Consider the following 69,863-nt stretch of genomic DNA (forward strand, 5'->3'; position numbering starts at 1 on the left):
ACGATAATTATATAATTAATTAATGAATCTCAGGGATATGTTATACAACATGATCGATATAGGCCATGTATATTTTAATTGGTGTTAATCTACGGTTTGCTAGCTAGCTGCTATATATAGAGCATGTTTTTATTAGATCGGGTTAATTATATCTAGTATAGTTTAGGGTTATGTGTTTTAATTAAGTAGGGTTGATTACCTAGGGTTAGTTACATATATATGGTTTAGGGTTAATGCATGGCGCACTTAATTAATTTAATTAGAGGACCGCGAGGCACCCCTGGGCTGCTCGATGCACAATTAAGTGTCGTTGGCCTATACATAGGGTTTAATTAGGGTTTAGGGTTAGCTAGGGCAGATGGTTAGGGTTAGGGTTAGGGTTTAGGGTTTAGGGTCTAGGGTTTAGTGTTTAGGGTGTTTAGGGTTTAGGGATTAGGGATTAGGGATTTAGGGTTTTAGGGTTGTTTAAGGTTTAGGGATCATCGATCGAGTGCGCACACACATTATTAGATCGAGGCACCCGCGCCTTTACGCATAAAGTGCATGCGTATATATGTGTGTTTTTTGGGCCACCAACGATATATAGATGATCGAGAGAGAGATTGAAATCCCCAAGAATATGTTCAAATATACATTAAAATATATGCACGAATGCATTGTAGGCCATGCACGCACACTAATTATATATATATTATGAGGCAACTTAATCAAATGTGTTTTCATTCGAGAGAACTTGTCAAAATTCAAGTTAATTAATTTATCACGATAATTATATAATTAATTAATGAATCTCAGGGATATGTTATATACAACATGATCGATATAGGCCATGTATATTTTAATTGGTGTTAATCTACGGTTTGCTAGCTAGCTGCTATATATAGAGCATGTTTTTATTAGATCGGGTTATAGCTAGCTAGTATAGTTTAGAGTTATGTGTTTTAATTAAGTAGGGTTGATTAGCTAGGGTTAGTTACATATATATGGTTTAGGGTTAATGCATGGCACATTTAATTTAATTAGAGGACCGCGAGGCACCCCTGGCCTGCTCGATGCACAATTAAGTGTCGTTGGCCTATACATAGGGTTTAATTAGGGTTTAGGGTTAGCTAGGGTTTAGGGTTAGGGTTAGGGTTAGGGTTAGAGTTTAGGGTCTAGGGTTTAGGGTTTAGTGTTTAGGGTGTTTAGGTTTAGGGATTAGGGATTAGAGATTTAAGGTTTTAGGGTTGTTTAAGGTTTAGGGATCATCGATCGAGTGCGCACACACATTATTAGAGGCACCCGCGCCTTTACGCATAAATTGCATGCATATATATGTGTGTTTTTTGGCCACCAACGATATATAGATGATCGAGAGAGAGAGATTGAAATCCCCAAGAATATGTTCAAATATACATTAAAATATATGCACGAATGCATGGTAGGCCATGCATGCACACTAATTATATATATATTATGAGACAACTTAATCAAATGTGTTTTCATTCGAGAGAACTTGTCAAAATTAGAGTTAATTAATTTATCACGATAATTATATAATTAATTAATGAATCTCAGGGATATGTTATACAACATGATTGATATAGGCCATGTATATATTAATTGGTGTTAATCTAAGGTTTGCTAGCTAGCTGCTATATATAGAGCATGTTTTTATTAGATTGGGTTATAGCTAGTATACTTTAGGGTTATGTGTTTTCATTAAGTAGGGTTGATTAGCTATGGTTAGTTACATATATATGGTTTAGGGTTAATGCATGGCACATTTAATTTAATTAGAGGACCGCGAGGCACCCCGGCTCGCTTGACGCACAATTAAGTGTCGTTGGCCTATATATAGGGTTTAATTAGGGTTTAGGGTTAGGGTTAGGGTTTAGGGTATAGGGTTTAGTGTTTAGGGTGTTTAGGGTTTAGGGATTAGGGATTAGGGTTTCAGGGTTGTATAAGGTTTAGGGATCATCGATCGAGTGCGCACACACATTATTAGAGGCACCCGCGCCTTTGCGCATAAAGTGCATGCGTATAGTTTAGGGTTATTTGTTTTAATTAAGTAGGGTTTGATCAGCTAGGGTTAGTTACATATATATGGTTTAGGGTTAATGCATGGCACATTACATATAGTTTAAATCTCAAGAATGTTTATACATGATAGGCCATATGTGCAAAGGAATTTTTTTCCCTGTGAACTTGTCAAAATTCAAGTTTATCAGTGCCAATGGAAACTAGTCCAAAAAATTACATAGAGGACCAAAAGTACTAGACAATAACTAATAGAACCTGCAACTTTACAAAAAGGACCCCAAAACATATAGAAGAAAATCAATCGAGTCCTTCTCGACCGCACATCGATCTCTCGCTCCGCATCCTTTCCAAAGAACTCCGTCGCCGGGGACGCACCACTTGGGACGGTGTCGCGGTAGTCGCCAGACGAAGGAGAAGAAGGGCCTCAAAGAACGGCATATTGGCTCGAGAAGGGCCGCTGAAAGGCCAAGATGTGCACGGGCAAGACGGATGACGCCGTCGTATGCCCCGAGCTTGTGAACTTTAGCAGCTTGACTTCCCCATTGGCCAGATCTGAAGCACTGACCAAAGCAAGCCTCACCGTTAGCGCCATCACATTGATGGCACCAGATCGGGGTTTGGCCGGCAAGAGCCGCCGTATTCACCATAGGCCGATCTGAAGCCGATGACGAGATCCCCGACTCCATTGCGCCATTCTCGCTCATGGGAAACACTCGGATCTAAGCTTACAACAACACAAACTCCCTCGGATCCAAATTAGCCGACTCAACTTTGCTTATCTAAATATGGATGTATCCACACATGTTTTTACTCTAGATACATACACGTCTAAGGAAAGTTGAATCAATTAATTTAGTTCGGAGGGTGTACAATATACAGAGAGAAGTCGGCCTCGTCTCCGGCCGGCGAGGCCGCCGGAGAGAAGGGGGAGAGGAGCCGGGGGAGTGGGAGAGACTCGAGAGAGAAAGAGAAGAGGAAGAAATGAGAGCTCCCTGGGGAAGAACATTATTTTTGTCGTTCTGCTCGTAGCTTGAAACTGAAAATTTCGGCCGCGCGCCAAATCATCCCGCCGCATCCAGTCGAAAATCTCGTGACCAGTTTTACCCTTTTAACCCTGGTCCGGAAGCTACAACCCACCGACCATGGAGGGCTCATTCGGTAACAATGAAATATCTTGCCTAGATCCCGAACCCTCCCCACAGGCCCACACCCACCCACCAACCATTCGCCCCATTAGCTCAAAAATACTCTCACACGCCAAAGCTCTGACTCTCTACAGTACTAGATCTGCTTCGCCGCCGGCATACTCCTCCACGGCGTAGCCTTGATCGTGTTGGCTGTCCACCCACCTGATCCGCTCCCCCACCGCCCTCGTCACCGACGGATCTGCTTCACCGCCGACCTCGCCACCGATGGATCTGCTTCACCGCCGACCTCGCCACCGACAGATCTGCTTCACCGCCGACCTCGCCACCGACTACCTCGGCGCAACGGCTGTATCAACTTCACCGAATCCCTTGCCAGCCAACCAGATCTGCTTCACTAACGCCCGCTTCTACTGAAACAGGGTCGATTCATCGTCTCCCGCGTTCGCCGCCGCTGGAATGCAAGTTGCCGCGCCAGTACACCCCGCCGCAGCTTGGTTAGTACGCTGGCCCGTTAGATCGCGGTGTTTCTTTAGCCATGTTTTGTGTAGTTATTTGCGGATCTCATATGCCGTTAACTTTCTTGATGTGTTGCTTCGCATGAAGTTTGTTTAAATATTGTACAAGATACAAAAGCATTATCCGGTCGCTACCATCCTGTTCATTCTACCGACACTGTGCGCATCCACATATTTATAGCCTTATACCCATTCATTTGTCGCCAATCTGTTTTGTACCGCATGCTATTGTCGCACCGTTTATAGTCATGCTATGGGCATTTCCAATCTGCTTGTTCTTATACCACGTCATTAGCTCACCGCTAGCCGCTAGTCGTTTTCTCGTGTCTCGCTATTCTCACACCGCTTTTATAATCATGCTATGTGCATTTCCAATCGCTTGCTCTTATACCTCGTCTTTAGCTTATATCGTTCTTGCTGCGTGCATGTCTGGTCTTTGTATTATCGTAGACTGACTTGTCAATGTTATTTTTCCTAGGGATTGATCATACGAACCACTTATTAGAACATCCAACATTAACAGCGGGGACGCTAGGGAAGGTTGGAATCTGAGTTCTTGGTTGGTAATTTTGGCAGTTTACTTCCGTTATTATCTATAACCTATATGCATTGTTCCTTATGCAAGAGATTAACACTTGGAACCCTGCCATAGCAATGCCATTCATGCTTTACTATGTTTACGCCTATTTGATATGCTTGTCTTGGAGAAACTGCGAAGGTGATTTGAACCCGACATTTGGTCATTCTTAATGCCGCTTACTTTATGTGGAAAACCTTGGCATTACCCTACTCTAAATCAATGTCTGAAATTCGTATCTCATGCAAAGCAACATCTAGTTGGTTTTAATCGATATCTCGTAAATATTGGCTTATTCATTTGGCAGCTCAAGTTTTTTGTTATTTGAAACAAGCTGACTTGGTCTTAAATGTGATATCTAAACACAGATTAAGGACAATGGAGCAGAGGATTAGCATTTCACTTGATGGCTAAACCTAAAATGACAGTGCATGTTGACCACGACTAGTGCACGCAAGAGAAGGACCTGCAATGAGCCAAGATGTGCTTAGTACATGCATCTTATCTTATCTTGTGCTTATTTCTGCTACATGTCGTTATCTCGATCTCTACATTGCGTAATACATGTTTGAATAGTTAATTGTTGTAACTATGTTTGCAATGTTACCGTAATGCGCTTAATGAAGCAGTCATCATTAGAAGATAGTCGCCAAAAAGGATCTCGTAGCGACCCTGTGCAACATTATGATGTAAGTTTGTGCTTAGTACAAGTTCCATACATTGTCTTATTTATGCAACTTGTTATTATCTTATATCTACATTGCATAATAAATGTTTGCATAGTTCATCGTTTAACTCTTTTTGCATTATTATCGTAATGAAGTTGTGATGAAGCAATCTTCATTAGAAGTGAGGCCCATAAAAAGTTCGATATTTCTTCGATGCATCTTCTCATAGCCGTCAACCTAGACCATTGCTTTCATCAAACAAGAAATATCTCAAGGTCAGTACTTTATAAAAGACATGGTATTGTCGCTTTAAGATCTCGTAGTCGATATGTTGACAAAGAGTACACAAGATTCAATCAAGGCGATTGCCAAATGTCAACGTGTTATTGATGATGCTAATAGAAGTCCTCAATGATTCTATGTAATTTTTTTGTTTGGGCACATTAATTGCCTTGTAATTTTCCTACTTGTTTTATTTGTGTATGTAATTGTGTGTATCATTGATATCGTATTTTAGGCTCATGAAATTTAATGCAAGTTGACTAGTCAAACAAGTAGGGCACTACAACAGATTGGGCCGGCCCACTTCCTATAGTGTGGGACCCACTTTCATTTTGGGCCAGCCCACTTCTTTAGTAGGCCGGCCATACACGATAGTGGGATCCACATGCTTATTGGGCCGGCCCACTATCTTGTTGGGCCACCTATTTGCTATATGGTGGTCCCACATGGTAAATGGGCCGCCCTTTAACAGAAGGTGGGACCCACCGTGTTTTTGGCCCGCCCACTATCTTGTTGGGCCGGCCCACTTGCTATATGGTGGACCCCACATACTAAATGGGCCGGCCTTTTAACCGGAAAGTGGGACCCACTGTGTTTTTGGCCCGCCCACTATCTTGTTGGGCCGCCCACTTGCTATATGGTGGACCCCACATACTAAATGGGCCGGCCTTTTAACAGGAAGGTGGGACCCACCTATGCTTTTGGCCCGGCCCACTATCTTGTTGGGCCGGCCCACTTGCTATATGGTGGACCCCACACACCAAATGGGCCGGCCCTTTAACAGGAAAGTGGGACCCACCTGTGTTTTTGGCCCGGCCCATTATCTTGTTGGGCCGGCCCACTTGCTATATGGTGGACCCCACATACTAAATGGGCCGACCCTTTAACTGGAAAGTGGGACCCACCTGTGTTTTTGGCCCGGCCCACTTGTTATATGGTGGACCCCACACACTAAATGGGCCGGCCCTTTAACAGGAAAGTAGGACCCACCTGTGTTTTGGCCCGGCCCACTTGCTTCTTGGGCCGGCCCAGTTGCTGTAAGGTGGACCCCACATGTTAAATGGGCCGACCCATTTAAGTTTTGACCAGTCAACCTTAGAGGTTAGGCCCGGCCCACGTAACTAATGGACCAGCCCAGCTATATAGTTGACCGGTCAAACTATGTCAGCTGGCCCGGCCCGCTTAAGACGTGGCAGGCCTCGTGTGGGCCTACCATCTACCACGGGGTTTCAGCCGGTTAACGCCGTTAATCGCGCTAAGCGTCGCCACGTGTCGCTTGCATGACGTCGCAGCCAACGGGCTCCCGGAAACACTTGCGCAACGGTCCGATTTTCCGTGGCGGAAGGCGCCCAAGCGCGACGGACCGAAAAACGTCGTTGGACTTTGCTCGACGCAGCTTTCCACAAATGTAACCCATATCGTCGGGTTAGGCCCATAGGCGACGAAAAATACCCCTTAGCGGACGATTTTGAGACGTTGTCTATCAGAACTTTTCTTGTAGTGTCTTTTACTTTATGTTGAGTCAGTTTACCTATCTTCTTCTATCTTAGAAGCAAACACTTGTGTCAACTGTGTGCATTGATTCCTACATACTTGCTTATTTGCATTCATCATATTACTTTGTGTTGACAATTATCCATGAGATAAACATGTTGAAGTTGAAAGCAACTGCTGAAACTTATATCTTCCTTTGTGTTGTTTCAAAACCTTCTACTAAGAATTTATTGCTTTATGAGTTAACTCTTATGCAAGACTTATTGATGCTTGTCTTGAAAGTACTATTCATGAAAAGTCTTTGCTATATGATTCAGTTGTTTAATCATTATCTTTATCATTGCTTCGAATCACTTCATTCATCTCATATGCTTTACAATAGTGTTGATCAAGATTATGATAGCATGTCACTTCAGAAATTATCCTTGTTATCGTTTACCTACTCGAGGGCGAGTAGGAACTAAGCTTGGGGATGCTTGATACGTCTCAAACGTATCCATAATTTCTTATGTTCCATGCTACTTTTATGACAATACTCACATGTTTTATACACACTTTACGTAATTATTATGCATTTTTCTGCACTAACCTATTGACGAGATGCCGATTGGCCAGTTGCTGTTTTCTGCTGTTTTTGGTTTCAAAAATCCTACAAAGGAAATATTCTCGGAATTGGACGAAATCAACGCCCAGGGTCTTATTTTTCCACGGAGCTTCCAGAAGACCGAAGAGCATACGAAGTGGGGCCACGAGGTGGCCAAACCACAAGGCGGCGCGACCAGGGAGGGGCCCGCGCCGCCCTGTGGTGTGGGCCCCTCGTCAGCCCTCCGACTCTGCCCTTCCGCCTACTTAAACTCTCCATCGCGAAAACCCTATTACCGAGAGCCACAATACGGAAATAGTTCCAGAGACACCGCCGCCGCCAATCCCATCTCGGGGGATTCAGGAGATCGCCTACGGCACCCTGCCGGAGAGGGGAATCATCTCCCGGAGGACTCTTCATCACCATGATCGCCTCCGGACTGATGTGTGAGTAGTTCATCTTTGGACTATGGGTCCATAGCAGTAGCTAGATGGTTGTCTTCTCCTCTTGTGCTATCATGTTAGATCTTGTGAGCTGCCTATCATGATCAAGACCGTTTATTTGTAATGCTACATGTTGTGTTTGTTGGGATTCGATGAATATGGAATACTATGTCAAGTTGATTATCAATCTATCATATATGTGTTGTTTATGTTCTTGCATGCTCTCCGTTGCTAGTAGAGGCTCTGGCCAAGTTGATACTTGTGACTCCAAGAGGGGGTATTTATGCTCGATAGTGGGTTCATGTCTCCATTGAATCTGGGGGAGTGACAGCAACCCCTAAGGTTGTGGATGTGCTGTTGCCACTAGGGATAAAACATCAATTCTTTGTCTAAGGATATTTGTGTTGATTACATTACGCACCATACTTAATGCAATTGTCTGTTGTTTGCAACTTAATACTGGAAGGGGTGCGGATGCTAACCTGAAGGTGGACTTTTTAGGCATAGATGCATGCTGGATTGCGGTCTATGTACTTTGTCGTAATGCCCTGATTAAATCTCATAGTAGTCATCGTGATATGTATGTGCATTGTTATGCCCTCTTTATTTGTCAATTGCCCAACTGTAATTTGTTCACCCAACATGCTATTTATCTTATTGGAGAGACACCACTAGTGAACTGTGGACCCCGGTCAATTCTTTTACATCTGAAATACAATCTACTGCAAACTCTATTCTTTACTGTTCTTCGCAAACAAATATCATTTTCCACACCATACGTTTAATCCTTTGTTTACAGCAAGCCGGTGAGATTGACAACCTCACTGTTAAGTTGGGGCAAAGTATTGTGATTGTGTTGTGCAGGTTCCACGTTGGCGCCGGAATCCCTGGTGTTGCGCCGCACTACACTCCGTCACCAACAACCTTCACGTGGCCCTTGACTCCTACTGGTTCGATAACCTTGGTTTCATACTGAGGGAAAACTTGCTGCTGTACGCATCACACCTTCCTCTTGGGGTTCCCAACGGATGTGTGCTTCACGCGTTATCAGCTTCCCACCATGATTATAGTCATATATGTAATTCATACATGGTGGATCTTTATTCTATGATATTGATATATGAGATTGTAACCTATTATGTGTGAGATGTATTGATAGATATATATCATGTACCCCGTTCTTAAGTACTTGTTCTGATCCAATTCGAATGCAAGAGCATGCGTGGGGAGAAGTGTGTATTATATGAAGTAGCATGGTGGTAGTGATTGAATAGTGACAACAAATTCAATATCTACTATGGTATTCACCTTTCTTTTGCTGACTCACTAGGGATAAAGTGAATCCATGTGCTATAATTATCATGTGATATCTAGATAATCTTTTTTTGTTCAAGGTAGCATATTTGAGATTCAAACATAATATCAAATTACTTAAGGCTATACTCTGTTGATTCTAAATTCAAGATTGTTTGGAGTTTTCCCTTTCTTGAGGAGTATAAGAGAGATGTGTTGGATCATCTATATATTAGGACGTAATGCCCATATAAATTCTTATCAAACACATGTTGAAGTTCCACCAATATTATGTCTTTGATGAAATATTTGTGTCCACTATAATTAAAAAGAGAGTAGACAAGTGAACCCATGAACCCAATCCATTTTAAATCATTAGAAACACCTTTCAAACACAATTTTAACACTTTACATTTGCTGCAATTTATTAATTCAACATCGATCTTTAGTGGCATCCAAGCCTTTCGAACCGATTTGTTCGAACTTGACAATGTTGAACCAAAAATTGCACCTCGTAAGCCAACAACCGAATATTGACCATTTGAAGTGAGCCTCCGAATGATGTCATCCTCCACATTCTCATGAAGTTGGAAGTTTTGTCCAAAGCTCCACAAATTGGGATAAATGCTCCGTAGAGAAGTTTTGTTCCAAGTCCACCTTACCCACCCATGCATTCCCATGCAAATATCGTGCCACCATCCAATTCTTCCTCTTTGAGGAAGAGAAAATGAGCGCTACCTCAACTGGTTTTCTTCCCTCAAGCTAAGGCGCATGCGAAAACGGTATCTTACGACCATTGCCAATTGTGATCGTGGTTTCGACATAGAAGATCTCCATATAAGCCGTTGTACAAGGGCTCTTGAATCCCACCCAAATATTGCTTGGGTCATTCCACTCTAACCATGGCCACCTAAGCCGAAGTGTCGTGGCAAACTTGTCCATGTGAAGCACCCCAAGCCCAGCAAGCTTCTTGGGGTGACAAACCGTATTCCAATTCACTTCGCACTTGGAACTTGTTGTTTGTTCCTTCGCGGACGAAAGGAAAGCACGCTCAATCTTATTAATGAACTTGAAAGTGCTCGCATAAATGGATAGAGGTGTCAAGCAGTAGATGGCTTGGGAGGCGAGGACCGACTTAACCAAGGCGACCCAGTCGGCCGTGGTCACATATACTTCCCATTCTAAGTGGGGAGCTTGCCGGCACACTTATCCTCGAGAAGCGGGAGAGGTTCTGAGCAGGTCCTAAGTTTGCAGTTGCAGACCGAGCTGATCGATCGGTGAGCACATTTGCATGCAATCGGTTGTCCTCCCTCGATTTTTGGTACTTTACTTTGCAATTATGCACCCATGACCCAAATGATTTTTTTTGCATGATCCAAGATTCTACACTCCATCTTGTAGATCTTTTAGGTTTTTTCATAAATGCATATACCTAGTTTTTTTTGCATGGTTCAAGATTCTACTCCACCTTGTAGATTCATCTTTTTTCTTACTCTAAGATTCACTCATTTTGATCCATATCTAATTTACTTAATAGTAGAACCTGGCTGCACATATATGGAGAGTCAACCAGAGAGATTTGTGGGATTTGTTATGTTAATTTAGGAAGTTATCGATTTCAGGTCTTATGTAAAGAATAATCTTACGCTAATTTACGTACCAAAAAACTATAGACACTATAAAATGGAACGGAGGGAGTATTAACATGACTATCATTTGAGCGCGTTAGTGCACGAAGGATGAACACCTGCATCTGCATGTCTCGCCTTCGTCTTCAACGCGGCGGGCGGACCATGGTGAGCATGTGAAACCAGGCTAGCCATGGCGCCGGTCGCGGGGCGACCATCATGCTGCTCCCGGAGAAACTAATCAGTGCACGATTTTTTTCTTGCCATGCATTGCCACATGAAGTGAATCAATCATTCTCCCGTTCGTTCGAGTTTACTTCCTTTTTCCTATTTGAGAAGGTTTGGCCTCTCACCCCTTCTATCCATGGCTGAGCCGATGGCTCCCGAGTCCCGAGGCACGTGACGCCTGGCGGATCCTTCGCTACCTTCCACCCACACGTGAACACGAAGGCCACTTCCTCCTGCGCCGTGGGCCCGCCATCTAACGGCAGGGCAGCCACCGCTCGGCGTCCCACCTGACTCGGGCGCGCGCGTTAACTCTCCCGGCTCCCCGCGATCGCGGCCGTCCGCGGCGCCACCTACCGCCGGTTACCCGGACACGTCCGCAGCGCCACCGACGCGAGGGCCCGCCCGCCCCAGAATAACTTCATCACGCACGTCCCCACACGAATCGCTCCTCCTCACGCCCGCATTCTCCCACTCCCTCCCCTGCTTCCTCTCCAGGAGGAGATCCGCCACCGGCCGGCAAACCACAACCGCTGCCGACATTTTCCGCTCGCCCATTGTTTCTCATTTGGCTGGCTGGCTGGCGCCTCGCCGGCCGCGGTTTCTTTCCTGTTCGGGGCTCGGCCGTTCCAGGAAGGTCATTGATACGGCGCGCGTGACGCGCTCGGGCGAATTTGGCAAGGAATCAGCAGCCGGATTGCCGCTGCCGAGACGCGTCGTCTCGCATTCCCTGCCCCGTCTCCTGCCAATTTTGCGCGCCCATTGGACGCGGCGTCCATATATACAGCGCCCTTTCCTCGCCCGAGCCGGCGTCCCTCGGCGTCATCGTCCCGCATTGACTGGAGACGACGAGGCGATTCTTTCTTGGTGGTGGACCTTGGCGCGTGGCTGCGCCCGGATTATTGCCGGCCAGGCTCGCGCCTACATTCGCCGCTCCGGCCGGCGCTGTTCCGATGGGCCTCAAGGCGGCGGCGGCGGCGGGGCTCAAGGCGGAGAGGCTCAGGCTCCCGTCGGTGGCGGCCGTGGCGCGGTCCCGCATGATGAGGCTGTGGGTGCTGCGCGCCACCACCACCGTGCTGCTCTGGACCTGCCTCGTCCAGCTCACGGCCGTCGGGGAGACCTGGGGCCCGCGCGTCCTCAGGGGCTGGCCGTCCTGCCGGATGGCGCAGCACCTCGCCGTGCCGGGGCCCGTCGTCGACAGGGAGGCCGCCGCGCTGCCGCCCAAGAGTGAGTGCCGCTGCTAACTCTGTCTCGCCATTGTGGTTCTTGGTATTCCAATTTCTCTATGCTTTTACGTTTCCAATTTTTGGACAAAATTTCCACCGCTACTAGTTTGATTCCTATTATAACGGTATATAATTGGTTAATCATGGCCTATGGATGGAAAGGAACATGTACTACCAATATCTGGTTGCTCAAACACGGTATTTATGGGTTGCCTTTACCTTTCTGGTACTGCCTGCCATTTGTGTTGTGGAACTCACATGTCCCGCCGCTCTTGGTCTTAGTATCAATTAAGAGGTTTCTTTATCTCTTTTGCGCAAAGTAGCACAATAATGGCAAATTTTGGTGACTTCTGTTTGTCTGTACATGAAATGCTTTATTACAATTCGACAACAATTCAAGTACTGGTTAATTTTACATTTACTTTGAATGACAATGGGTGCAAATGTTACACATATCTGTTCACTTTCTAGGAACTGAATGCACATTATGCTGCATTTAGGCGCGTCTCGAGAAACAATATGGTGTTGCGTAAAAAAACTAATGTGATACGCAAATTTTGCTTGATGCACATTGTGCCCATATGCTTTTTTAAGTGCTTGTGCTTTCTGCTGATCCTGTATTGTCTCCATTTTCTGCTAGGAATTTATAGGAACAATGGTTATTTGATGGTTTCATGCAATGGTGGGCTTAACCAAATGCGAGCAGCTGTAAGCAGCTTTGGAAACCCTCCCTTTATTCGATAACTAATTTCTCGTCGGACCATGTATGCTTTATACTATCTAACACCCCACATTATTTACCTGTTAATTCAGATATGTGACATGGTTGCTATTGCAAGATATTTGAATGTGACCCTAATAGTTCCCGAGTTGGATAAGACATCATTTTGGAATGACCCAAGGTGCACTTTATTTTTTGAAATAGCTTTACTTTTCCCATTTCTTTTCTAGCATAGATAGTGAGTTTTCTGGTTTACCACTATGGCAGTATACTCATGGGAATATGTGTCCACTTGCCTTTAGTGAGTTTCAGGATATATTCGACATTGAACATTTTATAACTTCTCTGAGAAGTGAGATCCGCGTACTCAGAGAATTACCGCCAAGAATGAAGAGAAGAGTGGAATTGGGAATGTTTCACTCAATGCCACCTATTAGCTGGTCAGATATCTCCTATTACCATAATCAGGTCAGTTTATTTTTTTGTATAATTAGACTAGATGCCTGTTTTGTTACTTTTCCTTACAATGTTACTCCATCCTTACCAAAATATTGTTTAAAACTCTTCCTTTTTAAAGTTTGACCAAGTATTGATGTTTTTTGTCTAGACTTGGTCAAACTTCAAAAAGTTGGAGTTACAACAAAACTATTATGTCTTATATTTTGGGAAGGAGTTTCATGGAAGTACTAAATGTTAAATTCCCTTTGTACAGATACTTCCTTTGGTTCGGAAGCACAAGGTTATCCATCTTAATAGAACTGATGCTAGGCTTGCAAATAATGGTCTGCCTCTGGATATCCAGAAGTTACGTTGTCGAGTGAATTATGGTTCACTGAAATTTACACCTCAAATTGAAGAGTTGGGCAGGCGAGTGATTAGAATGCTTCGCAAAAATGGTCCTTTCTTGGTTCTTCATTTACGATATGAAATGGATATGCTGGCCTTTTCTGGCTGTACCGAAGGTTGCACACATGAAGAGGCAGATGAGCTCACAAGAATGAGGTAAATTTGCTGGCTCTGGTACCTCAGATTTGCATACCATTTTGTATTATTATTGGGCGAGTTTATATACGCATAATTTTCATATTAACAGATGAGTTACTTGCTAATCTCAGATATGCGTACCCATGGTGGAAAGAGAAAGTTATCGACTCTTACGTGAAAAGAAAAGATGGTCTCTGCCCTTTAACACCTGAGGAGATTGCTCTTGTACTCAGAGCATTGGATATTGACAGAAATATGCAAATATATATTGCAGCTGGAGAGATATATGGTGGAAAAAGCAGAATGGCTTCTCTTACTTCAGCGTATCCTAACGTGGTATGGACCAAGTGGTGCATGTGCATCCATGATTACATTATTGTTTTAGTACAACTTCAGAACTATCATTGCTTTGCATATCTCTGTTCCCTGTTTTGCTGATCATGAATTGCTATTAATGAATAGGTGAGAAAGGAGACGCTCTTGGAACCATCTGATCTCAGGTTCTTTCAGAATCATTCATCACAGATGGCAGCGCTTGATTATATGGTGTCCCTGGAAAGTGACATATTTGTTCCAACATATGATGGCAACATGGCTAAAGTTGTCGAAGGACATCGCAGGTATATATTCCACTTGGTCATAACTCAGTTTTATGAATAAATTATCCGATAAGAGCATCTTCATACCGCCACCATTCTGCATTACCTGAATGTGTAACCTATTTTTATTTTTATTTTTTTTGCTTTCTATAGAGATTAACATCATTTTGTATTTGCCCCTGCAGGTTCATGGGCTTCAAGAAAACAATCTTGCTGGACCGAAAACTCATTGTTGATCTAGTCGATCATTACAAGAGTGGTTCTTTGCCGTGGGACGAGTTCTCCAAATTAATCAAGTCTGTCCATTCAAACCGGATGGGATCAGCTTCGAGAAGGACGGTGATCCCAGACAAGCCCAAGGAAGAGGACTACTTCTATGCCAACCCACAAGAGTGTTTGCGAGATCCCGATCTTTTACGGGCATGGTGATACTTTTCCTGCCGGTACGTGGTGCACCTTCCCGTGCCAATCTTTCGTAACATGGCAATGCTGAACTGGGATTGTTACACATTGTTGGCAAGGCATCGTGAGGAGTTCAGCGTGTGCTACAGACAAGGTCTGTGGTTGGAAAGCAGAAAAGATGGAGCTGCTGACTTGAAGGCAGCCGGTGTGTGTGTGGGTGTTATAGAATGGAGGGGCTGGTTCTTAGAAAGGGGTGATATGTATGTATAGATGGTGAGAGACATTCATCATTCCCACAGGAAGGTTGTTACATTTTCGCTTTGTCTAGACCCGATTCCTTCGGATTGACAGGGAATTATAGTTCAGTTTCTCTGTCCATCCGGTGGAATTGTGCCTGATCCAATGTATCAAAACAAGCATGAAGGAAATTACTATATAGAAATGAGATGTCGTTTACATATGCATGTTTCTGCCTCCCCCCCTGAAAAGCGGAAGCCCCAGCCTCTGCATCAGTTGATGGATATGGCCTACGCATGTTTCTGCCTGGAGCATGAGTGCATGACAAAGCAATCCTCTTCTTTTCTTCCAAAATTTTGGTACTTTTAAGCTGATTCAGCAGCTAGAACAGATGCTGCTGCTACTACACTGTATACCCTGAACCTTGAGTAGTCTATTCTGAAGTCTTAAGGACTCTGGTTCATCGAGCTACTACAGGTATTTGCGCTCATCCGCTTGTCAAAGTGCTAATACGATCATCATGTATTCAGTGATGATCAGTATAGTACACGTCTTGTTTTCAGCCACGATCTGACGATCGAGATAGGATTAACATTGATGAGAGAGCAATCCTAGGAGTTTATTAGTAATATAGCACTGCTATGCCATTATGTGCAGGAGTATGGTTGAAGCATCTACATAGTAATTTGGATGTTTTACTTGCTACTCAAACTGCACACGAGTAGTTGAGACACTCTAGCCTGTTCTCCGCTCTCCGGGCGTAACGCAATGCACAGTACTCGTTGACGTGCACCAGATCCTAGATGCATCCGCCTTGTTTCCAGGGTATCGGGATGGAGGATTAACCTTGACGCAAGAGCAATCAACCTTCGGGCGTGTTTAACGTTGGTACTGATGCTCTGTTTATTACTACCCTGTGCTGGCATCGGAGACGCGCCAGCATGGGATCACTGAATTTTCAGATGCCTAGGCTGATCCAGTTTGGGGATCCCCCTCTGGTTTGGACGGATGTACACTGTCGCTAGACTTTTCATAACCGGTGAGGCATTGGTATCAGTGCAGGTCCGCAAGCTGCCATGTGCAGATGTGCTGCACACACCAGAGCTAGAGATGCAGTTTTTGTTTCAACTTTGGTAAAAATACAGATTTCTAGTACTTCAACTAGATAAACTCCAAAATTCTGAACTCATCTTTCCTACCCCTTTTTTTAATGTTTATGCGGTTTTTGTAACTTGGGGACATTTTCTTGAACTCAGTCTACAGAAACTGCGAAAACTTCAAACTAACTAAGGCAAACTGACCTTGGAATTTTCCACTTTATCGTGACTAGCCGCCTTGTTCCCGTCTTAGGCTCGGTGGTCTTGTCTCCAACATCGACATCGCGACCAACCATCCTTCTCTTGTTGCCGAACCAGGAGGGTGACCGTCGTGGCGCTAAGTGAGGCAATGAATGTCATATAGTAAATGCCTCTAAAGGGGCAGAAACTACAAATGTTGGCCGAGCTTCAGGACCGTTATTTTCACAAATTCAAAAAATATATCATATTTCAGTTTAAAAAAAAATGAAAAGATCAATATGTAGTAGATAATGTACTACATTTTTTCTAAAATATAATCCTGTTTAGAAAACGTTCTAGCTTTCTAAGAAAAACATATATTTTGAAACAGTGGTAATATATTACAAGCATGCGAACTCTCGGTGTAAATAGTTTAGTATTATATGCTACAAAAAAGTAACCAAACCATGGATCTGAGTATAGTAAATAGTGCACAATTATTTTTTATGCATCCTAGAATACAAAGAATTTAAGCTACTTCCATAGTTGTTTTCAGCATTTTTTGAAACTTTAAATTTAAAATGTTCCTTTAAAAAAAAGGCCGTCTTGGAGCTCGGGAGCCATTTGTCCTCTATCGGTAAATAGGGCCTTCTACCATGGAGTTTGGGCCTCAATATAGACCGTGTAGTTGGGTCGAACGACAATCAGCCATTAGGCTGGGTCGAATTCGTTCAGAAAAAGGCTGGGTCAAAAGTGGAAAAAAAAAAAACCTGGGTCGAAGCTTGTCGGCGGCGGTCGGCGGCGTCGTCGACCGGACGGCCACTTGTGGCCGGACGATCTTCCACAACGCGCAGAAATGCTTTCTGGAAACCGCGCTATGTGTTCTTCCCCACGATATCCTTGCGCAAAACTGCATTTGCTCGTTGCATCTCACTTTTTTTTTAGTTCTTTCCCCTTCCCTTCACGCGCACGGTAGCCGTGGTGCGGCGAGGCTGCTGCTTGGGAATGGGCGGCCGCGAACTGAAGCTCTGCGAGGCCAAATCCCCAAATCTCTAAATCTATTCTGGATTGAAGATTTTGTAGTAGGTACTGCAAGATGCTGTGAACCTATTATCGTCCTGATAACCTGCAGGTAGCCATGGTAACCCCTAATTCCTCTCTTTTCCTCCTGTTCTTCTGAATTCTATGGACGTGCATTGTGAGTTTCTGAGTATCTGGAATAGAACTTGACATGATTAGACGATTAGTTGCCTGCCTACATGATCCTCTTGTGATTGTTAGCATGACTCTTGGACTAGACAATTCGGTGTTGTGTGGTGTGTGGAGTGGAGGTAAATCAAAGCAATGACAGGAAAAGTTACAGCTATCATCTTTCACTTACTCCTGCAAGTGAGCTCGCGTATCATTTATTTCTAACTAACATTATTACGGTTTTTCGAGAATGAATACTATTACGGTAATTCCAAAAGTAAACCATCTTTCAATTCTTATCATTACAGGGAAAATCAAACCCAGTGTCATATGTTTCTAATCAATACTATTACTACATGATGCTGCTAGGCACAGCATTACAGTGCTGCATGTGAATTAGCAGTATCCCTCTCGTATTACTGTTACACCATATGGCAGAGTGGTCTTCATGTTTTATGGCATAGGGCAGTTAACAGACGAAACAAAGGGCTTAGGGGGCATATCCAAAGACTGCAACCTCCCCGTCAACATGTTTACCACCTTTGTCATTGATGGCCTGTTTTTTGGGTTCCACTGAATACACCATAGTGCCACAATAGCCAGCCGTTTCACCTTTTCTCTCTCTTCATTTGTCATTTCTGAAGTAAGCACCGATTCCTCCCCAAGGATCACTTTATCGTAGATCCACTCTGGGAGGTATACATCGTTCTGGCTCTCAGTACTTGGGTCTGAGTTCCTCCTTCCACTCACCATTTCTAGTACTAGCATGCCAAAACTGTACACATCTGACTTGTAGGACACCCCCCCGAAGTTTCTACAGTAGAATTCTGGTGCTATGTAGCCCATAGTGCCTCTTGCTGCGGTTAAGGTAATCATGCTTTGGTCCCTTGCACACTGCTTTGCTAGCCCAAAGTCTGAGATCTTTGGATTGAAGCTGTAGTCCAGCAAGATGTTGTGAGGCTTGATGTCAAAGTGGAGGATGCGTTGGTTGCAACCTTGATGCAGGTACTCCATTCCTCGGGCGATTCCTAAGGCAATATCTTGCATCTTGTCAGGTACTAGCAGACCAAGAAAAATACTGGAGTCATGGGAGAATATGTATTTCTCCAGTGATTCGTTAGGCATGAATTCATAAATAAGAACTCGTCTAGTTCCTTCGGAGCAATATCCTAGGAGGCGGACAATATTTGCATGATGAATTAGTCCCATGGTTGCAACTTCATTGATGAATACTTCTCCCTCTCCTGTAAAGTTCTCTAGCATCTTGACTGCTACAGGCACTCCATTAGGTAGCTCGCCTTTGTATACACTTCCAAATCCTCCTTGCCCTATTTTTTCCTTAAAACGTCTTGATATCTTCTTAACTTCAGCAAAAGTGTACCTTGTAGGTTTTGATGTGCCATATACCTTTAGAAACATTTCGACCTTCAGATGGATCTCTTCGCTATATCTTGTCTTCAGTGAAAGATAGAGCACAATAGTCACTACCAGCAAAAGAACAACTAATGTGGCCACCGATAATGTAGCTGAATAAACAAAGAATATGAAATTAACATATTGCATTGGGATTAAAATATGTTACTACTTACTATTTGTGATGGGTTAAACTGATGTCGGAGGTAAGAACTTATGTTTAATGCAGATCTTTACGTTTTTTTATTTTTTATTTTTCTTTTGAAAGTACACAAAAACTGGGTTTATTAGTAGTACAATAGTACCTGCAATAACTTTGACATGTGAACCTGCAATACCAGAGAAGAGAATGAGACTCCATTAATGGCTATTTATAAACAAAAAGGAATAATGTTTCTTGAAAAAGTGTAGATTCGACAAAATGTTTAGGGATATGGTTGAAATTTTGAGTAGTAGATACACTGTAAATAAATTATTATGTTTGATTTTAAACACATGGAAATGTAGAACTGGTAAATTGACTAAATTGTAGTTTAAAGCCTGCGCAATCGTAATAGATTCTAAGCTCCATAACAAGATGAATCGTGATAGCACAGCTATATTTGTATACGGTTTAGACCAGTTAGAAATGATACCGTGGCGGCTAGGCATGCAAAATGATTGATTCCTCTCTGAGCTGAATGCACATCTCCCCCCATCAAATTCACAGCTTTCCTCACAGGTGTAGGGAAAATATGATGAGCATTTGTTTGGACATTCCGAACTGATTGTCATCTCAGCAAAACCGAGGATTCTTTCTGTACTTCCCTTGAATCTTGAGGGCCTTGTTATTGTGTTATGTAAGGGTATTGGAATGACTCCATCCGAGACAACCTTGCACCAATGGAAGAACAGACATGGACATAAGAGCATCCACCATATATGAGAAGTGGGTTGCGTTGCTAAGGCAGGAGACCGGGCCAACAAAATAATTGGCAGCATCATTATCTGGCAAGATCTCTTTTGAGCAGCATACTAGGGTTGCATATTCCAGGTAATCTGATCTGAGACTGTTATCAAATGGTATGCTTTTGGAGATGAGTGTCTGAAGCGGGCAAGGGGATAAGGAGTTTACAAGAGGAATGATTGTCAGGAGCTTATGCCTGTAATCTATTGCGGTCACGTTGCATCGGCCGAGATACTGGTGGTCTAGGATGGTATCTTGGCCAGAGCATGCAAATTTGTGGCACGATATGCCACATAATGATGATGTATTGCTGGATTCAAGCTGGAAAGGAAACCTGATCTCCGGGCCATGTTTGCTGCACTTGGACGGTGGGCAGTATGTGAAGAAATCTTGGTCATCCCACGCTCTGGCCAGTTCGGTTCCATGGTTGACAAGAGCAAGCAGGAGGGGTATGATAAGAAATTTACTCATCTTGCTATTCGATAGGCCTATAATCGAGACGAGGAGGAAGAGGAAGATGCTCCACGTACAAAAGAGCAACGATTATTGGTTAGCTGGCTGGTTGAAGTAGGAATGAGGGCTATGTGCACACGGAGGATTTTTTATCGCCTGCCATGCTCTGGTGAAGCGAGTGTGGCTGCATACTTGCTGTAGTCCATTTGTCCAGTCAACAGTCAACAGTCAACAACTTTAAATGAAGAAGCGCTTTTCCGGTTGTGGCCTACTCAATGAGAAGACTCAGTCATCAAGATGGTTAGTGCTGTCCCAGACACACAGGGGCCTCCCTTTTCCATAGGTTCTTCTGGAATGCATGTCAACTTTGTTGACCAGAAAAGCAAGAGGAAGAAAAACAGAACTTTGCAGGAGTATTTGCTTGGATCATATAAATCTAGGCAAGGTAGGCACTTGTGTCAGAGAGTTTCAAGACCACTGGCCTGACTAGATATCAATTCCCTTGTGGCATACTGTATATGCATCTGCAAAGCCATCATGGCGAACTCCTCTGTGCTTCCTCGTTGGGGTGCCCTTCCGGCTTTAATTGTCCTTTCTGTGCTTGCAGTCCTTGTATCAGACGTTGAAGGAGAAAACCAGTGTCCTCCTTTCTCCTGTGGCGATCTTCACAACATTTCCTACCCTTTCCGTCGTCCAGGCGACCCAGCTGAGTGTGGTGTGGCGTCATACGAACTGGTTTGTAGCAATAGCAAGGCTATAATTGACATCAACACAGGAACATACTATGTGACTGGCATCAACTATACCGCTTCATACTTCTGGGCTGTAGATGCCAACTTGGATATGAATAGCAGCTGCCCTCTTCCTCAGTGGAATCAACTTCCTTATCCTTCCTGGCGACTTGTTTCAAGCCAGCTTATTGATTTGGTAACTGGAGGCACTTGGGCATGCTTTCTGAACTGTTCACGAGCAATAACGAACAATAGTCGGTACAAGCCTGTTACATGCCTGAGTACGACCAATTCATTTGTTTATGTCTTAGCTAGTCGCTATTGTAGCATCGGACAGCTTGAACCATCTTGTGGATACTTGGCCATGATTCCCTTTGGTCTCCGCGATAATTTTCAATCAGGTCTACAGGGTCAGGATGCAAGTTATGCAGGTATTTCAGAATTTACACGGAAGGGTTTTGCTGTTGGATTTCCTGTTGGTGAAAATTCCAGGAAGTATTCATTTCCTGAGATCATCAAAAAATGCCTTAATAACTCAACCAGGTGAGTCTGCCTCGTTTGCTCCAAAATTTGGTTATCTTATAGTTATCTAAAACTCTGTTTATTTCATAAATCCTTTTCTGCACAATTGTTTATTGTAGCTACTTCAAGCAGCAAATATCTGGCGCAGGCATCCTGCATTGGGCACGAGCTTTTTTCTGGAGTGATATACATTTCTTAGAATGCTTGATAGTTTGTGATTCCTCAACAGTATCCTTAAATGTGCTTGGTAGAGCCATAATATCTTTCCCCAAGTTCCTTGCTGGTATGTGAGATTTATGTTCTTTCAATAATCATGTCTACAGACTTGTAACCACATATATGGTCATCTGACTTAGCGACCTCTTTTGGGCAGTATTATGCAGGTTCGTGTTGGCGCCCCTGACCGTAGTGATTTTTCTTGCCTTCAAGTACTGGAAAACAAATATAACAGTCAATGGAGTTGACAAGTTCTTACGGATGCAAGAAATGCTAGGACCAATGAGGTATGCATACACTGACATCACCGCAATCACAAGCCATTTCAGAGACAAGCTGGGCCAAGGGGGCTACGGCTCCGTGTATAAGGGTGTTTTGCTGCCAGGCGATGTCCATGTCGCTGTCAAGATGCTAGAGGGCAAAGCCAACTGTGACGGAGAAGATTTCATCAGTGAGGTCTCCACCATTGGTAGGATCCACCACATCAATGTGGTGCGCTTAGTGGGATTCTGCTCAGAGGAAACGAGGAGAGCGCTGGTCTATGAGTACATGCCTCAGGGTTCTCTAGACAAGTACATCTTCTCATCAGGAAAGAGTTTCTCCTGGGACAGGCTCAATGAAATTGCTTTGGGCATTGCAAGAGGGCTCGACTATCTGCATCAAGGGTGCGATATGCAGATATTACACTTTGACATCAAACCACACAACATCCTTCTTGATAGCAATTTTGTCCCAAAAGTTGCTGATTTTGGTCTTGCCAAATTGTACCCAAGGGGAAACAGCTTTGTGCCTCTGAGCGTCTTACGGGGAACTGTTGGGTACATAGCTCCTGAGATGATATCTCGGAGCTTTGGTGTCATATCTAGCAAGTCCGATGTTTACAGTTTTGGGATGCTGCTACTGGAGATGGCTGGAGGGAGAAGGAACGCTGATCCAAACGCAGCAAAGTCAAGCCAAGCCTACTACCCATCGTGGGTGTATGACTGCCTGACTGAACAAGGAGTGGATGAAATATCTCTTGCTGCTGAGATGCATGAGTTGGAGAGGAAGCTCTGCATTGTCGGGTTATGGTGCATTCAGATGAAATCTCATGACCGACCGGCAATGAGTGAGGTCATAGAGATGCTGGAAGCGGGCATTGATATCCTGCAAATGCCTTCGAGGCCCTTTTTCGGTGATGAGGGGCGCATCCATGTGGAGGATTCTTACCACTTGTCATCCGAGCTGACTGCGATCTCGGAGGAGGATGAGCAGAATGCACATCTGTGAGGTAACTGGAAGGTCTCAGTTCCCACTCAACTCTTTGCAGATGCCACTTTATAATGATTTAGTGGAGGAAAGATGCAGTAGCGGTTCAAGCTGTACCTAGTATATGGATTACTGTACTATACTTTTAGACGCCTGTGAACTTCAGATACATGTAATTGCAAGCAGTTGGAAGGTGGGGAACTGCAGCTAATATATTCATGCTAAATTGCTATTTTTGTGGAAGACATATACTATAATATATCATGAGGTGAGTGATAAGGTAGGTTGAGAAAGCTGAAGTGATGTTTGCGCTTACTGTAAAGATATTATTAGCAGGAATATAGCACTTATTGGTGCCATCTGTACTATTTTGCTTCAGCTGTTCCTGTGTACTTGTTTTCAGTTTTCTAGTGGTAACCCCAGTGTCCCCTACCACGAACTCTTGCTGTATCTTTCATGGAATGCTGGGCCATCTAGGCTTCTGTCTCAAAACTTTGATGGGAAAACAATATGCGCTGTGTTTGATGTGGACACTTTGTTCTAATTAGAGGTCACCTTGTGTGCCTGTGTAGTAGTGTAGTACTGTACATTGGTAGCTCTACTCACATGAGAGTATCATAGTCGGAAGCCTTGGTTAATTGATCATGTGTACTCGATGACCTACACCATGGTGTCTCTCACCCCTTTCCTCTGATGGTACACTAGTAGGTTTGATTCTTGTTTCCACCATTGCATCCAGCCAGTTGTCACATCATATTCAGCTCATAAAACTAGCTAAGACGATTTCTTTGTTTTCAGCAACTAGAGCTGAAAGGAAAAGGGGCAAATACTGTCTATTCAGAGCCCTCTGAGAATGTTGCATTTCTCTAAGGAAGGAAACATAGCGATTTCTGAGAATGTTGTATTTCTATCAGGCCTGCAATAATATATCTTGATTTCAAACAAAGCGGAGCTACAGCATGACGGAGGTTCGAGATATGATCGACGGGTAATGTTCATCTCATCTATAAATCTATTTTTTCGTCGTTCTAGCTATATGAGTCTAATTTATCGGGAATTCATAGGGCATTCTTCAAGTTCTGTTGTTGACAAGGGAGGGAGCAGCTTAGACGATATGACTCTTACGTGCCCAGCAGCCACCATCAAATTTCTGTGCACTTTATGTGTGCACATGCAGATACTCCTTGGTAAAGCAAAGGGACAGTTGATCCAATGGTATGCCAATTTTCCAATACCTGCTTGATGCTAACCATGTTTATCAGATACCACGATGACATGAATACTATATATATACATATATCTTCTATATGTGTACAGATTCTGCCTATCGATGAAATTTCCTGGAACTCATCGAGCTTATCTGAATATGAATCTAGATACTGGATTGCATGACTGTCCATGTACACCTGAGCATGAAAACTTGCTTAGTTAATCTGTGGAATATATGCATGCGTTACCTCTGGTACAAGAATTATATGCGACTGCATGAAATGTAATTATCTTTTTTGTTACGTAATCTGCAAAAGGCTGAATCGGATAAATATTCAACGTAGGCAATTGGCAGAAAAGTAGAAGGAAAACGACTTGATTCAACCAACTAATCGACAATCGACATGCTCCATCCTAACATCGGGGCGAAGCCAGATTCAGAACCGATGTTATGTGTACCTGGAAATTTCAAATCATTGTCATTGCTCTTTATCTGCTCTAATAATGATATGATGTCCCTTCGTTTTCCTACAGTAATATCCTTTGACTGATGTGCGTACCGTGGGTGGGGGCTGTAGATACCCCAAAATAGCAGATCATTTTTGAAACATTGAAATCACCACATTATGATCTAATTTCAGAAAATAAATTGATTGTAGCTCAAAGTGTTAATTTGCTAGATTTGCATTCAGTTTTCACTGTTGGCTTTATATTGACGTGAGATTTAAAATTAGATCGCAGTAACAGAGAAGTTGACATTCTATTTTGTAAGAAGTTACCACATGGTAACTTTAGTACCAAACTAAGGTCATTCTTTTTCATCTATAACCTTAAGCTGCGTTTTAAGCCCAGAAAAACTGAAACGCACTCTGCACAACCGTCATAGTAATACATCTTAGGGTTACATTAGGACTATATTTCCTATCTTGAATTACCACCAGTAGTTTTGTTGATGGAGTGATATAACAAACTTAAAGTTTTTAAGACGCAGCAAAATAGCTTGCGATGGTATCACACGATGGCGCAAGCGTTGGGATTCTCTTCGCTGAAATCGTCTATCAAAGGGGCCGGCGCCAGAGGGAAGTGGTGCACGTAGTCGACATAGTACCAGGAAGGAGGCCAGAACTCATACTTGTGTTCGTTGGCATGGCCATCATCGGCTTTTGTCTCGTCAACCTTCTTCTCATCTTGATCTGGCTTCTTCTCGTCCTCCTGTTTTTCCTCCTCCCCTTCGACGATAACTGCTGTCCTCCTCATCTTCCTCTGGACGATATCGACGAGCACGGCCTGGTCCATGACGCCTTTCACGGTAACCTGGTCATTGGGGAGATCCGTCACGACCAACTCGACACCTTCTATCTTGCTTATACGCTGCTCCAGAAGCTTCGCACACGCGCCGCAGTGCATTTGCACCTTCAGGATGACTGTGATTGCTTTTGGTGGCTGCAAATTTTGATTTGTATCATGTCCCCAACATATTTTTTTTACTGGATCATCAGACATGAAGTTTTACCTCATCACAAGCAAGAAGGTTACCTCTTCTTTATTCTCTTCCTCTGGAGGTGGTGGCGGATTCTCCTCTTTCTTCTCCTCCTCTGGAGGTGGCGGCAGAAGCGGGGAGACCAGCTCAACCCTTCTCTTCGTCTTCCTCTGAACCCTCTCAAAGACCTTGGCAGGATCCGCGGTCTTACTCTTCACCACCACTGTCTTGGATCGGCTGTCGGCCGTCACGTTCTCTACACCTGTTTGCGACATTATCATGACATTGTTATGCATCTCAGAACATTGAATTACAGTTACTGGTACGAAAATTTGCGAACCTTCAAATTTTAGGAGGGATTTCTTGACCTTCTTTGCACAACCTTGGCAGTGCATATCTACTTTGAGCACAATATCTTGAGGTTCATCTGGCTTCTTCTCCTCTGCTGCCTCCTCTTTCTTCTCTGGCTTCTTTTGTTCCTTTGGAAAACAACCAGCAGACATATCTCAGTGGGTGTTATTTAGCAATAATAAAAATTTGAACTTCCGTAGAGACAAAGCCAGGAAACGGAATTCTTCTGATCACTACTGTAAATTATGTTCAGTTCAACTGTTGTAAGTTTTAATCTTTGCGATAAAAACAGCGCAAGTTTTCCCCTCAAAAAATAATTTACGTTTTAAATTTAATGACTGGTTCGCATCAACTAGTACTTACTTCTCCCATTCGTTGGTTGATGACTCTGTTTTGAACCTTGCAGGAAAGCGGGAAAAGCTGGGGTCTGTTTTGTGCTTTGATGTCTCTTTTACCTCCACTCCTTCAGTTTCTTACTCCTGGCTTCACAATGAAACGGCCTTTGGGGTTTATATAGCCAGCCAAAAGAGATTCTTCCACCGCAGTGTCCTCAAGTTGTCTGTAGCTTTGGACGAGAATTCTTTCATGTCAGCTTTCGAAATTTACTTCTGAGGAGAACATATCTTTCTTTTCCAAAAGCAAAGTGATGGCAACAGATTCTGTCATTCTTGTGGAGCACAGTAAGTAATGTTCAGAAATTTCGGCTCCTGTCCATTACATATTGCTTGTGTTCATTTTGTGCAGATATATTTCCAGATTCCCTATAAAAAGTAAGGATTCTAGGTCACAGGGGTCACCGTTACACAGCCGACCATACTCCAAACTGCTGTGCATCACCAAACAAAGAAGTTCTTCCATGGTTATAAAATGGTACAGCATATTGATGCCTCTCATGAACTAATAGGAATCCCTAGAAGCATTAGCTTTTACACAAACTCAGGCTCCAATATGGCAGTTTTTGTTACTTACTTTGTCACTGTGACCAGCTAGAATTGTATAATGTTTATTTCAACAAGATTGCATAATCCGTCCTTGTTGTTTAGTTTCATCATATATATTGTTTTTCTCTTCTAATTGTATCATATATTTTTTTTTATGATAACAAATGATATGCATAAAACCATGTTAACATACAAAGCACATGACTATTGCATGCCTTGGGCCAGCCTTGCTAGGTGGGGGATGGATGCATCGGAGTATATATTTGAGAGGAGCTGCACAGAGAACAACATCGAATAGAACCGAATTGGTCTTTGCCTTTCTTCTTTCCGTCTTTTTCTCCTAGTTCTGTGTATCTTCTCTTACTTAAGATGTAGTTGCTCTCCACAAGCAACACGTATACACCTCACGTACTGGCGATCACCGGCAGCAACAAGCGTCATTACACCTAGCTAATATGAGAGCCTACAATACCTCCAAAAGTTTTACCCTAAAACATCAACAACAAAAAGAAATTCTATTCAACTAGGTGGTGTGGAGGCGATGGTGGCCGCAGATAACACGATGGAAACGAGAGTAGCGACTGTCATAGCTAGACTCAGCGAGTCGGCTTTTTGTGCGCAATTGATTCGGTGTCAAGAAGTAGAAGGGGCAGGTGGCCACCACGGCTTCTTGCAAAAATATGAGCACACTGAGAACAATAATAAATATCTCAGCAGCTTCAAAGTTTTTCATATATACTAATATATTGTAGGATAACGTTGCATAGAAAACAAAAATTTTCCTACCGCGAACACGCAATCCAAGCCAAGATGCAATCTAGAAGACGGTAGCAACGAGGGGGTATCGAGTCTCACCATTGAAGAGATTCCAAAGCCTACAAGAGGAGGCTCTTGTTGCTGCGGTAGACGATCACTTGCCGCTTGCAAAAGCGCGTAGAAGATCTTGATCACGATCGGTTCCGGCGCCACGAACGGGCAGCACCTCCGTACTCGGTCACACGTTCGGTTGTTGATGAAGACGACGTCCACCTCCCGTTCCAGCGGGCAGCGGAAGTAGTAGCTCCTCTTGAATCCGACAGCACGACGGCGTGGTGTCGGTGGCGGTGAAGAAGTCCGGCGGAGCTTCGCTAAGCTACGCGGGAGATATGGAGGAGAGGGGGGCGGCTAGGGTTTGGGAGGGGGTGGCCGGCCACTTCAAGGGGGGCGGCCAGCTTGTGGTCTTGGGGTGGCCGGCCCCCTCCCTTGGCCCCTCATTATATAGGTGGATCCCCAAGTGTTGGTGTCCAAGTCTTCGAATAAGACCCGAACCAAAAACCTTCCATAAGAGGGGGAAACCTAGCCAAGCTAGGACTCCCACCAAAGGTGGGAGTTCCACCTCCCATATGGGGGGGTGGCCGGCCCCCTAAGGGGGAGTCCACTTGGGACTCCTCCCCCACTAGGGTTGGCCGGCCATGGAGGTGGAGTCCCATGTGGACTCCACCTTCCTTGGTGGTTTCTTCCGGACTTTTCTATAACCTTCTAGAACCTTCCATAGAACCTTCCGCGACATTTTATTTCACATAAAATGACATCTTATATATGAATCTTATTCTCCGGACCATTCCGGAACTCATCGTGATGTCCGGGATCTCATCCGGGACTCCGAACAAATATTCGAACTCCATTCCATATTCAAGTACTACCATTTCAACATCCAACTTTAAGTGTGTCACCCTACGGTTCGTGAACTATGCGGACATGGTTGAGTACTCACTCCGACCAATAACCAATAGCGGGATCTGGAGATCCATAATGGCTCCCACATATTCAACGATGACTTTAGTGATCGAATGAACCATTCACATACAATACCAATTCCCTTTGTCTCGCGATATTTTACTTGTCCGAGGTTTGATCTTCGGTATCACTCTATACCTTGTTCAACCTCGTCTCCTGACAAGTACTCTTTACTCGTACCGTGGTATGTGGTCTCTTATGAACTCATTCATATGCTTGCAAGACATTAGACGACATTCCACCGAGAGGGCCCAGAGTATATCTATCCGTCATCGGGATGGACAAATCCCACTGTTGATCCATATGCCTCAACTCATACTTTCCGGATACTTAATCCCACCTTTATAACCACCCATTTACGCAGTGGCGTTTGGTGTAATCAAAGTACCTTTCCGGTATAAGTGATTTACATGATCTCATGGTCATAAGGACTAGATAACTATGTATCGAAAGCTTATAGCAAATAACTTAATGACGAGATCTTATGCTACGCTTAATTGGGTGTGTCCATTACATCATTCATACAATGATATAACCTTGTTATTAATAACATCCAATGTTCATGATTATGAAACTAATCATCCATTAATCAACAAGCTAGTTTAAGAGGCATACTAGGGACTTCTTGTTTGTCTACATATCACACATGTACTAATGTTTCGGTTAATACAATTATAGCATGATATATAAACATTTATCATAAACATAAAGATATAAATAATAACCACTTTATTATTGCCTCTAGGGCATATCTCCTTCAGTCTCCCACTTGCACTAGAGTCAATAATCTAGATTACATTGTAATGTACCTAACACCCATGGCATTCTGGTGTTGGTCATGCTTAGCCCTAGGGAGAGCTTTAGTCAACGGATCTGCTACATTCAGATCAGTGTGTACTTTGCAAATCTTTACTTCTCCATCTTCGATGTACTCGCGAATCGAGTGGTAACGCAGCTTCATATGCTTCAGCCTCTTGTGTGACCTAGGCTCTTGTGCATTGGCGATGGCACCCATGTTATCACAGTAAATGATTAATGGGTCCAATGCACTAGGAACCACACCGAGCTCTACAATGAACCTCTTCATCCATACCGCTTCTGATGAAGCCTCTGAAGCCGCTATGTACTCTGATTCTCGTTGAAGACTTCGCCACCGTGCACTGCTTCGAGCTTGCCCAGCTTACTGCAGCACCATTCAATATAAACACGTACCCAGATTGTGACTTAGAGTCATCAGGATCAGTGTTCCAACTAGCATCGGTGTAACCGTTTACAACGAGCTCTTGGTCACCTCCATAACAAAGAAACATATCCTTAGTTCTTTTCAAGTACTTAAGGATATTGTTGACCGCTGTCCAGTGTTCCATTCCTGGATCACTTTGATATCTGCTAGTCAAACTAACAGCATGTGCTATATCCGGTCTAGTACATAGCATGGCATACATGATAGATCCTACTGCTGAGGCATAGGGGATATTACTCATCCTTTCTCTTTCTTCTGCCGTAGCCGGTCCTTGAGTCTTACTCAATACCTTGCCTGGTAACATAGGTAAGAACCCTTTCTTACTTTCGTCCATTCTAAACTTCTTTAGAATCTTGTCCAGATATGTACTCTGTGATAGCCCTATTAGGCGTCTTGATCTATCTCTATAAATCTTGATGCCTAATATATACGATGCTTCACCAAGGTCTTTCATTGAAAAACTATTATTCAAATAACCTTTAACACTGCTTAATAGTTCTATATCATTCCCGATCAATAATATGTCATCTACATATAATATCAGGAATGCTACAGAGCTCCCACTCACTTTCTTGTAAATACAGGCCTCTCCATGACACTGTATAAACCCGAAGTCTTTGATCACCTTATCAAAGCGTCGGTTCCAACTTCTTGATGCTTGCTTCAGTCCATAGATTGAACGCTGAAGTTTGCATACTTTGTCAGCATTTTTAGGATCAACAAAACCTTTGGGTTGTACCATATACAACTCTTCCTCAATGTCTCCATTAAGGAACGCCGTTTTGACATCCATCTGCCAAATCTCATAATCGAAAAATGCAGCTATTGCTAACAAAATCCTCACAGATTTTAGCTTCGCTACAGGTGAGAAAGTCTCATCGTAGTCAACTCCTTGAATTTGTCGGAAACCCTTTGCGACAAGTCGAGCTTTATAGACAGTAATATTACCATCAGCATCTGTTTTTCTCTTGAAGATCCATTTATTTTTGACAGCCTTTCAGCTATCCGGTAAGTCTACCAAAGTCCATACTTTGTTATCATACATGGATCCCATTTTGGATTTCATGGCTTCTTGCCATTTGTTGGAATCTGGGCTCATCATCGCTTCTTCATACGTCGCAGGGTCCTCATCATTGTTATCCACAATCATGACATTTAGACAAGGATCATACCAATCAGGAGTGGTACGTTCCCTTGTCGATCTGCGAGGTTCAGTAGTTTCCTCGTTCGAAGTTTCATGATCATTATCATTAGCTTCCTCTGTTGCCGGTGTAGGCGGTACAGGTACAACTTTCGGTCTTGCTACTCTGATCAACGAGTATAGATTCATCAATCTCATCGAGTTCTACTTTTCTTCCAGTCACTTCTTTAGTGAGAAATTCTTTCTCAAGAAAGGTTCCGTTCTTAGCAACAAAGATTTTGCCTTCGGATCTGTGATAGAAAGTGTACCCTATAGTTTCCTTAGGGTATCCTATGAAGACACATTTCTCCGCTTTGGGTTCTAGCTTGTCCGGTTGTAACTTCTTTACATAGGCTTCGCAACCCCAAACTTTCAGGAACGACAGCTTAGGTTTCTTATTAAACCATAATTCATACGGTGTCGTTTCTACAGATTTTGATGGTGCTCTATTTAAAGTGAATGCGGCTGTCTCTAATGCATAACTCCAAAATGATAACGGCAAATCAGTAAGAGACATCATAGAACGAACCATATCTAAGAGAGTTCGATTACGACGTTCGGACACACCGTTACGTTGAGGTGTTCCCGGCGGTGTCAATTGTGAAAGTATTCCGCATTTCTTTAAATGCATGCCAAACTCATAACTCAGATATTCACCTCCACGATCAGATCGTAGAAATTTAATCTTCTTGTTACGTTGATTTTCTACTTCATTTTGGAATTCCTTAAACTTTTCGAAAGTTTCGGATTTATGTTTCATGTAATAGATATACCCATATCTACTCAGATCATCTGTGAAGGTTAGAACATAACGATAACCACCGCGCGATGCTACGCTCATTGGTCCACACACATCGGTATGTATGATTTCCAATAAGTCAGTAGCTCGCTCCATCATACCAGAAAATGGAGTCTTTGTCATTTTTCCCATTAGACATGCTTCGCATCTATCAAGTGACTCAAAGTCAAGTGATTCAAGTAATCCATCAGTATGGAGTTTCTTCATGCGTTTCACTCCAATATGACCAAGATGACAGTGCCACATATAAGTAGAATTATCATTCAATTTAATTCGCTTAGCATCAATGTTATGTATATGCGTATCACTACTATCGAGATCTAACAGAAATAAGCCATTCTTTTGTGGTGCTCGACCATAAAAGATATTATTCATAAAAATAGAACAACCATTATTCTCAGACTTGAATGAATAACCGTCTTGCATTAAACAAGATCCAGATATAATGTTCATGCTCAACGCAGGTACATAATGGCAGGTACATAATAGCAATTATTTAGGCTTAAAACTAATCCCGAAGGTAGATGTAGAGGAAGTGTGCCGACTGCGATCACATTGACCTTGGATCCGTTTCCAACGCGCATCGTCACTTCATCTTACAGCAGTTGTCGTTTATTCTTTAGTTCCTGTTTCGAGTTACAAATATGAGCAACCGAACCAGTATCAAATACCCAGGTACTAGAACGAGAACCAGTGAAATGAACATCTATAACATGTATATCAGATATACCTTCTTTCTTCTTCTTGACAAGGCCGCTCTTCAGATCAGCCAGATACTTGGAGCAATTACGCTTCCAGTGTCCCTTCTCCTTGCAGTAATAGCACTCAGCATCAGGCTTAGGGCCGTTCTTAGGTTTCATAGGAGGCGTGGCAGCTTTCTTGCCACCCTTCTTGAATTTTTCCCTTAGACTTGCCCTGTTTCTTGAAACTGGTGGTCTTGTTGACCATCAACACTTGGTGCTCTTTCTTGATCTCAATCTCAGCAGCTTTTAGCATGCCAAAGAGTTCAGGTAACTCCTTGTTCATGTTCTGCATATTGTAGTTCATCACGAAGTTCTTGTAACTTGGTGGCAGTGATTGAAGGACACGATTAATCCCCAGTCTGTTAGGAATCACTATTCCTAAGTCACTGAGTTTCTTCGCATGCCCGGTCATGGCGAGCATGTGCTCACTAACGGAGCTGCCTTCTTCCATCATGCAGCTGAAGAAATGTTTCGATGCTTCATAGCATTCCACGGCCGCATGAGTCTCGAATATAGCTTTCAGCTCATTCATCAACTCATGAGGATCGTGGTGCTCAAAACGTTTTTGAAGATCGGATTCCAGACTGCACAGGATGGCACACTGAACTTGAGAGTACCGAGTTTTCCGAGTCACGTAAACAGCTTTTACTTCATCGGTTTCAGTTTCTGCAGGAGGGTCACCTAGCGGTGCATCAAGCACAAATTGCAGATTTCCGCCAGAGAGGAAGATCCTCACATGACGGAACCAGTCGGTGAAGTTGCTACCGTTGCTCTTAAGTTTCTCTTTCTCTAGGAACTGATTAAAATTGATTGAGGACGCCATCTCTACAACATATATTTGCAATAGTTTAGACTAAGTTTATGACAAATTGAGTTCAAATTTTAATTCAACATAATTAAAAAACTAGGTGAACTCCCACTCAAAACAATATCCCTCGCATTGTCTTAGTGATCACACGAACCAAATCCACCGCACCTAAACCCGATCATCACGAGAAAAGGTGTGATTTCAATGGCGAACACTCAAAGTGTTCATCATATCAACCATATGATTCATGCTCTACCTTTCGGTATCACGTGTTCCGAGACCATGTCTGTACATGCTAGGCTCGTCAAGGCCACCTTAGTATCCGCATGTGCAAAACTGTCTTGCACCCGTTGTATGTACTTATTGAATCTATCACACCCGATCATCACGAGATGCTTCGAAACGACAAGACTTGGTAACGGTGCTACTAAGGATGAACACTTTATTATCTTGAGATTTTAGTGAGGGATCATCTTATAATGCTACCGTCGCGATCTAAGCAAAATAAGATGCATAAAAGGATTAACATCACATGCAGTTCATATGTGATATGATATAGGACGCGCGGCTAGCGCGGTGGCTAGGCTTGGCAGTGGCCAGCCTGCCCGCCCGAGATCGATTCCCATTGGGGACGATTTTCTGGTGTCTCACCGGGGCTCTAGGTCCCAAATAAAATCCCCTCCACACATATGTGCCACAACTACTAGCTCCTAGGGACACCCAAATTATGTGTGCTGTGTGTATAGTTCTAGAGTCTAACTTGTGCACTAGTGGTGTGCGTGTGTGTGGTGTGAGTGTGGTGTTGAGTTAGTGCATAAGTTCAGATGCTACAGCTGTAACACAGATCGAGGGGTCTCAAAAAAAAATGTGATATGATATGGCCCTTTTGTCTTTGTGCCTTTTGATCTTCATCTCCAAAGCACGGACATGATCTCCATCATCTTCGGGCATGATCTCCATCATCGTCGGCGTAGCGTCAAGGTCAATGGCGCCGTCTTCATGATTGTCCTCCATGTAGCAACTATTACAACTACTTTGAAATACTACTCAACATGAAATTTAAAGACAACCATAAGGCTCCTGCCGGTTGCCACAATACAATAATGATCATCTCATACATATTCATCATCACATTATGGCCATATCACATCACCAAACCCTGCAAAAACAAGTTAGACGTCTCTAATTTGGTTTGCATATTTTACGTGGTTTAGGGTTTTCGAGAGAGATCCAATCTACCTACGAACATGAACCACAACGTTGATACTAATGTTTTCAATAGAAGAGTAAATTGAATCTTCACTATAGTAGGAGAGACAGACACCCGCAAAGCCTCTTATGCAATACAAGTTGCATGTCGAACGAGGAACAAGTCTCATGAACGCGGTCATGTAAAGTTAGTCCGAGCCGCTTCATCCCACTATGCCACAAAGATGCAAAGTACTCAAACTAAAGATAACAAGAGCATCAATGCCCACAAACCATTGTGTTCTACTCGTGCAACCATCTATGCATAGACACGGCTCTGATACCACTGTAGGATAACGTTGCATAGAAAACAAAAATTTTCCTACCGCGAACACGCAATCCAAGCCAAGATGCAATCTAGAAGACGGTAGCAACGAGGGGGTATCGAGTCTCACCCTTGAAGAGATTCCAAAGCCTACAAGAGGAGGCTCTTGTTGCTACGGTAGACGATCACTTGCCGCTTGCAAAAGCGCGTAGAAGATCTTGATCACGATCGGTTCCGGCGCCACGAACGGGCAGCACCTCCGTACTCGGTCACACGTTCGGTTGTTGATGAAGACGACGTCCACCTCCCGTTCCCAGCCGGGCAGCGGAAGTAGTAGCTCCTCTTGAATCCGACAGCACGACGGCGTGGTGTCGGTGGCGGTGGAGAAGTCCGGCGGAGCTTCGCTAAGCTACGCGGGAGATATGGAGGAGAGGGGGGCGGCTAGGGTTTGGGAGGGGGTGGCCGGCCACTTCAAGGGGGGCGGCCAGCTTGTGGTCTTGGGGTGGCCGGCCCCCTCCCTTGGCCCCTCATTATATAGGTGGATCCCCAAGTGTTGGTGTCCAAGTCTTCGAATAAGACCCGAACCAAAAACCTTCCATAAGAGGGGGAAACCTAGCCAAGCTAGGACTCCCACCAAAGGTGGGAGTTCCACCTCCCATATGGGGGGTGGCCGGCCCCCTAAGGGGGAGTCCACTTGGGACTCCTCCCCCACTAGGGTTGGCCGGCCATGGAGGTGGAGTCCCATGTGGACTCCACCTTCCTTGGTGGTTTCTTCCGGACTTTTCTAGAACCTTCCATAGAACCTTCCGCGACATTTTATTTCACATAAAATGACATCCTATATATGAATCTTATTCTCCGGACCATTCCGGAACTCCTCGTGATGTCCGGGATCTCATCCGGGACTCCGAACAAATATTCGAACTCCATTCCATATTCAAGTACTACCATTTCAACATCCAACTTTAAGTGTGTCACCCTACGGTTCGTGAACTATGCGGACATGGTTGAGTACTCACTCCGACCAATAACCAATAGCGGGATCTGGAGATCCATAATGGCTCCCACATATTCAACGATGACTTTAGTGATCGAATGAACCATTCACATACAATACCAATTCCCTTTGTCTCGCGATATTTTACTTGTCCGAGGTTTGATCTTCGGTATCACTCTATACCTTGTTCAACCTCGTCTCCTGACAAGTACTCTTTACTCGTACCGTGGTATGTGGTCTCTTATGAACTCATTCATATGCTTGCAAGACATTAGACGACATTCCACCGAGAGGGCCCAGAGTATATCTATCCGTCATCGGGATGGACAAATCCCACTGTTGATCCATATGCCTCAACTCATACTTTCCGGATACTTAATCCCACCTTTATAACCACCCATTTACGCAGTGGCGTTTGGTGTAATCAAAGTACCTTTCCGGTATAAGTGATTTACATGATCTCATGGTCATAAGGACTAGATAACTATGTATCGAAAGCTTATAGCAAATAACTTAATGACGAGATCTTATGCTACGCTTAATTGGGTGTGTCCATTACATCATTCATACAATGATATAACCTTGTTATTAATAACATCCAATGTTCATGATTATGAAACTAATCATCCATTAATCAACAAGCTAGTTTAAGAGGCATACTAGGGACTTCTTGTTTGTCTACATATCACACATGTACTAATGTTTCGGTTAATACAATTATAGCATGATATATAAACATTTATCATAAACATAAAGATATAAATAATAACCACTTTATTATTGCCTCTAGGGCATATCTCCTTCATATATACATCATGACCCCAGCTTAAAAAAGTGACTTGTATGTCCGAGAAGAAGAAATGACCCAAGAACTCAATGGTCAAACTTCTCAACCAAAATCGACATTTGTTACGAAATTAGCAAACAAGTGAATCTTAGAAGGTTAAATATTTTAGACAAAAGGTTAATTTCCATGGCTAACACACCAAGAACCCCTTTTTATTGTACTTGGATTGCTTGTTCTTGCAAGTAAATTTCTGTGAGTGGCAACTTATTTCATCCAGTGGAGAACGGTCCAGAAATAAATTAAACATGACTCGTCTAATATATATTTTTCTGAAAAAACATAGTAAATAGCTTAATTAAGTCTCGCAACATTATAACTGATCAAACATGATCTAAACTAGCAAAACAACAATAGAAATGACTGGCATGATAAAATAGCCTTGTACAAACAAAAACATGGGAAGAAAATCTATTATATACTAAAAGCAAAATACGGGTGTTTAAAAATAGAGACACTCGGTTAATCCACATCATCCTAATTATTTTAACTGTTAGATCTAAATTATGTGGCTAGGATTTAACGAAAGATTATTAGTTATGTAACAGCGTAGTGTCCGGTTGACACATAAAAGAACATTTGTACGTGTCATTAATTCCCTTTATTGTTGGATCCCGTGCCCATGTTAGTTAATTTTGCAATGAATTTTTTACGTCAACAATATCCATGAAAATAGCCAAGTGGGTTAATAAAAAGAAAAAAAAAAGATATACATGGAAATAGGCCAGTCAGTTTAGGAAAAAAAGGCAACTATCTTGCTAGCCCTGTTGGCCTTTGGAAAATCAAACTGTTAATGGAAATAGCTGTGTCCGCTAAGGGAAAAAAAAGTAGATTTATTTACGTCAAAGTTACATGGAAATAGGAGAGTCAGATTATTAGAAAAGAAAAAAGGCAGCTAATTTATCTGAGCCCATTTGGAAAATCAAACAAAAGATAAGAGTCCGTCCATGATAAAAAAAAAAAGAGAATTCACAAGCAAGCTAGGGGTCCTTAGGTTCAGAATTGCTATAGCTCAGTTCGTTCAGAAAATAAAATGCAATGCCCTATCTTATTGCTAGGTTCGTCAGCATAGCTAAGTCCATAGAAAATATAGATGTGATACAACAGCGTGGCTTTAGGGCGGAAATATTTTCTACGATTTCAACTTGTGTTATTATGAAGTATAATGATTAATACATGGTTGAGTGTGAAGATTTATAAATGTACATAATTGCATGCTTGAATATACAAAAAAATACATTCAATTTTTTTTATTTGACTATGAAACACAAATAGATAAAATATTCTGAAACCAGGGTTACTAAAACATTTCACGAAAGGTTGGGATATCATGCTCTTCAAATAATATTAGAAAAATGCGAACGCCTGATTATCAAATTTGTTTAGTTTAAGCATCTGCTCAATATGGTTAGATCTCCACACGTTGAACTATTATTTTAAAAAACTTGATATTACAACGCCATTATATGTAGCCTAGAAGTTACAGACTTGATCTCATATACACTACAATCAGTATTGGACTAGAAACATCAGATATGCTTGATTTTTTAAACACGGACAAAAAATACTATATCAAACTTTCATAATATACTCACAAACAATACACATGTGTTCCTTCTTAAGTTTTGACTAGCGACGAATAAACATTTGTTAATCAAATATTGTTAATTTTATATTTATCTTAGTTTAGAACCTTAATGATATAAAAGTAGTGGTCAAAGTTTACCCATTGAGGGTGTGTTAAAGTCTAAGAAGTTACACATTTTTAAAATGCATAAGCAATTGAGATTAAGAAATAAATATTAAAGTAACAATTCTAAATTGTTAATTTGCCCTAATTATTAGCTACCACAAATTGTTTTCCCTTTTCCGTCATAATTTTTTTTCAATATTTATTAACCATCACATACAGTTCTACTTTGAGTAATATTTGTTACAAACAAAACACACAAGTGATTTGACAGATGCAATCATAATTGGTGTGCAAATTTCAGTTGGTTAAAGTTTTACTCTCATATTTGATTTTTTATTTGTCATGACATTTCTTATAATCCACTTAGAACCATATTATTTCTTATCATAAAATGTGATATCCAAAGAATCATAACTTTATTTTTGAAACACTTTCAGCCCACTAAAGATGATGCCCTCGCATTTGCCGGGCCTCCGTGCAGTGCTGGGCCGGCCCGATGGCCAGAACTAGCGGCCTCCGTCCACACCACTGCAGCAGCACCAAGCAATCTCGTCGTCTCCCACCCGGCCACATCCCCCAAAACTCCACAAAAATCTCCACTCCCCGGCTCCGCTCCGCTCCAAGGCAGCACCGCCGCTGCCGCTGCCGCTGCCGCTGCCGCTGCGCCACGCCGTCACCAACCCAAACGCTCCGCCCGCCGCCGCACCGCCACAAAAATCTCCAATCACCGCCCGCCCGCCATGGCCTCCGCCGTATCGCTCCTGCTCCTCTCCTCCCCGCGCCCGCTCCACCGCGCCGCCCCGTCCCTCCTCCGCCCCCCCACCCGCCTCCCCCTCCTCACCCCCCGCCCCCGCCCCCGCCCCCGCCTCCTCGCCGCACCGCCGCGCGCCAACAACGACAACAGCGACGCGGTGGGGGCAGCCGACCGCCTCGTGGCGGCCGCCGCCTACCTCTACCCGTTCCTCGACGGCGCGCACCACGGCCGCTTCGTGGTCGCGCAGTACCCCTTCTTCAACGCGCTCCTCAGCCCGCTCGCCCCCGCCGCGCGCCTCTTCCACTCCTCGCCCCTCACGCCCTTCCTCCTCTTCGTCACGCTCTACTTCGCCGTCGTGCGCAACCAGCAGGCCTTCTCCCGCTTCGTGCGCTTCAACGCCATGCAGGCCGTCGCGCTCGACGTCCTCCTCATCGTTCCGGACCTCCTCGCGCAGTCCTTCGCGCCATCGGGGGCCGGGATCGGGCTCGACATCTTCATGAGCGCCGAGAACACCGTCTTCCTCTTCCTCCTCGTCTGCCTCCTCTACGGCAGCGGCGCCTGCCTGCTCGGGATCGTGCCCAGGCTGCCCATCGTCGCCGATGCCGCGGAGCGCCAGGTGATGTGACCGACCTTGCTCCTGTCAAACTGAAGAAATGGAATCTGATATAGTGCATCCCCATGGTTTCTTATATGTTTTTCAATCGTAGTAATTCACAAGTTTAGTATAGTACACTGGCTGTCTACGGTTTTGTTTATCATTCTAATGGATGGAATCACGGATGGTTCATACAATGGCATTACAATGAATGATCAGATGAATTTGTTATGTTTCTGAATCGTAACTCACAGTTTAGAATACTACACTGGCTGTCTACGGTTTTTGGTTACCAGTTTAATGGATGGAATCATGGATACAATGGCATTGCGATGAATCATCAAATGAGCTGAATCCACATTCTATCTTACGATACAAGCCGGATCCATCCATGGTTTGTTATGTTTTTGAATTGTACTTCACAAGTTTAGTATAGTACACTGGCTGTCTAAGGTTTTGGTTATCAATTTAATGGATAGAATCATGGATACAATGTCATTGCAATGAATTATCAAATGAGTTGAATTGGCATTCTATCTTTCGATACAAATCCTATACAAAGAATGAGTTGAATGAGGGAGAAATACAAACACATTGTAGAATCTGAACTGCATTTACAAAATCAGTAATGACAAAAATCAGGGAGAACTCTCGTGCCCTCCCAAAAGCCGCTTCCTTGGTATACAGATGAAGCTTTAGGTTAGTAAAAAAATCTAGCTGCAATATAAATAAAAGAATTGCATCAGCTGTAGTTTGCTGCTGCAAAGTCCTGGTCTGAACTTTGCGATGAATGGGCTGTCTAGTTTGGGACAGAGATCTAGCTTCAGTCGCACCGGAGCCTCTTGGCTATGTGGATAGGTTCTTTGCCTTCGTTAGCCTACACAATGAGGCGAAAGGAGTCAGAGACTGTGTAAATGATTGTTTTCTTATGTCTTAGAATTATGAGCAAGTCACAACATAATTTAGAAACTTTCTAAAGCTTAACTTCTCCAGATTGATAGATAAATTTAGTTATATCTATACATCGGTATATACCTTTGAATTGTCATCTGCATGAGCATTGGCCCGTGTCCGTCTGTCCATATTGATCTCTACAGATATGTTAGCCTGAGATGGATCTACTCCTGACTTCTGTAGTGCTTCTTTCAGTTTATACAACAACCTGTCACAAATTGAAACAGTATTCGTTTAGTCACACTGCAAACATATCTAATTGTAGTCGTGTAAGAAAAATTAGTTTAGGAGCATACCCTTGGGAGTAAGCACTAGAAAGACTCTGACTGTTATTGTGATGACTTGGTGGCTCGTGTTTGCTTAGAGTTCTGTTGCTTGCATCACAGTTCTGGTTCATGGTTGACATACTCAGCCACGGTGGCTGATTACTAGGCATACTGCTCTCTGCATTTAAAGACAACGGGCATGGTAATCTAGCTCACACCATTTATTAAAAAAAAGACTACTGAAGGTAATTGCACAGTGCAGAATGGGAACATAAAAGCACATAGCTAAATTTGGACAAACGATCTTCCAATCGGAATCCCTTACCAAAGGTAATGGAATACAAAAGCCAGCACATAGCTAACTTGACAAAAACAAAAACTACCATACCTGTTATATTGTGGGAGGAACTGGCGGTCGTGCTAGTTTCTCTTACACTTTGTGTGCTGAAGAGAGGAGCAGGTGCAGCTGTAATGCTCTTGGAACTGTGCTGTTCTTTGTTCATGTGTTCTCCAGTAGTTGATAAACCTCCTCCTTGGACTTGACTGATGTTCTGTGGAATCATGATAAAAGATCAAATGAAGGTACTTATCTTTGATGTATGATGAGTTCGCCTCAAGAGCTTGACGAGAAAAATATAATTGCGTGTTTTGCGCCATTTGCGATTTCATTACTTCTATACCTGTGCATTCATCCATCGTGATCTGTAGTACACTTTGTCCTACCAAAAAAGAAAAGGTTGTTTGAGAATGTAAGTTTAGACTTAAGTGACCTTATTTGTCTCTGTTTCTAATAAATAAGTCAGTGTGGTTCTTGTGCAATTCTGTTATAAACAAGGTAGAATGACCATACCCATGGCATTGATTTGGCATCCACGTGATTCTTGTCTGGAACAGCAGACTCATATTTGTGGCATCTCTCTTGCAAGTGCCTTATGTATTCGATAACCTGCAATAAAAATGTTCTGCGAGGTGAGAATTTGCAAGTATAACATGACAGACTGCCGTGCCGAATTTACAAGATGTCGTGTGAACCTCTAGAAGGAAAGAAGCTTTATCCCTTTTCTGATTGCAGTTCGGCAGGAGTTCCCGAAGCACGTCAAGCCTGAAAGAGATCACAAATAGATGCTTCTTAGAACGTCGGGATCACATCCTAAGAACGAATTTCTCATCATGTGTGTGTGTGATTATATGATTTATGAGATGTCCTTTCTGGATTTGCTTATAGAATGCTGAGCTCTCACTATTTCCCATCGCTAATGTGCTACTGCCAGGTCCCAACCCTCTGCATTCTGCACAATGGTGGAAAATTGATCTCAGTTAACTTGCCTGTCATTTATCTTGGTCCTCCGCCGCTGCTCGGTAGCGGAATGCTTTGACCTCGGGCTGTTGGGCTCCTGATCGCCACTGCTGCCACTGCTCCTCCCCTCTGCTCTCGACACTGAACATTCATAACAAAATTCAGCGTCTGAAACCGTAAATAAAACCGTACGTGGTGTATCAACTGCCTTACCTCTAGATCTCTTATCAATGCCGGAATCTTGCCACATTGTAGACGGAGCACCACGACCAGTAGCACCTGATCCTGCCGCGTGTGCGATCTCCACCATGGAGGCAGCGACCGATGCTTCCCTCAGCTGAGCGTCAGTCACTTGCCTGATGCTGAACGTCCCAACGCCACCTGGCAGCACATGCTCCACCAAATCTGCCGCCGTAACGACCGCCATGTCTCCGGCAACCTCCATGCCATCGTTGTCACGCTGCTTGGCTGGCTCAAGGGGCTTCAGTACTGCAAGGCAATGCCATGTCCTCATGAGCAATCTGATGCACGTACATGCTCGTGTGATCTGAATTCTTAAGGTGCTTGAAGCTTGTATTTTATTTTGGACGCCAAGATCGGCGCTTGGTTTCAAAGCTTTTTCTCGAGGGTACGCCTAGGTAGGCAGGCGACCAGGCGTACCATAATTTTATAGAAGATGGCAAAGAAATTCACAAGAGAGGTGAAGAAGATCTTGCGAAGAAGATCACCAGCCTGGTTTTAAAAGTTGCCCGCAAAAAAAGAGAGACTTGGTTTTCAAAGTGAGCGTGCAAGATCGGAGAGGTTAAAAACAGAAACGAAAAGGCAAGGAACGTCATGGCTCAACAGAGACGCACAGCGTAGACGGGAAAGAAGCACGCCGGCTGGAACGACAAGCATCCTAGCTGGCACAAATGGCCGGCCGACACTTGTTGCAGGTTGAAGAAGGCCAAATTAAGAGATGCGGCGGTACCTTGCTGGGCGGAGTGCAGCCTGCGCTGGAACGGCGACGAGCCTCCGGCGCGGAGCGAGAGGAAATCGTGTGCCGGCTCCTCTCCTGCTGAATTACGCACGCACGGCGGAGCCATGGCACGCCATGATCAGCATCAGCGGAGGAGGTAACTTAAAGAGTGGAGATGAACACGTACGGTGGGGCTTGTCTTGAAATGTTTACCTTGGAAGAGCTCCATTGCCGGGGACAGGGGCTCAGGAGATCTGTCGGAGGGAGCTGCCTGCCAGGTCTGCCAGCAGCAGAATGACGGTGGCTGGATCTTGGTACTGGCAGTACTGGTGGAATGTTCAGCGAGTTCGGATGTGGCAGAGCTTATTATACTCGGCTCGGGGGAGCGGAGAGACTAGAGAGACGTCGGGGAGGTGGGGGGAGATTTGACAATGGAGGTAAGAGCATCTCCACTCGTCCCCCCGACGAGGCCCCCGAGCGACGTTTTTTCCATCCGGACGGCGAAATTCGGCCCAGTCGCGTCCCCGGTTCCTCGTTTTCGTCCGGATTTGGCCCTTAATCCATCCGGCGAGCCCACGCCACCCCCGGCCCCCCGGGGCGCGCTCGGGGACTCCGGACGAAAGATTTTGGCGCGAAACGGCGTGTGGACCCGTGTAGTCGGCGACTGGAAAACCAAATCCTGTCGATTTTCCCTCCAATTTGCTTGCATATCCCCATTCCCTCCAATTTGCTTGCATATCCCCATTCTCTCCCGCCGAAATCCCCCAATCTCCTCGTCTTCCAGCTCCAGTTCCTGGCGGCGTCTTCTCGTCCACCACCACTCTCCTCCTCGTCTTCTCGTCCACCACAATGCCGCCGAAGGCGCCGGCGAGGAAGATGCGGGCGAAGAAGACGAAGCCGCCGGGCATGTCGAACGCCGAGTGGGCGGCGGACGAGCAACGGTGCGACGTGGAAACAAGCGCCAGGGCGGAGAGGGTGAAAAGAGCCGCCGCCAAGAGGTCGGCGGAGGCGGCCCAGGAGGAACAAGCGAGGCTGATCAGCATGGCCTATAGCGGCGGTATGTTCCCCGGCCAATGGCCGACGCAAGGTACAACAAGTTCCCCGTCTTCCTTCTCGTCTTCGCTGTACTCGCCGTCGCCGACTGCCGTGTTCCAAGAGGGCGCCTACGTCCAACCGTCCAAGCCCACACCGTCGCCGCCCGAGGTTGACGTCGGCGGCGGCGGCCTGTTCGAGGGCACCTCGCCGGCCCTGCGACGAGGGCCGCTCACGTTCGGTGCGATGGCGGCGCCGAACGAAGAGGAGATCCACGAGATGATCACAGACTTGGCGTTCCTCATGGGCGGCGGCGACATGGAACTGATGGACGAGGAGACGAGGAATTGGTACCAGGGCCACCGCAACGACATCCTCCGAGCCACTCCGGCCAGTCCTTCGTCGTCTCCGCCGGCTCCTACCTCGTCTGCCTCACCATCTACCTCGTCGACTGCGGCTGCTTCGACGTCCACTGCCGCTGGTTCATCATCCGCCGCCGCAGCCGCTTCGGCCACGACGTGTGATGAGGAAACTGGTCCGTCGGACGAAGCCGTGCCGGCCGGGACTGCCGACGAGCCTGTTTCCGTGTAATTTCCCTCCGATCGCCGATCTGTGGCTGATCCTTTTGCTCCTTTTGCCGATCATCTGGCCGTACTTGTAGCGCGGGACGGCGGTTTGTTTGAATTTAAACTCTATCCGCCGAACTCCGGGTGGACGACTGGAAATACGGTACTCCCCACGCCTTAATTTCGTCCAATCCGGAGGTAGTTTCGTCCGGATTTGGGCGTGGGGAGCCCAAACGAGTGGGGATGCTCTAAGCCTGCATATGCCTGTCCGTTTGGTAGTGTTGTATCTTCAAAAGTTTATTGTACAGTACGCAGAAGCTCCCTCTCTCTCCTCCTCGTCTCCCCCGCAACAAAGACAATGGGTAACTTTTTTTTTCTGACAATGGGTAACTTTTTTTCTGACGGGTAGACAATGAGTAACTTACGCAAAGGAGGAGTGAACCCAGCTTAACTAGTTAGAAGACTGGATGTACAAAGCCATCACGTGGGTTCAAATCTTCTCGGACACGAATATAGTTTCCTATTTATATAATTATTAAGGCCCACCCTCTTCGCGTCCTTCTTCAGGAGGCAAGGGCGCCGAGTGACGATTTTACGGTGGTTGTACCGCGGATCATATAGTGGGGATGCGAACGATGGTGGCGTCTTGTGCATCACTTCCTTGGCAAGGGGTTAGAAGGTGGATTGTCGTGCTTTCTACCGCTTAAACTGACGACATCGAGTTTTGGTGGCGTGGTATAGCAAGGTCTCATCGGTGCCACGCGTAGGGTGGTAGCGCCGCGACTTGCGATATACTGAGCTTTTCATCGAATGAGGGCCCCTGTATCGCCATGAGGGTGTCTCGGCGATGTCCCAGGTTCCTAGTTGGTGAGGAGATTTCCTGCTGGATTATTCTTCATGCATTGTCGGGTTCGTAGGTGTTACACGGTGGCCTTAGATTTTCTGATGTGCGATTTTTGTTGAACTTTTGTTGAATAAATTAATTAAGAATTTCGATGCAGAGGGCACCTCGGTATATTTGAGCATAGTTACCGGGATGATAGCCTTGGATCAGAACAGATGATGCATGATCATTTGTCGTTAATCACTGACATTGCTAACCACCGCTCGGTGGGGATGGATATTGTGTGCGCGCTGGAGGGAGACGGAAAGAAAAGAAGATGGCTAGCTAGCTACCTCATGTGTTCCGCCGGCGAGCCCATGAGACGAGTGGACGCGGTGGGCCTCGTGCTTCCACCGTGCGTGTCAATACCCAAGGTATATCTTTATCTTCATGACATCCACACTTGAATCCAACACATAGTAATAAATACCTAGGGAATATTCCTACATATGAACTCAACGAAAACATTAGTCCATAAGGATTATCATTAATTACCAAAAACACACTTAGGGACAATGTACCCTTACAACCTCCCACCTCAGGAGTTTGCCGGAGAACTTCGAGGATGACCAAGCAGCGTTGAGCGATGACAACGGAAGGAGCAAGTCCGATGGATCTCAACAATCACCATGGGGACACATACTACGAATACTAACCCTACATCTACGATGAGAAGAATTAATACTAGTATATACAAAGGAGCCATGCCACCACCTCCAGCTCCACTCCATCGGAGCGGTCGTCGGAGGAGGAGAGTGTTAGATGTATATATTTGTATATTGTAGTTTCCCCAGATGTTAGGGGGCTTCCTGCATATTTGCACCTGTACATGTACTATATATTGTGGCCTTTGGCCCCCTGATAATACAACACGCATATTGCTCTAACATGGTATCAGAGCCCCAGGTCTCGAGTTCAAATCCTGGCTTTCACAATTTATTCTAAAAATTATCTCTTCTCCCCCCTCTTCTCGCAGCCGCATCCGCCGGCCGCCGCCGCTGCCTCTTTGCCTATCTACACGTGTTGACTTGTCTTCTCTCGTCATACGCGAGTGGGGGTGTTGTGAAGTGTATATGTGGATTGCCTAGCCCTTTCCATCAGTTCGGACTTTTGGTTCAAGTGGCTAGTGCATGAAGCTTAACATGGTATCAGAGCATGGTTCAAGTGACTTTTGGGGTCCGGCTCCCTTCGCTTCGAAAGGGGGCCATCGATACTATATCTTATTCATTGATGATTTTTCACGGTACACCTGGGTGTTTTTCATGCGCTCTCGCAGTGAGGTGCTCTCTATTTATCAGCGTTTTGCGGCCATGGTCCGCACTCAGTATTCCTCACCCATTCGTGTGTTCCGTGCTGATTCTGCTGGTGAGTATATCTCCCAGCACCTTCGTGGTGTCCTTGCTAAGGAGGGCACCCTCGCTCAGTTTTCTTGTCCCGGCGCGCATGCTCAAAATGGCGTCGCCGAGCGCAAGCATCGTCATGTTCTTGAGACCACTCGTGCTATGATGATTGCTTCTTCTCTTCCGCCACATTTCTGGGCTGAGGCTGTCGCTACGTCGGCCCACCTCATTAACATTCAGCCTTCCGCTGCTCTACAGGGTGGCATTCCTCTCGAGCGTCTCTCTGGTGTTTCTCCAGACTACTCGACTCTCCGTTCATTTGGTTGTGTTTGCTATGTTCTTCTCCCTCCTCGCGAACGCACCAAACTGACCGCTCAGTCTGTTGAGTGTGTTTTTCTTGGATACAGTGATGAGCATAAGGGCTATCGCTGTTGGGACCCTGTTGGTCATCGGATGCGCATCTCTCGTGACGTCACGTTTGATGAGACGCGTCCCTTCTATCCTCGCCCCACCTCGGGTACTTACCCGGTGGATGATATCTCTTTTCTTCTTTTTCCGGATGCACCCCCTGCTGTCCCTCCTCCTCTCCCTCCTACTTCTGATGCGCCCCCTTCGGCGCCATCCTCTCGTTCGTCTAGTCCACCTAGCACTCCTCGTTCTCCGGCTTTGGATCCTTCCGATGCTGTCCCTTCTTCTTCTGATGAGTTGTCTTCTCCCGATGAGCTTCCTCCTTCACGGCCTGTTCGTCAGCGTCGTGCTCCAGTTCGTTATTCTCCTAGTCAGTATGGTCTCTCTGTTGTTTCCGAACCGACTTCTTATCGGGATGCCGAGCGTCATCTTGAATGGCAGCTTGCCATGGCTGAGGAGATCGCTGCGCTTGAGCGCACTGGCACTTGGGATCTTGTTTCTCCCTCTTCTGGTGTTCGTCCTATCACGTGTAAGTGGGTCTATAAAATTAAGACTCGCTCTGATGGATCTCTTGAGCGCTATAAAGCGCGTCTTGTGGCTCGTGGTTTTCAGCAGGAGCACGGCCGTGACTATGATGAGACTTTTGCCCCTGTGGCTCATATGACTACTGTGCGTACCCTTCTTACTGTTGCTTCTGTTCGCCGCTGGTCTGTCTCCCAGCTTGATGTTCAGAATGCTTTTCTTAATGGTGAGTTGAGCGAGGAGGTTTACATGCAGCCTCCTCCTGGGTATTCTGTTCCCGATGGGATGGTTTGTCGTCTTCGACGTTCTCTCTATGGTCTCAAACAGGCCCCTCGTGCCTGGTTTGAGCGCTTCGCCTCTGTGGTGACTGCTGCTGGTTTCTCTCCTAGTCTTCATGATCCAGCACTCTTTGTTCACACTTCTCCTCGTGGACGTACTCTTCTTCTTCTCTATGTTGATGATATGATCATTACTGGTGATGATCCTGAGTATATTGCCTTTGTTAAGGCTCGTCTTCGCGATCAGTTTCTAATGACTGATCTTGGTCCTCTTCGCTATTTTCTTGGCATTGAGATTTCCTCTACTTCTGATGGCTTTTTTATCTCTCGGGAAAAGTACATTCAGGATCTTCTTGCTCGTGCTGCTCTTGGGGATGAGCGCACGGTTGATACTCCCATGGAGCTTAATGTTAAGCTTCGTCCTACTGACGGTGATCCTCTTCCTGATCCTACCCGTTATCGCCATCTTGTTGGGAGTCTTGTTTATCTTGCTGTCACTCGTCCTGATATTTCTTATCCTGTTCATATTCTGAGTCAGTTTGTCTCAGCTCCTACCACTGTTCACTATAGTCATCTCCTTCGTGTTCTTCGTTATCTTCGTGGCACGATTACTCGTCGCCTTTTCTTTCTTCGTACCAGCTCTCTCCAGCTCCAGTGCTGCTCGGATGCTACGTGGGCGAGTGATCCTACGGATCGTCGTTCCCTTTCTGCTTACTGTGTGTTTCTTGGTGGTTCGCTTGTTGCTTGAAAGACGAAGAAACAGGTAGCAGTTTCCCGTTCGAGTGTTGAGGCTGAGTTGCGGGCTATGGCTTTGTTGATTGCTGAGGTGACCTGGTTACGGTGGTTGCTTGCAGATTTTGGGGTCTCTGTTATGACACCCACTCCGCTTTTGTCTGACAGTACAGGTGCTATCAGTATTGCACGTGATCCGGTCAAGCATGAGCTGACCAAGCATATTGGTGTTGATGCCTTTTACACACGTGCTCAGGTGCAGGATGATGTTGTTGCGGTTCATTATGTGCCTTCAGATTTGCAGTTGGCGGATTTCTTTACGAAGGCACAGACTCGAGCGCAGCATGATTTCTTACTCTCCAAACTCAGTGTTGTGGATCCACCGTGAGTTTGAGGGGGGGTGTTAGATGTATATATTTGTATATTGTAGTTTCCCCAGATGTTAGGGGGCTTCCTGCATATTTGCACCTGTACATGTACTATATATTGTGGCCTTTGGCCCCCTGATAATACAACACGCATATTGCTCTAACAGAGAGAAGCGGCGGCGGGTGAACAGGGGTGACTCTCAAAGCCTAAGAAAGGATAGGGAAAGAGAAAGAGGAAATAAAAGCCACTCACCTTTTCCTTTAGGAGTGTTGTTTTACAAAGTTCGTAGCAGTAATCGTGCGATGGCAGAGCCGACGTCAATACAAAGTACAAAGTATGCATCTGGTGTCTCTGGTTATTAACCAAGAAGACATATGTGTCCTTGAAAGAACCAGTAAAACAGCAACAATGGTATAATCTAGATATTTCTATTTTCATGTACATGAGATATGCAATTGTGCACCCCATTCTATATATCGTGATACTTCTAGACCATATAGATGTCTATTAAGATATTTAAGGGCGAGAAAATAAACATTATAATATGCATGTAACCATAATTCTCTAGCTAGCTAATCCAAAGGAATCCATTAATCGGTTCACGAAAGGCTTGATAACAGTCAACATGAAAAACTAACATCACTTTGTTGCAAATATGCTCGTATTATTTAAAATTAGTGTAAGTTTTCCTCACTTTGTGGTAAGAAAATTCTTTGAAAACAAATAGAAATAGATAATGTCATACATTAAGAAATAAGATATACAAAATAAAAAAGTCTAGTATAAATAAATGATATATGCATCACAACAAAAATAGAATGTTAGTAATTTTTATGACTAGAAATCTACAAAAAAATGCAAAGTCAAACTGACTTCAAAAGTGATAGTGTGTACATTATATGTAATAGAACAACTGACTTAATGTCTTCTTAGATTGCAGATTTGTAAAACAGGTGGTTATTATGTCATAAAGAAATCAATTCAAAACTTTATGTGCGACAACCAAACTCTAGCGTGGAGTATGTGGAAAAATAGAAATGCATGCTTTGATCTTTGATAACCAAACTTGGCTGTATATGGAATAAATCTAGTGGTTTATTCCGCGGATTACTCCTATAAAGGAGCCTGGGCAACTCGGCCAGCCAAGGGGTTTGAAGGGGGGATTTCATCTGATCCGTTCATTGGTCGTGCCACAGTAAAAAAGCTGCTCCGCTTTTCACTTCAACCGTTGGATCTGTGAAAATTTTCCTCACTTCGTAAGCTTCCGAAAGAGTCCATGACGCGTGGGCTCAGCTACGTGCGGGGGCCAGGGGTGAGAGGCATCTACTGCTGTTCGGTCGCCTTGCTGGTGAAAACGTAGATCGCTCTCCCCAATCCCTGCTCCTCCTCTCATACCCAATCCCGTCTCTCCTCCCAGGCTCCCAGGGGCGGCCTCTCTCCCCCAAGCTAGCCCCATGTGGCCATGTGAGGCCGGAGAGGGCGGAGGCGAGCGAATGGAGCCGGATGGATGGTCAAGACGGGGACGGCCGCGGTCGAGGAGGATGGCGGTGCACCTGCTTGAGAAGGTTGTCCACAGCCGGCTGGGGCTCGAGATCTCCTTCCCTGGCTCGTTTTCTGCTCCTCCCTTAATAGCTGCTGAATGAGGCAGAGAAGAGGTGCTCGCAGATCTCGCCAAAAAATCTGGTTGGCGTTCCCTTCTTCCTCCCTGGTGATTAGTCTCTCCATGTGCTTAGCATCTGGGTCTAATTTAGTGATTTTTTTTTTCTAAGATCTGAGATGAATTAAGCATGGATCGACAGGAGTTGGTGGATTTGTGCAGGTTTGATCTGCTCAAAGTAATTTCTTTTTTGAGAACGAGATTTTTTTCTTGATGCTTATGACATACCTTCTGTTCCCGGCGGTGTAAATCTGCAGGGACAATGAGATGAGGTTGGTTCTACAAGTAATCACATCTGCAGCTTTAGATTTGGTTTTGCTATTTGAAAAACCACAGATCTGAGTCCATATTTATTTAGTAAATTACATTGTATCAGTGATGTATATGATCTTCGCAGGGAGCAATATTGATGTCTTTCTGCTCTAAAAGATTTAAAAGTGGCATTCCCTTTGGCAATATTGCTATTTCCCCTCTTTGTACCTTTAGAAGTGGCATTCTCTGAGTCTTGCTATTTGTATTTGATCTATAAGGTTCTAGAGAATACTTGGTTCAATACTACATGCTGGACAAGATGATTTCCTTATAAGCTACAGGATTGCATTGCTACTTGGTGGTTGTCATTCTTTTAACCTTTTCAGAGATAGAAGAAAGTGTGTTCTACAGTTCTACTTGCCACAATTAGTTTATATATATAATACTGGCCTTTGAAGACATGGGTTTTGGAAATATTTGAAGTGTACTACATGGTACAGTAGTAAGTAGAAAACATCTATAAATTCAGTAGCATGCACTCATGGAATTACTGGTGGACTTAATTTGTCTTTTGGCTTAGCCACTGAGGTCTTATGTCCTAAGTTTTTGTACTACATAGTATGGTTGTAAGCTGCAACCAACTATAAATTCAGTAATCATGCACTCACGGATTTACCGGTGGAATTTGCTTAATCTTAATGGAAAAATAGGGAACATTTGTTTCCGGTTCTTGAAAAAAAAGGCTGTCTTTTTTGACTTAGTCACTCAGGCCTGATGTCCTAATTTTTTGTACTACATGGTACGGTAGTAATAAGTACCAAACAGTTATATATCCAGTAGTCATGCATTCACGGATTTACTGGTGAGCATGATCTGTCATTTGAATCGGGTCTGATGTCCTAAGTTTTGCTGCAGGTGTTGCCTACACTTTGCGACCGTCTATCAAGGTTCTTAGCAAGCACTTCCTCTCAAATGCTTCCAAGTTACTGATTCCTCTTTATCCAATGCATACAAGATGAATTCTTTTAGTTTCCACTTGAATGATATGCCTCTTAGCCACCTCAATGTTCATTATTGTTTAACATAGCGATAAGGCTATCCAAACAAGTAATTCTACATCCTCTTTCTTAGTTAAAACTGAATCTTTATTAAGAAAGGAAATTATGTAATGTCTAGGCATAATTTGTACGCAGATGAATACTGCACATTATTATTGAGGTCAATAAGTATGGGCATCCCTTGGCTCATCATTTCTTATATAGTATGTTTGTAATTCTTCTCAGCAAGCACTCATTTGCTTCATGCATATACAGTATTGAGCATTGACCTATATTCTACTGCCTTAATTTGAACTTGATTTTGAGTCATGTCGGAGGATTTGACACAGTACTGCCCATCTTGACAAATACACATGCTAAAACATTGGGTTTTCTTTTGCATATATGCATCCCTGGAGTAAGCTCGGCATCAAGTCCTTTAGCTTGCATGCTCTATAGTATTTTAGTTCCATCGCAATAGTATGTGAATATTGACTCTGTATTCTGCTTACTAGGTACAGATGCACCTAATTGGTTGAGTCTGAATTCACTTTGATTGGAAGAGTTGCCCAGGATATCATTGGCGTGGCCTATACGGATAATTACTGAGACATGGTTCCAATTGCTAATCTAGCTGTTGTAGATGCTCAAATTAGGCATACATAGCCTGAGCTGGCTGCCGTTTTATCCTACAAATATCAGTTTCTTATACGTGTGACAACTAACAGCTTAAAAGTGAGATGGGCATCATTCAATCACACTGTTGAAGCCTGCTATCCACCTGGATGAGGGCAAACTCTACCAGAGTTGTCAGTAACCCTAGCACCTTCTATCGAGATGTTCTAATCCTTGGCGGAAATAGTGTGCCTTCTAATATGTAATTAGCAATATTGACCAAGTAACTTAAGTGCTAGGTGTTTGCTTTTGTATGCTTCTCCTTAGGTTAGTTGGTCTGTCCAAGAACTTCAAAATGGAAGACTCCAAATAGTGTGCGTGTATGTAACACTCCAGAAAGTCAAGTAGTATCTTCTATTATATGAAGCTGGTAATATTATCTAGGCATTTAAGAACCATATATTTTCATATATTGCTGGTGTTCTATTTGTATATGTTTTATATTGTTAAAGCTGCTAATATGAAGTCAGGTGATGGCAGCTCATGTTTGTTCACACTTGACAATCACAGAGATAAGTTAAGTATCTCTCGCTGGGGGTTGAAGTTACAGCAGCGTTTCGAAATAGAGAAAAACATCACGAAACAGCTAAAAAAAAGATTGAAAATTGATGTAAGATATGCCACTTAGGTCCTTCTGTATATTTGTCTTGCCCATTTGAGCATTCTGAAATGACAATCGGACTACTTTTAAACCAACGTGACAGGATGGCCAGTATGATGCACGCATCAAGCCCATCAAGGTTCACAGGAGTCAAAATAAGGGGTGTGATAGAGGCGTTAGGGTCGATCTAGGTTTTTGCACGCAGTCTTCTTCCTGGCTGCGATCTAGGTTTTTGCACGCAGTCTTCTTCCTGGCTGGCTGCTATTCCACGCTCTTCTTCAGCAACAAGCCGGCGCTCTCAATTTAACCCGCTTGCTCGAACCATTGGCTCAGCTCCATTATAAATCTTCACCAACCATGGTCAAATGTACTTTATTACCATACCGATGATTATTTAGAAGGATATGTTGGTGGCAACATTGCATACAAGTCTCGGCTTTGCCACAAAAACATAAACCCAAGAAAATCGACTTTACCTCGCTACCATCACCATTGTCCTCCTCGGTGAAGGCCGGTCCCTGCTTTGAATGATTGATCTGCACCGGGTCATAGGACGGTGCCTTTGAACATTAGCTAAATTTCCATGCGAGGATTGTTGTTATTGCCATTTTTGTATTGGAACTTCAGTATTGTGATGCTCATGTTTCTATTAGGTCGGAGATCTAAATTATTTGCCCCTTCCTGGTGTTTTTAAATTAATTAAATAAAAAACGCTACTCCTTATGTACTTCTGATGAAAATAACGCTCCTTCTTAACCGATTACATCTTATGGTTCCAGTTTTGTCTCGCTTTTGCCTCTGCGCCGGGGCGCGCCGGGTCATCTAGTAATCAAGAATTGGAGACTTCTGTTCAAGGAGCCTAAATTCTTTATAAGGGGGAAGATATGAGATATGTGTTTTTTCTTGCAATTTTTTAATACTATATATCAACCATGCTTAATGGGTATTTCAAAGGCATTAAAATTTCAAACAACATATGTTTTACGGAAAGGTGAGCTTTATTTGTTATTTTTTACAATCATACATGAACAACTCTAATACACAAGCTGGACACACCTCGTGTAACACACCACAACTCAACTCACATATATATCTCCGGCCGATGGAGGAGACGTACAGGTGAGTTCCGCGAGTTCATGGGCAGCAAATTTTGCTTCTCATGGACAGTATTCGATGTATATTTTGGCAAACTTCCGGCATATGTAATTATTGAGATGGATTCGTCGCTAACCGGTGACGTTGCTAACCACCGCTCGATGGGGATGGATGCCGTGCGCGCGCGCTGGAGGGAGACGAAAAGAAAAGGAGATGGCTAGGCTAGCTAGCTGGCTCACGTGCTCCGCCGGCGAGCCCACGAGACCGAGTGGAGGTGGTGGGCCTCCCGAGCGTCTCCCGTCCGTTGCTTGCGCTCGCGCACATGCTGACAACCGTCGCCGGAGCTTCCCTGGCAGCATAGCACAGCAGCCGGCCGGCGCGTGCGCCCCCGATCGATCCATCTCATGCTTGTCATGTGCCGATCTCCCGAATTAAACGAGAGACAGCGATGGCGCCGGCGATGCACGCACGATCCACGCCGCGCCATGATCAGATGCGTGCCGCCTCAGCCCTTCACCAGCTGGCCTTTACAACCTACCCTCCCGATCGACATCGAGAGTGAGAAAAGCGCAGGCACGAGTCCATGGCCAGGGAGATGTTTTTTTTTTTACCAGGAAAGGGTCCAAAGATCCTAGAAGCAGCTAGAATTACCGAGGCGGAGAGTACATTTTGCAGAAAAACCCCCACAGAACAGGGGATTTCTGGATAAGGACGGAAATTTTACAGAAAGGATCCTAGAAAGATTGTAGGAAAAGCAATCAGGTCCTTCCTTGTCAGCTTCGCGCCTGAAGGTCGTCGATGCATCGCTCCACCACAGAAGAGACACCGGCGCCGGGGACGAACCACTTGGTTCGGCGTCGTGGCTGGAGCAGAAGGCCTTCCCCTCGGACTGCTTGGTCTCTGGGAAGGAGATGGAGAGGAGGGTCGCCTTTCGACCATAAGATGCAGAGGCAGGGCAGCGATGGCCACCGGCATCGGTCCTCCGCCGATGAACTACAAGATCAAGGCCAAACAAAGTCGATGACCAGTCCTTGGCCACCGTGTGAAAGATCGAAGTAGCAGCAAATGATTTGCCAGCCGCCACCAACTCCTTACCGCCGTCGGTGTCCTGCCCCTCGCCGCCACGGTCGGCCAAGAGGACACCAAGGAGAAGAAGAAGATGCAGCAGCTGGAGGAAGCGCTTATTGACCGAGCTCGTCATAGTAACTCCGCTGGGCGCCCACCATGGACGCGAGCAGCGAGCCACCCCGATCTGCTTCCCGATGTGGCGCCTGCACGCCGAGAAGCACGAGCTCCAACCCACCTTATTCGCCGAGATGCCTGCGTCGAAGTTGCGCCGCAGCCGCCGCCCTCGCCACCAGAGCCACGCCGCCGCACCGCCCAACAACAGGATGCACCAGATCTGGTGAGAGAGAGCTGGTGACCTACTCCAAGACGCCACTACGGGCCTACTACTACAACCTACATCTACGCCGGCGCCTTCCCGTCGCCATCTCCGGCCGGCAGAGCCGCCGGAGAGGGGTCGGGATCGGCCCGGAGGAAAGGAGGGGACTCTCAACTACTGTTCACGGTAAAGAGAGAGGAAGGGGGAAATGAGCTCTATCCGCACCCCCTAAGTCATGGCCATGGAGATGGAGATTGTTCAGGTCCTTGTCCCGTCCTTGTCACCCGTGCCGTTCACTTTTTTTTAGTTCAAAATGTAGCATTTCCGGCCTCTGCATTAATCGATATATGATTTTCTTTATTAAAAAATACCCGTGCCTCGCGTCTACCTCCACGTGCCAACACTGAGCCGGCCGAGCACCCCTCTCTCCATGGCTCCGTATCGTGCCCGCGGTGCGTGAACCTACACACAACACACGGCTCCAATCCTCCCTCCTGCCTCACTGAGAGTCTGCGACCACCGTGTGCATGTCTCGTGCCTCAAGCACGGGCCATGCACGAAGGACGGTTCACAATTTTGGTACACCTAAGGGCATCTACAGTTATAGACGCTTACGGGAACGCTTCTGGTGTAAAAAATAAAGATTGCAAAATTTAAAATATCACCTAAACGTCCCCGGTACAACGCTGGACGCTAACTCTAGGCGCTAAATCGTCTTTGCTGCCAGCACTAGCCGCCTCGCGTAAAAGGGAAAATGGGCCAAGCGCCCGCTACATACTTTCGCGTCGATGCTCGACTTAGCTCCGGGATTTGGTGATCCAACCGCTAATCGGGTGGGAAATAATTCCTAGCGCCCCTCATTAGCGTCGGCGTTGTACATGCCCTAACACAAAGACAAATACACGGTACTGCTGTTTAACTAGGGCCTACATATAGATGCAATTGGGTCAACATTGGTGTACCCTCTACCTTGTTTACTTCAACAAAATGAACCGACTTTTCATGATAGCATCATCATTTTGTAAATGTTAATTATTTTCTCTTACACTAAAGAGGATAGAGGGTACCTTAATGTTGACCCGGTTGCATAGCCTAAATATAGGGCGTACATATTAATCAGCGTGAAACGGTTGTGTATATAACCAATCGATATAATTTTGGGCCGGCCCATGTATATTATTCACTTCAGTAATCTTTATATTAGTATAAATCTTAAATCTCATGTGGCTCATTAGTGAATGCTGAGTGATGTGACAAAAGTTTACTCCAACCTTGTTACTTTGGAGGGAGTTAGACCATAGAAACTCGATTTGGAGTTCGGAATTCTTACCGCCTGTGCTGGAGGAGCGGCGACCATAATCAGGGCCGGAGTAGCTACCGTCCCCACGGGTGCACCAATGAGTGAGACGGTCTTTTCAGCCCAAGCGGGAACCACACCGTGGGCTGGAGCCACGTCCTCCACATTGCCAGCGGCCGGAGTGGGTATCATGGCGGTGGGGGCGGAGCCACGTCCTCCAAACACATATAATATTTTTTACTCAAGGGCGCTGGGGCAGGGGGCAGCTTCCCCCTCCTCGTTCACACGCACACACCTAAGGATGTAATGGAAGACACATTTAACAAAAATTTGTCTAGCAATAATATGCAAAATTAAATTCAATTTTTCACTGTAGTCGAGCAGCTAAATTTAGTCAGCGTTAAATGGTTGCGCAAGTCACTGTATCTGATGTGGTTCATTAGTTTATGCCAAGGTGTTGGACAAAGTTTTACTTCCACATTGTTAGTTTGTTGACAAAGTTAATTTAGAGCCCGGATTATGCATAGCTCGTTTTAAAACAATTAATAAAAAACAACTGTGTTTTTAAATTTTGAAATATTCTGGGAAAAAATGTGGTTGTAGCCAGGTAAGCATGTATCTTAAAAGCTTCGGATGTACAAGTTTCATTGTACTCCCATGCTACATAAAAATGAGAAATTCTTATCATTTTGGGGATTTTGGAAATGTGTGCTTTCAGTATTTTCAGTTATATACTTTTGTCATTTTTGTGTAGACGAGAGTATAATGTATTTCATATTTGAAATTTTAACACTTGTAGCATATATCCCCAACTATACCCAAATTTATTTTTATATTTGTTTTGAAACTTCAAAATATAGTTTTCAATTTCTTCTAGAAAAACAAGCTACTTATAGCGTATCCTCACGAACACCTCACTCGAGTTGGACATCCTTATACTAGAAACTCTTCTATTAATTGTATGGCTATTAAAAAAGAGAACTATATGTGTGCTTCTCCTTTGCCGCCTGGCGTCACCATGCGTTGAATGAGCTGAGCCGAGCGAAGACATATGCCTCATGAATAGATTAATCAATCTTTTCTCGATAATTCGTAGTTTACTACTTAAACAGCATTGCACCCGGCCCCTTTGTAACTAGCATACGTACAGCTCGAGTCGAACAAAAGATTAAAAAAATGGAACCCACAATACGAGTTATCTGTGTAGAAATTATGAAGACGCCTAAAGCTATGAACGACCAAGTGGTAGATCAAACTGCCATCCATACTGGATGAAAATATTCGGCGAGCATTAGGCCACATGTTTAACAAATAGGATGTGAATAGTTCTTAGTCTACTGAAACTATAGGACGAACACTAGCACGGATCACGAAGCAAAAGTTAACGGTTTGAAGAAAATTTTGTAGTTGCAACTTCACTTGCAACTGAAAAATATCTCAATTACAATCTAACTTATAATTTAAGTGATGAATCACGATGCAAAATATGATGTTGCATGAGCCTGCACCAGCTTCGTGTTCATTCTGTTTAGAACTAGCAATTCCCAGTGAAGTGATAGAGCAACGACAACAGTGACCTTTGTACCTAGCTAGCTCAAAATCAAGCTGGGGTGCGTCCATGAACCCTAGCATAGTGCTAGCCACAGTTAGGTATGTAGGAGAAAAAAATAGGGGCTAGCTAAGCCCGAAGCATCAGCCAAAAAAGTCTCCGAGCCCCCAAAAGGCCAAGACGACAAGCGATCGAGGTGCGTGCATGTGCCCTGCATGACCCACGAAGCTTCCAGTCCGTTTCCTCTCAGGACATAAGTAATCTGACGATCCCATCATTGACAGGTGGTGGATCAGTGCGTGCTCTGAGCGCGGAACATTCCCTCTGCAAACTCTTCAGGGCCGATCTGAGGAATCCGTTTGGGGATCAGTAAACAACTCGTCCCGTCCGATTGGCAGCTAAGCTAGTTAATTAGCTCAGGACTAGTTAAGCATATCCGCGGTCAGATCTGAACCTGGTTTAGCTTTGGGGCGTCATGTGGCCAACGCACCCATCCATCCATAGCCACCGTTAGGGTAATTAGTTACTTGATGGTCGATCGCTTTGCTTTTGTTTCGTTCGTTTGCTGTTAATCAGCTGCAGCAGAGCAAAATTAAGGTCCCTTCTGCGACAGGGAAGAGGATTTTCGTCTGGTTAAATCATGCAGGAATTCAACTGTTCGCTGTGAAATTTCTGCAAAATTCAAGTCTGCCAAACCAGCATGAGAGGTAGCAAGCCCACCACAGACATGCTTGGGGGCTGAGGATATACTATTTGTTTTTGGTCTGGTTATATCTGGAACACGGATCTGTTTCTTAGGGGAGAGAAGCATGTGAGTTTGGGACTTTGGGAGTGAGCTGCCGGCACGTGAGACCGGTGGAGCATGGACCTATCATTCGCAACTTTGGATTGTGATCGATCGCCAGCGAGAGAAGTTCACGTTACATTTCCCCTTTCATCATCACATACGGCAGCTCGATAGAGAATTAATTGGGTAACTATAAACATGCTTATACTAGCTGGAAGAACTAGGAGAACTTTATCTTGTGAGCGCTGCAGTGGTGTTTGGCAGCTGCAGCCATTTGCCCCCTCGTGCCGTCGTCGACGACGAGGTCAGCGTGGCCGTCGCCCTTGTCGGAGCCCGAGCAGAAACGCGCCAGCCACGACGCCAGCGCCGTCGGCCAGGAGAAGCTCTGCGATTCGTACTCCATGATCGCCTCCACCTCGAGTTTTCAGAGCTGGACACGAAACTTAGTTTGCTCTGCCCTCTGGGCAAGACCTGGAAACGAAGCTTGATTTGGTTGACTGCTGTTCTTCTCTTACGCATGCGCTACATTTATAGAGCGATGTACTGGGCCGGGTGTGTGCTGGGTTACTTGGAGATCAAGTAGCAACGTGCGATTTTTCGACTGGTTCGTGGACTACTCTCCGGTCAAGGGGAAGCGAAGGTGATGTATGACAAGGGATATTACTCGAGTGTGCAGTGGAGCTGAGTGCAGTGCCGGCGCAGCTTCCTTTGGTGATGCTGGGATACCTATACGACCTGAGACTTGAGAGACTGAGAGTGAAGGATGGAAACAAAAATGGTATATATAGTTTATGCTGCCAAGTCTCCTGAAGTAAAATGCAACGTCTCTCTTGGTACCACGACTGCAACAACGTGAATAGACCTTTGCATGCGCATCTTCTACCTCAAGATGAAATTATGGAAGCAAGCTATGGCACACACGCAGCATTCGTGTTTTGCACTATAGAAATGGACTGAAAAATAACTTGGCATCCTGTATATCTATACCTAATAATAAAGGGAGGATTGTTTCCTTGATCCAACATTTTTTTGGACCGATTTACCCTCCCACCAAATCACATACAACGCACTATTGCCACCAAACCGTTTTATTACTCCGTACTTTGTTTCTGCGTGTTTCTTCCTTCGTCACGCGTACTGGGCTGCTAGCTGTGCTGATGGGCCTACTCCGTATCAAATCAAATTAAATCGCTACACTGTTGGGCCTTGTATACGTGAAAAAGGGCAAAAGCTAGACCGTGGGAAATCGAACATGTTGATCACGATATGTTCTTTCGTGGAATAGTCCCACCTCGGTCTTCTATACAAATTTTAACCGGTTCAAATACTCGCAGATTGATTGGATTATCAGCAAGCTACAAAAGATAAAATGATCAGGAAGTATTCCATACGCTGATGGACTCTGCATGGGCCCATGGGAAAGAGCCTCCCTAAATTATGTACGGTGAGGTTTGCCTAATTATCTGTTGTATGTAGCGTGAGCTAATTAAAAACATGACACGAGTTGTATCCACCTTTGGAAGGATATAGACTAGAGATGGCATGGCATCTACGGTGCAAGGGAAAGCAATGAGATCGTGGATCATGGGGTTGCCTTAATTGGATGGATATGCAATAGACATGGCAGCAATAAACCTATGGTGCAAGGAGAGCAACCATATAGCGTGGATGCCTTAATTATAAAAAAAGCATGGAAAGGACTTTGCTTCATCGCAGCAAAAAAACTCTCGCTTTTCCTTCATTCAAGCAAAAAATGGTTTGCTTATAATAAAAAAGAAAAAAACTCGCCGGAGACTTCGACATGTACATCAATTCAACGATGGAAAAATAAATGAACTTGCGCAAAAAAGATGCTCATAGTCTGATGCACATAATCAGGTTTGGATGTCAAAAAGATGGTACATATTACTCGTTGTATTTGCAGATGAACAAAATTTTAAGCGTGACGGCGGTTGGAGCAGCCGTTGAGGGTCTACGACGAGTGTATTAGCGGGGAATCAGATAGGTCAATTGTGACGACAATTGCGTCTCCTACAAAAAGATTTCGTCCTCTCGAAAAAAACTCCATTGCTGAAATTCTCAGGAACAAATCCGCCGCAACGCGCGGGCACTTTTCCTAGTATTTCTTGAAGAACAAGAAGCAAGAAGATTTCTTTTGAGAACAGCACAAGCTCAAGGATCTAACTGAGCAGCACGAGCCCACCAGATGAGCGGAGGTGGTGGGCCTCCCATCCGTTTTGGGAACAGCACAATCTCAGCCGGGCTTCCCTGGCAGCACATTCACAGCAGCCGGCCGGCGCGTGCCGTGCGGCCGCGAAGGCGCCGGCGCCGGCGCCGGTGCTGCACGCACGACCCACGCCGCGGCATCGCGCGGGCGCGCAGACGCCGTCAAGCCGGCCGGCAGGACCGGAAGATTGAGATCGATCGATCGATCGATCGATCATGGGATGGATCATGGGTGTACCCGACGGATCACCGATCTGGCCCCTGTCCTATACTTGTCACTCATGCCTCGCGTGTATGTGCACGTGCCAACAGTGCGGACGACTGACGAGCACCCATCTCCATGGCTCCCTATCATGCCCGTGGTGAACCTACACAACACACACCTCCAATCCTCCTCCCGCCTGACCCCAGCATGTCTCGTGCGAGGGGACAACTCAAAATTTTGTTACAGCGAAGACAAATACTACCTCTGTTTATAAAATGATATCGAAAGCTTGTCTAAATTTAGATGTATCTAAACACTCTTTAGTCTTTAGTGTATAGATAGATCTGAAATTGAACAAATCTTTGACATCCTTTTATGGACGGAGGGCGTAGTCCTCACAATTAGGCCTCCAACCCACCTAAGGACTTTACGTAGGACAAGTTTGACTTAAACTTTCCAAACAATTATATGCAAAATTTAATTCAATTTGACACTATAGTCGAGCAGGCTAAATTTAATCATCGTGAAACAATTGTGTATTCGACTAATTATTATACGTACTTCGTCTCTTCCTAGATATAGGGATTATAGTATAATCAACGTGAAAGTATTTGACCAGTTAATATATTTTAGGCCAACTCATGTATATTTAATTGATTCATCCTTGGTATAAATCTCAAATCTCAAATTGAGTTGGACAACATAGAACTTTAATTTGGAGCTTGGGAATTATTGCCGCATGTGCCGCAGGAGTGGCAGCCATGATGGGGGCTGGAGTGGCCACCATGTTGGGCGGAGGAATCGCTATCGGAAAGATGGAGGAGTCGTCGCCTGCTGGAGGACGGTGGTATCTTAGGCCTGAGCGAGCACATCCTCCACGGAGAAAATGACAAAAAACCACGACAATTGGGGCGGCGGTGTCACATGACCACGGACTGGAGGCTAAGCGACACATAACCACCAACTCAGGGGCAGATGCTCGACAGAAAGCACTGATTACATGGTTTCCTGGGTTTAATCAAGTTTCCGATAGATGGGCCCGCTGTCAGGTGCCAGGTGGCGATGTTTTCCCCATCGTTTCTGATAGGTTCTGAAATAAATAAAATTAAAAAAAGAAAAAAGTGCAAATCTAAAAGAAAAGGGAACCGGCAGGTTCCTCCCGTACCTGCGCCTAGCCTCCTCCCCGCTAGCCGCCGCGCCATGGGCGTTCCCTCCGCAACGCATGCCCCTCGTCGGATACCATGGGGTTGATGACTCCCTGCCCTGCCCCTGCCCCTCGCCGGAGACCACGGCCGTGGCCCAGGACGACAGCCGCGCCGCCCCTGCTCGCAAACGAGCGCCGCTCCGTACCCCCTGCTCGCCGCCGAGGAAAGGGACCCCAGCTCCAGCCGGGCCGCACCACCGTTGGGCCCGTGCACCACCCGCGCCGTCGGTCCCGGACGAGAGGTTGGGGAGGACAGGGGACTGGCGGCGCGGAGCGGAGCGGGGCGGGAGGGGGCGGCGGCGGGAGGGGGCGGCGGCGCTTGCGGCAGGGCGGCGGCGGCCTGCGTCGCCGGAGTGCCGGCCAGCTTCCCTGCTCCAGTCCGGTCGCGCGCCCCACAACTCTGGCTATTCTGTGTCCTGCGGCGTTATCGACTCCTGCACCTCTCCGCCTCGACCAGGCGGCGCCCTCGAGGAAGCCTGCGTTCACCCTTGAACGGAGCTCGCCCAGTCGCGCCATGGCGGATCTCGCCCGCGCAACCACCTTGCGGATCCCGTGCAGGCCCTAGCCGAGCGCGCCCATGTCGCCCTCTGGGAGCTCGTTCGCGCTAGCCCCTAGCCGTGGTCGCCCGTGCCGGCCTCCCCCGGGCAGATCTCACCAGCGCCGCTCCATGGTCGGAGCAGCGGTGGCTCATGGCGGCGGCACAAAGGCTCCGGCGGCTCTGGCGTGGTCAACATAGATGAGAATAGAGAGGTAGATACACAAAAATATTTTTGTGAAGATATCGCCACCTGGCACCTGACAGCAGGCCCCATCTATCATAAATCTGATTAAACCCAGCAAAATGTGGAATCAGTGCTTTATGTCGAGCACCGGCCCCTGAGTTTGTGGTTATGTGTCGCTTAGCCTCCAGTCCGTGGTCATGTGACACCGCAGCCTCAATTGTCGTGGTTTTTTGTCATTTCCTCTCCTCCACGAGGCCAACACCTGGAGTGGGCACCAGGGGAGGGGAGGCGTAGGGGGAGGCACATCGTTCAAAAACGTATACTATTAATTACTTACAACCAAGTGGGAGAGGTGGTACTATTAATTACTTACAACCAAGTGGGAGAGGTGGTACTATTAATTACTTACAACCAAGTGGGAGAGGGGGCAGCTGCCCCCCCCCCCCCACCCACCCACACCCACCAAACTTAATTTACATTTGACTTAAAGTTTTCTCACAATGATATGCAAACCTCTATTTAATTTGGCAACATAGTCGAGCAGGTAAATTTAGCTAGCGTGAAATGGTTGTGGGGAGTGGTGTTTTGGAACATGGGAGCATATGCTCCCTCTATTTTGAAATGCATCTTACACATATTTTGAATTTTAAAAAAAATTGAAACCAAAAATTCGTATGTAAATCTTCTCGTCCTACACGCTTACAAAGTTGTTTTATATAAAATCGACTTATCATGTGACGTGTGTAAAAAAGACAAAACTCAGTGCTAAAAATAATGTTTTTCACAAGATAAGTTTTCTCTTTTTTTATATAGACCACAAAAAATATTGGTTTTTCGTGAAACTTGACGAACGAACATATATTATGAAGATGTACATGTAAAATTTTTTGTTAAATTTTTTCGATATTTTGAAATATGATTTTTTGGGAGAGTGCACCCGGGAGCCGAATTGAATTTCCGGTGTATTTGACCAATTAATTTATTTTTGGCCAGCCCATCTCGAGTTTGGCGTCCTTATAATGGATACTCTTATGTTAGTTGTATGAGTATAAAAAAAGAACAATACATGCACTCCTTTTCAGCCTCCCCCGTCCACTCGTCACAATGCGTTGAATGAGCTAAACCGAGTTAAGACATACTAGATTATGATGTGCGCCTTGGCGCACGACCCCGTAAAATTTGAACCGAGCCACAGATTTCTTGAAGTGCTGCATAAAACAGTACTATTTTCAACGCTTGATAGATCATTTCTTTATGACAGATAAGCATAGGATATGAGAAAAGAGACAACAACCACACTGGTAAACGATTTGTATTACACAAATTTATTTTTTATACAAATCAGCGATAATCAGTTAACAAATAAGTAAATGCGAAGATTGTAAGAAAAAAAATATATACTGGCACTTTAATTTAAAGCCATACATAAGGTTACATTCATGAGTCTCCAGGGTAGATAGTTCTTTCGCTCTAATATTTACAAACCACCAGAATGTCAAATATATATTGCGAAAACATGGAAGTATAGAGCATACGCACTATGGTAAGAACAAACAGTAAAGTACATATACTATTATGAAGACAAAGCTTAACAACTGGTAGGTATGGTAGGCAAACCAAGGCACGTCAGCATGACTACCTACATGTATAGATAGTCTTCTGAGCACCGGTTATCACAACCATAGCTTCTCGTCATCCCGAGAGAGCACTTCATGTTAAGTGGCGGGTACCCGGTAATAACCAGGGAACTGATTACCTCATGTAAATTATTTTGATCACACATGCATTCACTAACATAGACATATCTCTTCTTCATTTTCTTGAGCTGTAGCCAGCACCAGTGTTGCTTCACACGGCCCCCCTGCACCACCTCTCCTTCACTCGTTACCGGAGAGTCCGAAAAAAGAGATATAATAGTACGGTTGTTAAGACCGAGCACTTGAGCACCTGGGAAAACATGCATAAAATAGAAAATCAAAATTTAAATAGAAAATCATTGATACATACTGTGGCACTCAATACCAAAAAATGGAACATATATAGTGGATGTAAAACTGGGATACATTTCTCTCATGTTACTCCAGTATCCATTCTTAACATAGTATGAGAAATTTAGAATTATATATTGTGTGAAAATGGATTCGATCTGCCATGCTTCCTTTTGTTCACATAGATGCAAATGCTCAGGTCACTGGAAAGAATCTGGGATTCTCCAAGCAACCAAGATCTGTTCGGCCTCACAAAGCATGAGGGGAGGGGTGAATGAGTTCTGCTGCGTACCTAGAGTCAGTTGAAAAATTGCCTCTCGCACCCCCTAGCTGAAACCCATGTAGTGCAGTCCGTTCAGCCGCACTAATTTGCCGCACAATGCATGAGGGGAAGGGGAAGAAATCTATTTGAAATTGCCTCTCGCTGAAAAATGATTGTTTCAATCAGTAACCATAACATAAAAAATATCAAAGAAGCAAAGAAAATAAATCTGAAAACTGTTTAAGTCAAATAACACATCTTCAGTAGCAAGCGCGCGGTGAGTGGGCACCACCTCTCCTTGGCTCTGTGATCTCGTCCATCTCTTTAGCAACTCTGAAAAAAATCACAAGAATGATCTTAAATATTATTTTTTTAGAAACTCTAGAGTCTGAACCTGAGCCATTTGTATACAAAGGATGAATCTCTACAAAATTGAGTGCAGCAAGGTATCCAAATCCGAGAACTATTATCTGATATGTGAGTCTCAAACAATCTAGCACAAATGTATTTTTCTATGAATGAGTCATCCATTTAGCGATAAATAGCAAGCACAACTGATTAACATAATGAAGTGAGGCAATTTTTTTCTACAGATTGATAGGAAAACATTGAACCAGGAAGCTCTTTGTTGGTTGACTGTAGCTAAATTTCAGAAAAAATGAAGCTATATTGAGTAGAATGAATATTACATGGATTAATATTTCAATGCAACCTGCTTGCCTTTTCATCAAACACCTTCAATTCGAGACTCAGTGCTTGCTTTGAGATCATGGTGCCTTCGACTACAACAACAAGCCAATCTTTCAATAAGTGGTGGAAACCTATACTGGACATATACGAACGGATATAAAGGAGCTGCTGGTGGCATCATAACATACATCATTTACGGTGCTTGGAAAGAAAGGAATGAGAGAGTTTTCCGAAATTAGGCTCTTTCTTTGATTCATAGTGCGGCTTATGCATTTGTAAAATACATACCGAAAACGAACACTATCCTTATTTAATGATTACTTGATCGAGTAATATAATTACTTCATTATTATATATATTTGAGTTCACAATCCTAAAATCATACCATTACAGAAAGTTGTGACCGGACCAAAAATATCTTTAATCTTACCAGCGCATAACCTTGATTTTTATTCATTCTGTAGAAAAACCAGACAATACTATTTTTGTTAAGTAGCAAAGGGGGGACCATAGCAATATAGTGTATATGAGATGGTTGGTTACTCTGCATCCGTTTTGCAGAAGTCATTGTTACTATGTAATGGCATGAATATATTAGTTCTCATGGTTTTTCTAAAAGAACTATTCCAGATAAGTAGCTATTTCAACGTTTCCGAGAATATATATAACATAAATACAAACAAGCTCTTACCCAATCTGATGGCAATGTAACACTAACATCGAACATGATCCAGAATAATGTTCAGAGATAGTGCCAACAGCGATCAACCAAAAACTGAAGGTCAAGTAACAAAGGCAAGCAACAAATATTAGTATAGCAATTTGTCCATTTGAGCAGCTAATGGATTTATGCATGCCTGTCTTGTAACTCCATCTTAATAATTGCATCAAGGAGATCTCAGCGAGAATCTCAAGGCCTGACAAAGATCTCTCATGATAAATTAAAACTATTATGGCCTGAGGAAACTTCACCAGTTCACATGCCCAAAATCTAGTCAGAACGGAAGATATTATCTCCAGAATATATCTGAACCAATGAGAGAAGAGGATACATTTACTTTGTAGACAGTGTTAAAAATCATGCATGTTTTTTTCTAGTAAATGTCTGAGATACATAGAGGAAGGCACAAATTAGTTTTTGCATCGTCTTTCTATATTTAAAAATAACCGATCCCTCAACAGCAAAGACAACATAGAGAAAAACAAATTTATATTTTAGATAGTAGATGTAAAAACCATGAGCACAGTTGCAGATTGTTACTCCAGGATATAACAAAAATCTCAAGAACTAAAGGTTGTTAGTATGGCTCACATTTAGCCGTATTTGAAGACAACAAATCTGCAAAGGTTAGATTATCAAACACCAGAAGGTCCAGCCAGCGGTGGCGACATCTAATGGATCATGATAACAACGAAATCCAAGTCGGTTAGGTCGCACCTGTGGTAGTCTTATATGCAATTCCTTCCAACTCCCAATACAACACTGCAAAAATGGAACGATTGCACGAAATCCACAATCATAGCCCAGAAATTATAGAACTAAAAAGTAAACCTTATAGGTATATATTATAAATATCATGAGAAGGACAATTCACACATATATCATATCAGCATCAAATTCATTTGGAGCTAAAATAATTGGTGCACCCCAATGGGATCAGAAACCTAAAGATGATAATAAATTTTTTTTTTTGAGATGAGATGATAATAAAATTTAATGGCATTGTACTGCAGGGTACCACTATAGACTACGCAGTGAGAAAAGGAAAACCATTGTTGCAACAATATTTATGATGCAAGGATGTTAAGTTACACGGAGCAAATAGGAACACCATACATACAAGAGAAGACGGAAAATTTACATATGCCAGGATATATGGCAACATTTACACGAATAATTTGATTTTATAGCAATAATATAGTAGATATTATGCTAGTGGTAGAAAAAACCAAGTAGACAGATTGGAGCCGAATGGAATGATCTTACTGTGGATCAAGGTTGTTGTCTGGATGTGGTGAGATGCCTTGACATTGCCACCACAATACCCATGAGAGCAACACCAAACGCCTCCGCCACAACACCCTCATGTGCCTTCTCCAACGGCAAGCGTGCGGTGAGTACAAAAGTAAAACACCTGTTATCCAGTACCTGTTGGGATATTTACTTTAGCAGATGAGAAGTGTTCCTTCAAAAAGCAAAGAAACAGGTACGGTATCACTAACAACAAATGCCGTGTACACAACAAAAGCTACCAAGGTAGGAAATAAAAATCTCAATCTATTCACTGGCCATGTTTAAATAATTAACAAATTTAAATTATATTTTCTGAAGTCACTAAAGAAAACATAGATGAAAGGTGTCATTGCCGGGAAGAATATGAATTTATAGAACAAAGAGCAATGGTTTGATAAACCATCTAAAGCAGCAAAACAGAATCTTGAGCTGCAGTCTATTAGCTCAGTAAATCAATGTGGATCATGTAAAATACTAAATATAAAAATGGACAATAACAGCTACACCAAAGAGGCTTGAAGTAGCAAACATTCTTAGGTCTCTCGAGATGGAAAAGAATATAACCGGTTGCAAAATATTGACACGAGCAGGAGAAAAAGAAAGTACCTAAGAAAAGAACCTTACATCTACACCAGAGTCATTG

The 69,863-nt window shown here is 44.4% G+C and overlaps 5 protein-coding genes, 3 long non-coding RNA genes and 1 pseudogene across 15 annotated transcripts in view; 5 read left to right on the forward strand and 4 right to left on the reverse strand.

Annotated features, from left to right (window-relative positions):
• Positions 1-11,226: 11,226 nt before the first annotated feature.
• On the forward strand, positions 11,227-15,274 carry LOC127306332 (rhamnogalacturonan I rhamnosyltransferase 1). Its single transcript, XM_051336948.2, has 8 exons — positions 11,227-12,105; positions 12,745-12,812; positions 12,918-13,006; positions 13,128-13,293; positions 13,538-13,827; positions 13,941-14,145; positions 14,272-14,429; positions 14,594-15,274. The coding sequence occupies exons 1-8, from the start codon at positions 11,832-11,834 to the stop codon at positions 14,835-14,837; spliced, it is 1,494 nt and encodes a 497-aa protein (XP_051192908.1). The 5' UTR covers positions 11,227-11,831; the 3' UTR covers positions 14,838-15,274.
• A 2,694-nt stretch (positions 15,275-17,968) lies between these two features.
• Positions 17,969-20,345, reverse strand: LOC127306329 (rust resistance kinase Lr10-like; annotated as a pseudogene).
• Positions 20,346-20,461: 116 nt separating this feature from the next.
• LOC127306327 (rust resistance kinase Lr10) lies at positions 20,462-24,857 on the forward strand. Of its 3 annotated transcripts, XR_007854605.2 has the most exons (5): positions 20,462-21,601; positions 21,700-21,863; positions 21,954-23,066; positions 23,959-24,032; positions 24,109-24,857. XR_007854605.2 is itself a non-coding variant. In XM_051336945.2 (4 exons), the coding sequence occupies exons 1-3, from the start codon at positions 20,865-20,867 to the stop codon at positions 23,063-23,065; spliced, it is 2,013 nt and encodes a 670-aa protein (XP_051192905.1). In that variant the 5' UTR covers positions 20,462-20,864; the 3' UTR covers position 23,066; positions 23,843-23,962. The 3 variants fall into 3 exon arrangements, 2 of the variants coding, with proteins under 2 accessions (XP_051192905.1, XP_051192903.1); XM_051336945.2 differs by lacking the exon at positions 24,109-24,857 and having other exon boundaries at positions 23,843-23,962; XM_051336943.2 differs by lacking the exons at positions 23,959-24,032; positions 24,109-24,857 and having other exon boundaries at positions 21,954-23,399.
• A 137-nt stretch (positions 24,858-24,994) lies between these two features.
• Positions 24,995-26,571, reverse strand: LOC127306330 (heavy metal-associated isoprenylated plant protein 7). Its single transcript, XM_051336946.1, has 4 exons — positions 26,448-26,571; positions 26,074-26,212; positions 25,790-25,995; positions 24,995-25,696 (listed from the first exon to the last, which is right to left on the reverse strand). Exons 1-4 carry the CDS (start codon positions 26,454-26,456, stop codon positions 25,265-25,267), a joined length of 786 nt encoding a protein of 261 aa, XP_051192906.1. The 5' UTR covers positions 26,457-26,571; the 3' UTR covers positions 24,995-25,264.
• LOC127306331 (uncharacterized) lies at positions 26,553-27,109 on the forward strand. Its single transcript, XR_007854606.1, has 2 exons — positions 26,553-26,764; positions 26,841-27,109. It is a non-coding gene; the product is annotated as an uncharacterized lncRNA (long non-coding RNA).
• Positions 27,110-39,181: 12,072 nt separating this feature from the next.
• Positions 39,182-40,201, forward strand: LOC127306326 (protein TIC 20-v, chloroplastic). Its single transcript, XM_051336942.2, has one exon. The coding sequence runs from the start codon at positions 39,362-39,364 to the stop codon at positions 39,998-40,000; it is 639 nt and encodes a 212-aa protein (XP_051192902.1). The 5' UTR covers positions 39,182-39,361; the 3' UTR covers positions 40,001-40,201.
• A 277-nt stretch (positions 40,202-40,478) lies between these two features.
• LOC127306325 (transcription factor BIM2) lies at positions 40,479-43,874 on the reverse strand. 2 transcript variants are annotated; one of them, XM_051336941.2, is made up of 11 exons: positions 43,659-43,874; positions 43,458-43,541; positions 42,701-42,976; positions 42,517-42,628; positions 42,223-42,292; positions 42,041-42,136; positions 41,871-41,909; positions 41,579-41,741; positions 41,221-41,368; positions 41,006-41,132; positions 40,479-40,847 (listed from the first exon to the last, which is right to left on the reverse strand). In XM_051336941.2, exons 1-11 carry the CDS (start codon positions 43,672-43,674, stop codon positions 40,794-40,796), a joined length of 1,185 nt encoding a protein of 394 aa, XP_051192901.1. In that variant the 5' UTR covers positions 43,675-43,874; the 3' UTR covers positions 40,479-40,793. The 2 variants fall into 2 exon arrangements, with proteins under 2 accessions (XP_051192901.1, XP_051192900.1); XM_051336940.2 differs by having other exon boundaries at positions 43,458-43,544.
• Positions 43,875-50,677: 6,803 nt separating this feature from the next.
• Positions 50,678-53,630, forward strand: LOC127306324 (uncharacterized). Of its 3 annotated transcripts, none has more exons than XR_007854603.2 (3): positions 50,911-51,258; positions 51,345-52,431; positions 53,037-53,630. It is a non-coding gene; the product is annotated as an uncharacterized lncRNA (long non-coding RNA). The 3 variants fall into 3 exon arrangements; XR_007854604.2 differs by having other exon boundaries at positions 50,919-51,258; positions 51,345-51,394; positions 51,490-53,630; XR_007854602.1 differs by having other exon boundaries at positions 50,678-51,258; positions 51,345-53,630.
• Positions 53,631-65,645: 12,015 nt separating this feature from the next.
• LOC127306323 (uncharacterized) overlaps positions 65,646-69,863 on the reverse strand; it is a 6,374-nt gene continuing 2,156 nt past the window's right edge. The window contains exons 5-10 of one of the 3 annotated variants that reach the window (XR_007854599.2): positions 69,827-69,863; positions 69,194-69,355; positions 68,519-68,689; positions 67,206-67,298; positions 66,547-66,849; positions 65,646-66,213 (exon numbers count right to left, since the gene is read on the reverse strand). The exon at positions 69,827-69,863 is cut by the window's right edge and continues 29 nt beyond it. This is a non-coding gene — a long non-coding RNA (uncharacterized lncRNA). The remainder of the gene's footprint in view (positions 66,214-66,546; positions 66,850-67,205; positions 67,299-68,518; positions 68,690-69,193; positions 69,356-69,826) is intronic. The other 2 variants (XR_007854601.2, XR_007854598.2) reach the window with 2 other exon arrangements.

This window comes from Lolium perenne, chromosome 6, assembly GCF_019359855.2.
Source record: "Lolium perenne isolate Kyuss_39 chromosome 6, Kyuss_2.0, whole genome shotgun sequence".
In the NCBI taxonomy this organism is placed as follows: domain Eukaryota; kingdom Viridiplantae; phylum Streptophyta; class Magnoliopsida; order Poales; family Poaceae; genus Lolium; species Lolium perenne.

Bases quoted from the DNA above. Each gene is read 5' to 3' on its own strand.
- LOC127306332 (XM_051336948.2), top strand. From the start codon at position 11,832: ATGGGCCTCAAGGCGGCGGCGGCGGCGGGGCTCAAGGCGGAGAGGCTC. The intron at 13,007-13,127 runs GTGCACTTTATT...ACTTGCCTTTAG, and splicing joins TCATTTTGGAATGACCCAAG to TGAGTTTCAGGATATATTCG. The intron at 14,430-14,593 runs GTATATATTCCA...TTGCCCCTGCAG, and splicing joins GTTGTCGAAGGACATCGCAG to GTTCATGGGCTTCAAGAAAA.
- LOC127306327 (XM_051336945.2), top strand. From the start codon at position 20,865: ATGGCGAACTCCTCTGTGCTTCCTCGTTGGGGTGCCCTTCCGGCTTTA. The intron at 21,602-21,699 runs GTGAGTCTGCCT...TGTTTATTGTAG, and splicing joins TGCCTTAATAACTCAACCAG to CTACTTCAAGCAGCAAATAT. The intron at 21,864-21,953 runs GTATGTGAGATT...TCTTTTGGGCAG, and splicing joins TTTCCCCAAGTTCCTTGCTG to TATTATGCAGGTTCGTGTTG.
- LOC127306330 (XM_051336946.1), bottom strand. The intron at 25,996-26,073 runs GTTCGCAAATTT...TGTCGCAAACAG, and splicing joins ATCCCTCCTAAAATTTGAAG to GTGTAGAGAACGTGACGGCC. The intron at 25,697-25,789 runs GTAACCTTCTTG...CAAAATTTGCAG, and splicing joins AGGAAGAGAATAAAGAAGAG to CCACCAAAAGCAATCACAGT.
- LOC127306326 (XM_051336942.2), top strand. From the start codon at position 39,362: ATGGCCTCCGCCGTATCGCTCCTGCTCCTCTCCTCCCCGCGCCCGCTC.
- LOC127306325 (XM_051336940.2), bottom strand. The intron at 42,977-43,457 runs GTACCGCCGCAT...ATTGCCTTGCAG, and splicing joins GCTGCACTCCGCCCAGCAAG to TACTGAAGCCCCTTGAGCCA. The intron at 41,369-41,578 runs GTATGGTAGTTT...CTTTAAATGCAG, and splicing joins TTCCTCCCACAATATAACAG to AGAGCAGTATGCCTAGTAAT.